This window comes from Helianthus annuus, chromosome 10, assembly GCF_002127325.2.
Source record: "Helianthus annuus cultivar XRQ/B chromosome 10, HanXRQr2.0-SUNRISE, whole genome shotgun sequence".
Taxonomy (NCBI): domain Eukaryota; kingdom Viridiplantae; phylum Streptophyta; class Magnoliopsida; order Asterales; family Asteraceae; genus Helianthus; species Helianthus annuus.
Window position 1 is genome coordinate 18,541,606 of NC_035442.2, and position 72,089 is coordinate 18,613,694.

General features: G+C 37.8%; 2 protein-coding genes and 1 long non-coding RNA gene across 3 annotated transcripts; 1 reads left to right on the forward strand and 2 right to left on the reverse strand.

Annotated features, from left to right (window-relative positions):
* Window positions 1-16,551: 16,551 nt before the first annotated feature.
* On the reverse strand, window positions 16,552-22,996 carry LOC118483021. Its single transcript, XM_035978591.1, has 2 exons — window positions 22,551-22,996; window positions 16,552-21,139 (listed from the first exon to the last, which is right to left on the reverse strand). Exon 2 carries the CDS (start codon window positions 21,005-21,007, stop codon window positions 16,577-16,579), a length of 4,431 nt encoding a protein of 1,476 aa, XP_035834484.1. The 5' UTR covers window positions 21,008-21,139; window positions 22,551-22,996; the 3' UTR covers window positions 16,552-16,576.
* A 4,878-nt stretch (window positions 22,997-27,874) lies between these two features.
* LOC110880867 lies at window positions 27,875-30,728 on the forward strand. The gene is made up of 7 exons (XR_002559480.1): window positions 27,875-28,034; window positions 28,299-28,511; window positions 28,672-28,773; window positions 28,864-28,971; window positions 29,075-29,158; window positions 29,243-29,681; window positions 29,798-30,728. It is a non-coding gene; the product is annotated as an uncharacterized LOC110880867 (long non-coding RNA).
* Window positions 30,729-43,295: 12,567 nt separating this feature from the next.
* On the reverse strand, window positions 43,296-44,294 carry LOC110880717. Its single transcript, XM_035978592.1, has 2 exons — window positions 43,995-44,294; window positions 43,296-43,694 (listed from the first exon to the last, which is right to left on the reverse strand). The coding sequence occupies exons 1-2, from the start codon at window positions 44,192-44,194 to the stop codon at window positions 43,346-43,348; spliced, it is 549 nt and encodes a 182-aa protein (XP_035834485.1). The 5' UTR covers window positions 44,195-44,294; the 3' UTR covers window positions 43,296-43,345.
* Window positions 44,295-72,089: the final 27,795 nt, after the last annotated feature.

Sequence of the window (72,089 nt, forward strand, 5' to 3'; positions counted from 1 at the left end):
CATGAGGTGTTTGAAGCAGAAGGAGTGTGGCAAGTTCGTGCTAGGTGTCAAGAGGTGGCATAGTTTGCAAGAACTTGGAGATCAAGCAAAAATATGCTACTGGGCACCCCTTACGGATCGTATGGCTTTAGGTCTTACGGTCTGTAAGGCCTTCTGATAAATAAAATTTCCATTTTTGGCAGATTTGGCCCCTTGACTTGTATTATCACATTTTTGCCATTTTTAACCCTTCTAACTTGTAGTTTAAGCTATATGAAGGGTATAAAAGCATAAGAAACTTGGATTTCATTCTGAATATGTCGTGAATACCGTTTTACTCAATCGTGCGATTACGTATTTCTTAATAAAGTATAAAATTTTATAAATTACGAAAACGATCGAAGTGTGCAACGGTTGAATTCCTGCAAATGTTATAGTCTCCCCTCCATTAGGAAATTTCGTCCCGAAATTTATTCCGTAGGAATCTGTTTGCATAAAGTTGGAATGAATCCGTAGGAGACTGTTTGTATATGTTGTGTCAAGCAATTGTCTTGCATGGAATTGCATGGAATCTAGGGTTCTATATATTTGCATAGAATGACCCAGCAAGGATTCCCATGTAAAGCATAATTTTATCATTCCCCAATGGATACTTCCTCAAATAATGTAGGAAGTGGGAATGGGTTGTTATATCTATGGTGCTCATTCCCTAGTGGATACTTCATCAAATATTGCAGGAAGTGGGAATGATGGATAGATTAGTTGGTAAACCAAATCAATCAATAGTACCACGAGTATCCTTTAAGAATCTAACTATTAAGATAGAAAGATCCTGTAAGGATTTGGCTTTTGTTTCAATGTCCTACAAAGTAGTCTTAGAAATCCAATCAAGGATTTAAAATTAGTACTTTAAGTACCCTTTAAGAATCTAACTATTAAGATAGAAAGATCCTATAAGGATTTGGCTGTGTTTCATTGTTTTATCAAAAACTCTAAACCCTAAGTGATTTGGATAACGCTGCGAAGGGTAATACAATAAGAACACTTATATATAGGAAGTACCAACGGTGTATCCAATATGTTCTTATTGCGTTACACTCATTTCGTTATCTAAATCACTGACACAACTCTGCACATAGATAAATAGATTATTTATTTCTCAGTGGATATTTCTTCAGAAGTGAAAATGAATGGATTATTCATTTTCCTCAGTGGATACTTTGTCAGAAGTGGAAATGAAGGATTGCTGAATATATTATTCATTTCCCAATGGATATTTTTTCAGAAGTGAAAATGAATTGATTATTCATTTTCCTCAGTGGATACTTCGTCAGAAGTGGAAATGAAGGATTGAGGAATAGATTATTCATTTCCCAGTGGATATTTCTTCAGAAGTGAAAATGAATGGATTATTCATTTTCCTCAGTGGATACTTCCTTGGAAGTGGAAATGAAGGATTGATGAATAGATTATTCATTTCCCAGTGGATATTTCTTCAGAAGTGAAAATGAATGGATTATTCATTTTCCTCGGTGGATACTTCGTCAGAAGTGGAAATGAATATAGATGGTTTTGGATTCTTGTCTAAGATAACACATATGGGTCTAGGATAACATAAAATCTTCAAGTGATTTGGATAACGCTACGACAGATAATACAATAAGAACACTTATATATAGGAAGTACCAGCAGCGTATCCATCATGTCCTTATTGTATCATACTCGCCTTGTTATTTAATCACTCTAGATTTTATGTCATCACACTTAACAGGACTTACTATGACTTCCATGCATCGAATTTCATAATTATGTGTGCACCCATAATTACTTAACTCGTTGCATAGTCCGCATAGCTCATCTTGCCAAGTGGGGGATTATGGACATGGTCAAAGAAGGATGCTTAAATTAAATTTGTTTCAACAATTGGAGTAATACGCGCGTCTCACGTGTTTCACACTAGCCATAAAGACTGTATGTGTTTCACGGATAGACGGGTTCATAGGTTTGGTAGAGAATGTGCGATCACAAATGAGATGAATTACGATAGTAGTTCAATTTTGTACAAAACAAGAACTTCGTATTTCGATATATAGACGCATATTACACATATATGCATAATCATATCAGTTTGTAAATGATATAGGAATATTAATTAATATCATTACAAAATAACTGAAAATTGTATATGAGTCTTGGATGCAAAAGAAAACAAAATGTAAAATTCTAGTTGGTTATAACTGCATCATTGTTGGCATGAGCCGCGTTAACTCCAGTGTTAAGAGCACGTTCATGAGCAGGGTTGTTAACAACTTGGTTTTGTGTAACCGTAGCTCGACAAACGTTAGCCGTATGACCAAAATGCCCACAATTTAAGCATTTTCGACAATAGACACTGGCATGATGGTGAAGGTTAAATTGGTTGCACGGAGGTGCGTTTCCATTATATGGTTTCCTAGCAAGGGGTTGTGCTGGTTGGTTCGGAGTAAGCTGATTGGTTTGAGCAACAACAGTGAAGTTCTTTGAAGCCTTACGCTTTCTTGAATTCTTGGAGGGTTCAGTTTCAGTTTCCTTCAGTTTCTCTTGAGCAGCCTAGACAGATTGTTTCTTGTCGCCTTTCCGAAAGAGTTTCCCTTTCTTCACTTGGGAGTCAGTTAGGATAGCGGCTAGTTCGATAGCCTCTCTAACGGTAGCTGGTTTACTACCGGTGACTATGTCTTGAACTGGATCGGGTAAACCATATATGTATTTCTCAATAGCCTAAAGGCGTGACCATGGTAGGACATAGCAGACTCAATTCCTCGTATCTATCTATGTAGGCATGATGTGTCACACCCCAACCGATGGCGGAAACATCGGGGCGTGGCACTGAGCGAAACAGATTGTCCAGAAGTTTCCATAACAACTACGATTACCAATTATTTAAAGCTCACGTTCGATACCATGACATAATAAGTAGCATAGTTATTACAGACAAAATCAAGACAAATAGTTCTGTTTCAACAACTCAGAATTTAAATAAAGTGAATTGTCTTTGTTTCTAGACTCTTTCCTAGCCTCGATTTCACAGCAAGCCAAGCATTTTAACATCTTAAGCACCTGCCACATACGTTAAAGTAAAAGTCAATACACATAGTGTAAAGGTGAGCATACAAGTTTTATAGATATAATGGAGTTCGAATTCATTTACGCATAACCAGCACGTACAACGTCTGAAATGAAGCACGTAAGTTATCGACATGATCCTATTAATACCAATGACTGCGGGTTGACTGCGCAAGGCAGTTTGTAACACATATTCATCACCGTGAATCATGTGATTAATGGTCCTTAACAACCCCTGAGTGAACAGGTGCTGAGTCCAAACTATAGTACTATCGTTGCTAAGGCAGGTAGACAACACTCTATGTGTAAACATAACAAACAAGCATTCATCGAGTCACGTATAACATGCGGTAGCGGTTAGCGTTAAAGTATTGCCTAGTGTGTTCGATGTGATTTCGAATAAGTAACGTATGTAACACCCAAAAGTGCGTAAAGCAAAAAGGGTTCGAGTATACTCACATCGATGATGGATTGAAGGGAGCGTTAGAGGGAGTTTAGCCTGATCAGAACAATAGCATGAACGTTAAGCGGCGCGTAAAACGGTGCAAGTGAAAAGTGTTGGATGGTAATCCAATCGGATGGCAATCTGATCGGATGGCCAGTCGATCGGGTGGCAATCCGTTCGGATGGTCATCTGATCGGATGGACATTCGATTGGATTGTCACCTCGTCTGGTGAGGATGTGTTTATGTATGATGGTTTGAACTTTGAAGTTTTCGTTGTAGCATTTTGAAAACAGAGAAGTATCTCTAGCTTTCAGGTCGGTCGATCGAACTGCGGCTCAATCGAACAGCGATCCGTTCGGCGGGACATTTCTCAGAGAACAAGTTCACAGCAGTATTATCACTGGATCGGATAGTCTACCGATCGGGTGGCAATCCGTTGGAACTAGTAATGCTTTCAAAATGTTAAAAATTGTTTAAGTGTTGAAGTCCAAACATCACATGGTCGGATGGTAATCCGATTGGATGGCAATCCAATCGGACGACATTCCGTTTGATGTTCAGGACCTCAAAAATTGGAATAAAAGTTAAGTGTGGGACCAAGGTGCAAGCCGATCGGGTGGATGTCCGATCGGGTGGCAATCCGATCGGACGGCAATCCGTCCCAGTCGACCAGATCGTCTTTACACTTGGTTGTTTTGAAAGTTTTGCAGTTTTCTTGAGATGGTACGATAACGTGCTAAACAACAGAAACCTCGTCCAGACTTAGTGACCCGATCGGACTGGAACCACCCTAGTCCGACCAGTTTAACTATTCGAGACGGTGTTTCATGTTTAACCCGAAATCAGTAATCTCTTGTACAGAATCCAGATCTTGGACCAACACATCACTAAGAAGGAGTAGAAGATCGGAGCAAGCTCCGATTCTATCAGTTTTGAGTGCATTGAGTGTAAAAGAGTTGAAAGAAAGTTAGAAAACCCTTTTTCAATCCTTTTCACCTTGAATATGTTCAGATCTATGCAAGATCCTTGTTTATTCATGTGGAAATCGTTCAGATCTAAGTTGTTCTTGGTGGATTGAAGCCAAAACATGAAGTTCATAAGAACTCCATGATGACATCATCCTAAAACACCTCAAATCTAGTGATTTCATGGTTAAAAGTTAAGATTCAAAAGATAGAAAGGTGTAGGAGCGCGTGTAGATCAAGAAAGTACAAGATTTAGGTTGAAAACTTACAAGAATCGCGAGAAATTGACAGAAAGAGCGGCTGGAACGAGTTGAGTCGAGTGAGAGCTGTCACATCAAGTGATGTGACATATGAAGGGTATTTATAGGGTTTCCCAAAAAGGAAAGTGCATTGGATAGGGTGGGTCACCGATCGGATGGCTGTCCGATCGGGTCGCAATCCGATCGAATGACAATCCAATCGGATGGTCAATCGATCGGGTGGCCACTCGATCCGGTGTCCGGCGTGTTGAGCTTTGTCATTTTGATACGTGCGTTGAGTTTTGCAATGCGATGGAGTTTCTCATTAATCCCAACTACTATATCTAACATACAATCATCCTAATTAACTTGCGTTTAGCGTCTGCGATTCGATTGTGATAGCGTTGCGATTGCGTTTCGATTAATCACCATAACATACACATAATTAAGCATGCACAAGTAACATATAAGTAGCACACACACGTAGAACAATATCCAGAACGCATAATTTGAGCTGCGAATGCGATTGCGATGCGATAAGCGATAAATCACATGATAAACATCGATTATAACAACTACTCCACATAATGCAACTAACGTAACAAAGTAAATAGACTATCTACAAGTCAAAGAAGTCAAAACAGCAGTTGAGCAAGGAGTGACAGATCGCAATTAGCAATCTTTTCTTCCTTTGACTACAATGTTGACTTTGACTTTGACTTTCGAAACACGGTGTGTTACATGATGCTCCCCACTATCTTGCTTAAGATCGTGGAATTCATTCTCAAGTGCCCTTTGTTCGTTATGTGGGCAGAATTCCTTCATCATAAGAGCTCTAAGCTCTTCCCACGTTTGAGCCAATGCCACGTCTGCACCTCTATGTCTTATAACTCTGTTCCACCACGTGAGTGCTCTCTTTTGGAAAACACTCGAAGAAAACTCTACTTTGCGCTCGTTAGGACACTGAACATGGCAGAAAGTGTTGACGATGCTCTCAAACCATTGTAGGAGCCTAGTAGCTCCCTCAGACCCAGTGAACTTGAGCAGTTTAGCCGAGTTGAACTGTTTAAAGTTACACGGAGTAGGTGCATTGTTGTTTTTATTGTTATTGTAGGCTTGATTCAGTTGGGTCGCAAGGTTTGGGAGCACATCAGCCATCTGCTGAGCAATCATTGCCGCCATTTCGGCGTCCTGAGTAGCGTTGCGACGAGGATGCATTCTAAAAGAGAATGATGTGTGATTTTTGCAATTAATTTTTATGACCAAGTTTTAAAAGTGGAACTCACTAACTACACACAACGGCAAGTGAACCGGACGTGAAAGTAGTATAACTAGCAAGACCGAGTATCGAACCGTGGACTCTAGACTGGCACTTATAATAATTAACCCTAATCACAATTCTAGTCCTAAATTGATTTTTAGAATTTGGTTTTTATTTTAAAATTAATTAAATAATATTTTAACTAAATTAACTAACTTAACGGAACTAACGAACACGAAGGCAACTAAGACTGTGAACTCAACCAGGAGAGATGAACAAACCACTTAGGTAGGAATCACTAATGACACGTGAAGACAATAATTTGACAAATGACTTAGGTTTCAGTTTCTAACTGATTACTCTCTTGTGAAAGAGAATAAATCCTATAGTAATTAGGTAACAAGGAAAGTGACCCACTAACTCAAGAACCTAAGAACCGACCAATAAAACAACCAAAACATGTGATGGAGTGCTATAAGGAAACAAGCCTACTTAAAGGTCCTAAATCCCACAAATATTAAATTGCAAAGGATTACCCTTAACCAACCCTCTAGATGTGAAGCAAGCTATAAGATGATACACCAAAATCCTAGGACTAACTGACACACGAATAAGCAGACGAACCCCGAGTTATCGGGTGCTCAAAACTACCAAACAATGCCCAGAATTACCTAGCAAATTCTAATTATCTTTCGAATCAAAGAAGATGGGTTCACACTAATGTCTAGCTGATTTTAAATTGATTTTATGTTATGACTTGTTACCAAGTTCAAACAATTAGATTGAGAATCGCGAATAAACAACCTAAAAGCGAGTTTTAACGCAACTAGTGGTGACTTATTCCTACCAAAAGCATTAAACTCATCAACCAAATCAATAAATTCAGCAAAACAAAAATATACACAATCAATTCTAGCAACAACTTATAACTAATTTACTCCAAAACATTGTCAAAGTCATATAGTCAAAATAAATATCAAACACGCATCAATAGATCATCCAAACCTAAGTGGCTTAAAAAGTTTTAGCCTCTAAACATAGTTTCAAATTCAAAACAAAGTCTAAAAGATGAAAACATGTTCATAATTGTCTAAAATAAATAATTAGAACAAGAAACGTTACGGGTTGCAATCTTCAATCACAAACAGCTTGTCACCTTCTTCTATGCCTCTCGTTTGCGTCTGCTGTTGCCTTGCTTCGTCCGTAGAGTTCTTCCTCCCAGAAGAAATTCTGCCGTCACGGTAGGTTGAATGATGATATCCCCCCCTCTCTCGAATAATAGCTGCCTTATATAATTTTATGTCAACCAAAATTGTTTCCGAGCTGGGCCTTGGCAGCGAATCACATAAAAAGTTGAAGTGGGCTTGCATAGACTAAAAGGTAGTCACCAAATATTATAAATGGTCAACGAATCATGGATCTGCTTCTTTTTTCTCATGAGTTGAGAATTAATTTCAACTTTAAACCACTTGACAAGATTAGTCCTCCATCTTTGGTTGGCTATTTTTAAATAGCTTATCTCTAATTGCAGTTCGGCCCTCCAAGTCTCATTATTATTCCTTTTTTTTTCTTTGTGATGGAGCAGCTCATTTATGACCCGTTTTAGCTCGCTTTTATTTCTTTATGCACCAAGACCTGTAATAAACAATCTAATAAAAAAAACTAAAAACTAATAAAAACTACTCTAAAACTATTCAAAAATATACAATTTACATAAGATAAATGTATGTGTTTTACAACACATCAAATATCCCCACACTTGAACTTTTTTCGTCCCGAAAAAAAAACTTTGCAATGGAATCATAACTAGGATAAATGGTTTCAAAAACTTTAGATTTTATAAAAGACAAAAACACGTATAACCACGATTACCGGTATTGCTATCCACTTAAACCCAACCGCCAACTCATCAAGCCCCTTTCATGCTATCATTATGTTCAAGTTAACAATTCATCTAAGGGTCTCACACTTAAGGTCCACAAATCCACCTAATCCCATATCAAGCTTATAAGGAAAAGATTAAAAATCTACCACTTTATATAAATAACCCTTATGTATTTAAAATTAAAGTTATGATGGAATGATGGATGATGATTATGAGCTTTAGCATTTTTATATATGTTCAACTCAGAGGGTATTATCACCAAGTCGCTATCCCAGTGGGAAACACCATGAGCCTCACACATTTTTTTTTGCTCAAATAGTATAGATGGATGACGGAATTTTCTTTTTTTTTTTTTTGGGCGCCACCAGAATCCGGATTTATTCTCATAAAAAGGATAAGGTGTGCCAATTTTAATTAAAAATACTTATAGGTTATTTACTTATAGTGGTTCCTTTTATACTATCAACAGTTTCGGCTTTTCTATATCTCCTAAGATGAGAACCCACAAGATTTCATGATTTAAAATTAGGTAATCTTAAGAACAATCTAGGGAACCCTCTAAGTTGGCTGGGCCTACCAGTACATCCCGGAAATACACCTTTTATCTATATTTATCTCTTATATATAATATTTTGAAAACCAAAAATCCCAATTTTTCTATCATTTTCCATTTATTTGCAAAATTTTCAGGAACATTTTCTATTTTTTTCATTTTTTTTTTGAATTTTTCAATTTTTTTTTCGACTCAAATCTACCTAAAAAGACGTAGTCTCCCATCCCCACACTTAAATCTCACATTGTCCTCAATGTGGATGGAAAACTAACTAAAAACAAATAAGAAAAAAAAAACCCAAAATAATATACACAAAAGAAACAACAAGAATTGGAAAAGACTTAGCTGGTTAGGATAAAAATCAGTGCCAGCTGTGCGTGTTTTCATTCCAACCAAACATGATCGTATAGCATTCCATTCGCGATCATCTCTGACAAACTGGTACACTTGGGTTGCCTTTACAAAAAGATTACAGCTCCAAAATTACCACCCGAATGGAGATTGAGTACGGGTGGGTCAAATAAACCTGCACATCATAGAACAAACAAACCCAGGCGTAAAACTGACTCAAAATAAAAGACTGACTCAACAAGACTAAAATGTACAAAAAATAAAAACAAAACAGCAACTAGAATGTACAAACTCTACAAACACACTCTCAACTCACTCTCAAGCACCAACTAATGGGAGGTCAAGCTCCTCCACCAATCTCTCCTCTCCTGGTCCCTCGATATAGTGCTTTAGACGATGACCATTTGTAACAACTGTCACTAAAATCCCTAATTAGGATAGTAATTAGCTATTAAGGAAACTCTAATTGAGACACCCAAGTGATTCTACACAAACCCTAAAATTTTCAGAATTTTCAGAATCAGGATCAGGGCCCCTAAAACTCAGGGGGGGATAAACCCTAGCCAACGATTATCTTCATAACTAATTGTAAAAATCGAATTTTAAGAAACTGACAACACAGCAAGCCTACACGCACGAAGGGCTACTCTATGAAAATAGGATGGTCACTCGCGTAGCGCGACGCCTAAGGGGGTACCCCCTCGCGCTACGCGACGGTGTCAAAATCTCAGTATAAATAGCAGGGGTTAGGACTTGAATTTTGGCACTTGAACGACGAAAATCGGAGTTACGTAGGTCGAGTTATAAGCAAAACAGTCCAACACACACACACAATTATCGAATCGCTGCCGCAGAACAGGGTAATTACTCGATCGCTATTACGATTCAGTTTCCGGAATCAATACATTCAAAGAATGTCTAAGTGCCGCCCACATTGGGTTATGCTTTATCGTTGTCGATAATTCGATAATGAGCCGAAGCATTGTACTTTGTCGTTGTCGATAATTCGATATACGAGTTGAAGTACTATACTTTATCATTTGTCATTTTGATAAATGAACCAAAGTATTGCACTTGGACATTCATTGTCAAAATTGATCTCGGGGAAATTATCGTAACTGCTGTATTGATCACTAATCCTGTTTTGTGTGCGTTATTGTTAAATTAGAAATAATCAAGGCTAATCAGTAGGCTTATACACTGCTCGTTAAATCTGCAATGTGAGTCATTCTTCTTTTTATCAACTGTTTTACAATACTCCAAATTATTTTCAAAGTGTTATAATTACAGGGACTAAGTCGTGGATATCTTGATTTATTGGTTAGTGGGGTATTGTGCACATTACTATTTCTCCCAGTTAGGTTCATTGACCTACTAGGGAGAAACGTCACTATTAGAGTTCATTGACCTAATAGTGGTATGACCATCGTCACCATTGTGACTTGTCACCATTGTGACAGAACACCAGATAAAAATAAGATATGAATCATTGTAATCGCTCTTATGCTGTAATTTATAACTATGAGTCATTTCCTAAAAACTGAATGAACTGACTCAGTATTTCCCCGCTGACAAAACCTTTTTCAAACATGTTTCAGGTAATCTGTTATGAGCAAAGAAAAGTGCCAGGAAGCACTACCAGCTTAGAAAAGTGGCTCAGTGTAAATAAATAAAGGAACATGTTTTAAAAATAAAGATTTCCATGGAAATCGCATTATTGTAAATTACTGGATTTTACCCTAAATTATGTAACGGGCAGTTTCAATACTAAAGATCCTGTTTTAAAAAGACTTCCGCTGTCGCCTAAATTAAATACCGCAGGATTTCTGTCCCGCGGCTCCTGAAACGGGTCAAACCGGGTCGGGGGCCGTGACAGAAATAAGGTGGTATCAGAGCCACTTCTCAAGCCACTGATTTAAGCCAATTAAGTATTTAGAAAATACTTAATTTCCATTAATTGCTATTTTGTGATTATTTGTTTATTTATCTGAATAATTCTGTACAGTATGAGCAGATCTTTATATGCTAGTCAATGTAGTAAGTAATGCAAATTCTTAAATAATTTGACTCAAGTATTAGTACCTTTATTATCTACAGTCTAGAAGTCTTATTAAGAAAATCATAAAATTTTCAAATAAAACCTCGTATGATATAAATTTCAATAGTACCCAGTAGGAACTAATATTTAAAGTTTTCTATAAAATTTTATGAATTCTGACTATGTCTATTTTTGTTAAACAGCATGAGTAACTTGTCTGAGGCCCTTCAGAATTTAAATCTCTATCCAGTAAGAGTAGAAGTTTCCAGAGATTTCAATAGGTATATACTAGATATAGAAGAACCTATAGAATTCGATGCTTTACCTCTCGAGAAACCCAAGCCCAAGGAAATAGAAATTGGAGAAAGTTCTAGGCAAATTGAAAAGTTACCATCTCAGGAAGAGTTAGATTCTATAATGGCAAGCCATAATACTATTAAGCCTGTTAATGAAAATATTTTTAATCGCTCTCTCGAAGCACAACTACCAATGAACTTAGAACCATCTATTCCAAACCCTTCAATCCACTCACAAATAAACGAATGGTTAATTAATGAAATACAGTTACAAAACCATCCCTATAAGCTTTTTCCTCAAGTTCCATCTAGAGCCTTTACCAAATCCACCAATGAGTAACAAGAATAAGGCTGAACTTCGCTTTGGTGAAGAACTAATGGATACTGGGAATAGGATCCAAGAGATTGGGGGACAGATCTCCTGGAACTACGATAAGAGGGAACACAGTTACTAGAATATCGTTGACAAAAAGGATAGGGGATTTATGAAACTGTTATTGTGTAATAATAATAGTAAAATCAGTATGTGTAAGATAAATAATAAAACGATTATATATAGAAGCATGAAATTTTGGAAAATTTACAAATTTTGTTCGTATACGTGATTATGTGCAATTAAGTGTGATATTGGATTATTTCTTGTATACTAATTATTTATCTATAACTTAGTTGTCAAATGGAAAACGTTAATAATGAACCAGTTAATGAGGTTAATGATTCTGAGCAACAACCGGGGGATCAATATATGACTAGGCAGGATATAGAAAATATCGTTGCTCAAGGGATAGCCAACACTATTCCAACAATGATAGCTCAAGGGATAGCCAACGCTATTCCAGCCATCGTTGCTGCTGTTAAAAATCCAATAGAACCACCACAACCCGTTCCTAGCAAACGTATTTCTGAAGATAACTTCAGTAATAGCGTAAACGGAGGCAATGATCATGTTAATCATGACAATGAACCACAACCAGCGCCGCTCCCTAAGAAAATGAAAGTTGCAACGCCTGGTTGCACTTACAAGGAATTTCTTGCTTGTAAACCATCTAAGTTTGCAGGCAACGAAGGAGCGACTGCGGCACTACGTTGGTTAGAGAAAACTGAGGCAGTAATTGCCATAAGTAAATGTGCTCAGGATGATCAGGTCATGTACGCGTCAAACCTTTTCAAAGAAGGAGCGCTAGAATGGTGGAATACGGTGTTACAATCAAAAGGAAGAAGGATGGCGTATGCTATGAACTGGGAAGAATTTAAGAGCTTGGTAGAAAGAAAATTCTGTCCCGAATATGAAAAAGAACAAATGACAAACAAGTTTTTAACCCACCGAATGGTTGATGTAGATTGTCGAAAGTATACTACGACATTCTTCGAATATGCTCGAGTAGTACCAACCCTGGCTTCGCCAGAGCCAGTACTTATTTCTCGATATATTTGGGGATTGATTTCTGAAATCCGTAACATCGTCAAGGCTGCGAAACCTCGCACGATTGATGATGCGGTAGATTTAGCCAATACTCTGACTGACGAACTAGTACGGACAAGAGAAGAAAATAGAAGGAAGGAAGTAGCCCAAAAGATTACCCAGGTAATCCGTTCGGATAACCATAACGATTTTAAGAAAGGAGGGAATGGGCAATCTTCTACTAGTCCATTTTGCAATTTTTGCAAAAGAAAGCATTTTGGAAGATGCAAAGGATACTGCAATTTTTGCAAAATTCCAGGGCATCAGGAAGAAGACTGCAGGAGGAAGACATTTTCAGTTTGTTACAACTGTGGAGAAACTGGACATCTTCGGCCAAATTGTCCAAAACTAAACAAACCATCTGACACTAAAGCCAAACCTGCAGAAGAAGCAAAAAGGAATGCAAGAGCCTTTCAATTGACTGCTCAGGAGACAGAGCTCATTCCAGATGTAATAGCCGGTACGTCCTAGGTTACAACGTTTACACAAAAAGTATACTCTGGTACACACCAAAGTTTTATAAATACTTCATTCTGTCAAAATCTTAACTTAGACAAATCTTTACATTCAAAACAAGCAAAAAGGAAAATATAGAACTCTCAGGTCTTATAATTCTTCGCTAACCTAATTCCGATGAAATTAGCCGAGTTTGATGTTGTATTAGAAATAGATTGGTTAGTAGCCAACCCTACTTGAATTCTTTGTGATAAGAACTTTATAAAAAATCCAGGTAACCGCCAGAGAAGTATTCATGATTATAGGAAATAAACCACGTAAGGTCACATGATAAAACATGAAGATATTCACTTAGATCCTGCTAAGATAGCAATGGAAGAGTTCGCAATCTTTAAATGGAAAGTAGAAATTTTATAAATTTAGCTGGATATTATAGGCAGTTTATTAAGGATTCTTTTAGATAGATACATCCTTAACTAAGTTAACACAATTAATTATAAATAAGAACCCGAATAAAAAGAAGCCTCTAGCTAGCCTTACCAGAAGGAACAGAAGATTTTAAAGTATACGGTAATGCTTCAAAGTTAAAAAATTTAGATGTATGGTAATGCGACACAAAAAGGTAATTATGTATGCATCAAGGCAATTGCAAAAGCACGAAGAAAGCCTTACCACTTGTAAGCCTAAAAATTAGAAACCACAAGTTATCCTTAAGATTAGGAAATATTATCTAAGCAAGCTTACTATCCATATGGGTCATAAGATTTTAAGATACATATTTGAGCAACAAGAATTAAACATGAGGAAAAAGGGAAATCCTCGATGATTACGACTATGATATTTAGTATCACGAAGGAAAGGCTGAAGACGGTTAGAAGAACTATACAAATAATAAACAAAAGCCGTCGAAGTCCGAGTTGGAGACAAAATGCTATTGAAAGTATTTCCTTGGAAAGGAATTTATAAATTCGGTAAGAGAAGAAGCTAAGTCTCTTATACGTAGAACCATTACCAGTAATCCAACACATAGGACCAGTAGCTTATCATTTACAACTACCAGAAGAATTAGCTGAAGTACATGATATGTTTCATGTATCCAATCTCAAGAAACGTCTATCAGGCGAATCCTTGGTAGTACCTCTTTAAGATATAGAGATAAATGATAGAGAAACCCCTACAAATAGAAGATCGGAAAATTAAGTTTCTCAAACACAAACGACTAGTGTTAGTGAAAGTCCAATGGGAATCCAGAAGAGAACAAGAGTATACTTGGGAACTGGAATCAGAAATGAAGTGAAAATACCCTCATCTATTTCAGTGAATCTCGAGGACGAGATTTTTCTTAAGGTGGGGAGGATGTAACAACTGTCACTAAAATCCCTAATTAGGATAGTAATTAGCTATTAAGGAAACTCTAATTGAGACACCCAAGTGATTCTACACAAACCCTAAAATTTTCAGAATTTTCAGAATCAGGATCAGGGCCCCTAAAACTCAGGGGGGGATAAACCCTAGCCAACGATTATCTTCATAACTAATTGTAAAAATCGAATTTTAAGAAACTGACAACACAGCAAGCCTACACGCACGAAGGGCTACTCTATGAAAATAGGATGGTCACTCGCGTAGCGCGACGCCTAAGGGGGTACCCCCTCGCGCTACGCGACGGTGTCAAAATCTCAGTATAAATAGCAGGGGTTGGGACTTGAATTTTGGCACTTGAACGACGAAAATCGGAGTTACGTAGGTCGAGTTATAAGCAAAACAGTCCAACACACACACACAATTATCGAATCGCTGCCGCAGAACAGGGTAATTACTCGATCGCTATTACGATTCAGTTTCCGGAATCAATACATTCAAAGAATGTCTAAGTGCCGCCCACATTGGGTTATGCTTTATCGTTGTCGATAATTCGATAATGAGCCGAAGCATTGTACTTTGTCGTTGTCGATAATTCGATATACGAGTTGAAGTACTATACTTTATCATTTGTCATTTTGATAAATGAACCAAAGTATTGCACTTGGACATTCATTGTCAAAATTGATCTCGGGGAAATTATCGTAACTGCTGTATTGATCACTAATCCTGTTTTGTGTGCGTTATTGTTAAATTAGAAATAATCAAGGCTAATCAGTAGGCTTATACACTGCTCGTTAAATCTGCAATGTGAGTCATTCTTCTTTTTATCAACTGTTTTACAATACTCCAAATTATTTTCAAAGTGTTATAATTACAGGGACTAAGTCGTGGATATCTTGATTTATTGGTTAGTGGGGTATTGTGCACATTACTATTTCTCCCAGTTAGGTTCATTGACCTACTAGGGAGAAACGTCACTATTAGAGTTCATTGACCTAATAGTGGTATGACCATCGTCACCATTGTGACTTGTCACCATTGTGACAGAACACCAGATAAAAATAAGATATGAATCATTGTAATCGCTCTTATGCTGTAATTTATAACTATGAGTCATTTCCTAAAAACTGAATGAACTCACTCAGTATTTCCCCGCTGACAAAACCTTTTTCAAACATGTTTCAGGTAATCTGTTATGAGCAAAGAAAAGTGCCAGGAAGCACTACCAGCTTAGAAAAGTGGCTCAGTGTAAATAAATAAAGGAACATGTTTTAAAAATAAAGATTTCCATGGAAATCGCATTATTGTAAATTACTGGATTTTACCCTAAATTATGTAACGGGCAGTTTCAATACTAAAGATCCTGTTTTAAAAAGACTTCCGCTGTCGCCTAAATTAAATACCGCAGGATTTCTGTCCCGCGGCTCCTGAAACGGGTCAAACCGGGTCGGGGGCCGTGACACCATTCACCTTAAACGTCTTACCATCCCCACTCTTCAACTCAACCGTACCGTATGGAAAAGCCTGAACGACTATGTACGGTCCTGACCACCTAGACCTAAGTTTACCCGGGAACAATCTTAATCTAGAATTAAAAAGAAGGACTTTGTCTCCCAGGTGAAACTCCTTATTTCCTCTCAGCTTACTATCATGTAGCCTCTTCATCTTCTCCTTATAGCCTAGTGATCTCATATACGCCTCATCTCTTAACTCCTCTAACTCATGCAACTGGAGAAACCGATGTTTACCCGCACTATCCATATCCAGATTAACTGCTTTCAACGCCCAATATGCGCGGTGTTCCAACTCCACCGGTAGATGACAAGCCTTCCCATAAACCATCCTAAAAGGTGTAGTACCTATAGGAGTCTTAAATGCAGTCCGGAAAGCCCACAATGCATCATCTAACTTATCAGACCAATCCAGTCGATTCTGTCCGACAGTTTTCTCCAAAATCCGCTTAATACCCCGATTAGTGTTCTCCACTTGCCCACTCGTCTGTGGATGATAGGCAGTTGAAAGCCGGTGAGTGACACCATAGCGTTTCAATGCCTTCTCCATCTGGGCATTACAAAAGTGGGTACCTCTATCACTGATAAGCGCCCTTGGGGTACCAAAGCGAGCAAACAATTTCTTCAAAAATCTCACTACAACCCTCGCATCATTTTTAGGCAAGGCTTAAGCCTCCACCCATTTCGACACATAATCTATAGCAACGAGGATGTATCGGTTCCCTCGAGACATCGGGAACGGACCCATGAAATCAATACCCCATATATCAAAAACCTCCACTACCTGCATCGGATTTTGGGGCATCTCATTTCGGGATGAGATATTACCTACTCTCTGACAAGCATCACAACTCCTAACCAACTCATGAGCATCTCGAAACACTGTCGGCCAATAGAATCCAGAATCCAACACCTTCCTCGCGGTGTAAGAAGCTCCATAATGTCCTCCGGTAGGCCCCTCGTGACAATGCCTGAGAACCTGCATACGCTCCTCTCCAGCAATACATCTCCTCACAACCTGATCAACTCCAACACGAAAAAGATGCGGATCATCCCAGAAGTAGTACTTCGAGTCCGCTATCAGCTTCCTCCTCTGATGGAAAGACATCTCCGGCTGTATCACCTTCTCCTTTAAATAATTCACTATATCAGCATACCAAAGCATTCCCTCATCCTCGGGTTTCACAAACATCAAAGTCTCATGAGGAAAACTATCGCCAATCTCATCCTCATCACTCTCATCACTCTCGAGATTCTCAAGTCTAGACAAATGATCTGCTGCAACGTTTTCGGCTCCCTTCTTATCCCGAATCTCAAGATCAAACTCCTGCAAGAGTAGAATCCACCGAATCAAGCGCGGTTTCGCATCTTTCTTCGCAAACAAATGCCTCAATGCCGCGTGATCGGTGTAGACGACGACTTTAGAAAGAACCAGGTAGGAACGAAATTTATCGAGAGCAAAGACAACTGCCAGGAGCTCTTTCTCCGTGGTGGTATAATGCTCCTGGGCGTCATTCAGGGTCTTGCTCGCATAGTAAATCGGATGAAATCGCTTCTCTCTACGCTGTCCTAGAATAGCTCCAACCGCGAAATCGCTCGCGTCACACATAATCTCAAAAGGAAGACTCCAATCGGGAGCAATAAGAATCGGCGCACTCACTAATTTCTCCTTAAGAAACTCAAACGCCCTCACACACTCCTCAGAAAAATCGAAGGGAACATCCTTCTCCAATAACCGGGTCATAGGCCTCGCAATCTTAGAAAAATCACGGATGAACCGACGGTAAAATCCCGCGTGGCCTAGAAAACTACGAACAGACTTCACAGAAGTTGGCGGTGGAAGTCTAGAAATCGCGTCGATTTTAGCTCTATCGACCTCAATACCCGCCCGTGAAATCTTATGACCCAAAACTATGCCCTCCTTCACCATGAAGTGGCATTTCTCCCAGTTCAACATCAAATTTGTCTCCTCACATCGAGCCAACATACGATCAAGATTTCGCAAACACTGATCAAAGGAACTCCTAAAAACAGAAAAATCATCCATAAATACCTCCATCGAGTCCTCGATCATATCATGAAATATCGCCACCATACAACGCTGAAATGTGGCTGGAGCATTACATAACCCGAAAGGCATACGGCGATAAGCAAAGGTACCGTACGGGCATGTAAAAGTGGTTTTCTCCTGATCCTCCGGTGCAATGGGGATCTGGAAATAACCTGAGAAGCCATCAAGGAAGCAGTAGAACTGCTGCCCTGATAGACGCTCCAGCATCTGATCAATGAAAGGAAGAGGAAAGTGGTCTTTCCTCGTGGCGTCATTAAGTCTACGATAGTCGATGCAGACTCTCCAGCCTGTAACAGTCCTTGTGGGAATCAACTCGTTCCTCTCATTCGGAACCACTGTCATGCCTCCTTTCTTAGGCACCACCTGAACTGGACTAACCCATGCAGAATCAGAGATTGGGTAAATCAGGCCTGCATCTAACAATTTTATCACCTCCTTCTTTACCACATCCTGCATGTTTGGGTTTAGTCGACGCTGCGGCTGAACTACGGGCTTAAACTCATCCTCCATCAGAATCTTATGTGTGCAGAACGAAGGGTTAATACCCTTTATGTCAACGAGCTTCCACGCGATCGCCTGCTTGTGTGCCTTAAGCACACCCATCAACTTCGTCTTCTCCTCCTCTGTCAACTCTGAAGAGATGATGACAGGTAACTGAGAACCGTCATCCAGAAAGGCATACTCCAGATGAGATGGCAAATCTTTCAGCTCCAGGGACGGGGGACTCTCCACAGATGGCCTCTCCTCAGGCTCCTTCCTCTCAACTACCTCAAAAACCTCAGAATGACTCTCGGACTCCCCATATGATGTAGTAGTCATCTCAACCTCCGGGATAAACGTGTCCAGAATCTGCGTGTCCGAAGCATCACGCCCACAAACCTTACTCAAGCAATGACCCACATGTGACATGATGGTGTCAACGAAGTAGAGAGTATCGTCGTGCTCTCTAGGATGAGTCATCGACCTATTGATATCAAAAGTGACCATGTCATCCTCTACGCGAAGTGTTAGCTTACCATCATAAACATCAATCAATGCTCTCGCGGTAGCTAGGAATGGTCGACCTAGAATCAATGGTACATGAGCATCCTCATCCATGTCTAAGATCACAAAGTCAACAGGGAAGACAAACTTGTCGACTTTCACTAACATGTTCTCCACAATCCCTCGCGGATATTTCACTGACCGATCCGCGAGCTGGAGACTCATACGAGTAGGAGAAGGCTCGCCTAGGTTGAGCTTAGCAAACACTGCATAGGGCATCAAATTTATGCTAGCTCCCAGGTCGGCCAAAGCATTGCTGACTGATAGATCACCAATCAAGCATGGAATAGTAAAGCTTCCCGGATCAGTCATCTTCTTGGGAAGACGATTCTGAAGAACTGCCGAGCACTCTTCACTCAAGGACACATGTGATAACTCCTCTAACTTCTTCTTATTACTAAGAATGTCCTTCAGGAATTTGGCATACTTGGGCATTTGCGCTAGAGCCTCTACGAAAGGAAGATTAATATGGAGCTGCTTAAACAAACCTAAGAATCTTGAGAACTGCTCCGCTTCCTTCTCTCTCTTAAATCTGCCCGGAAAAGGAATAGATGAATAATCACGAATGGGCTCCTTCTTCTTCTTCTGAGACTCACTGGACTGTGCGGTACTTGCTGGGGCTAGCCTGGGTTGCACTTTGCCAGTGGGAGTCTCCATCTCTATCTCCTCATCAACCGGCTCTTCATCTACCACCGGTTGATCAACTGTGGCCCCTCTGCCACTCCGAGTCATGACAGCTTTAGCATGAGCATGAGAATTAGGATTAGGAACGATGTTACCCGGTAATCCACCTTGTGGCCTCTGCTGTAACTGTCTCGCCATCTCCCCCATTTGTCTCTCCAAATTCTGCAGCGAAGCTCCCTGATTTTTAAACATACGATCGTGCTCCTCGTGTCGCTGATTATTCGAAGTCATATACTGGTTCAGCTGTTGACTTTGAGCAAGTAGAATGTCCTTCAGCTCCTTGAACTCAGTACCAGATGATGATCCACTCGAAGATTGCTGTTGGAACCCTGGCGGGTTTCCTCCCGACCTCCAGTTGGATTGATTTTTCCAACCCGAATTATAAGAATTATTAAATGAAGCATTTTGGAAATGATTATTCGGGTTGGAAATATAGTCGACCTCTTCTTGTGATCTCACGGGGCAATCAACTGTCTCATGTCCTCCACGACATATCTCACACTTCCGCTCCTTCAACTTCATCTCCCTCATCTCCCTCTTCAAAGCCTCTAACTCAGCAGCCAAACTAGTGTCAGGAGTGACCTGATACACACCTTTAGCAGAGGAGGTGGTCCTAGTAGAAGGAATGGAATTCCTCGCAGGATGGCTCTGCTGACCGGCCATAGCAAAACTCTCAAACATTTCCTCACACTCAGTTGGGTCCTTTTTGTCCATGATACAACCTCCAGCGGCAGTATTAAACATCAGTTGAGTATCAGGAGTGAGACCATTATAAAATTTCTCCACTAGAGCCCATTCAGAAAGACCATGTTGGGGGCACTTGCTAAGCAAGGTTTGGAATCGCTCCCATGCCATGTAGTAAGGCTCATCGGGATCCATACGGAACGAATGGATCTGGTCTCGAAGGCGTGCGGCCTTGGATGGAGGGTAATACTTCTTGTAGAATTTTGATTTCAGAATCTCCCAAGTAGTGATAGAATTTTGAGGCAAAGTGTCGAGCCAAGTTGCAGCCCGACCAGAAAGGGAAAAGGGAAACAAGCGCAGATAAACTGCATCAGCGGTAACACCATGAAGATTGAAGGTGCTACAAATACGCAAGAATCGGGTGATGTGGCCTGGTGCATCCTCGTCCTCCAGACCGTGGAATTGAGCACTATTAGAAATTGTGGTCATGATATGGGAAGGGATCTGCCAATTCTGGTTAGCGGGTGCTTCGGGTGTCGTGATGGAAGTTCGGCCTCCGGTGAAGCCTTCAGTGGCATGCTGGTTCACAGTGCGTCTAGCAGGATTATCACCCATAGCAACTGTAGGAAAAGGAATAGGAATGAGTACCTTTTTGTCGGTGATCCTACTAATACGCTTCTGATGCTGGCTAAGACGCTCAAACAACTCTCGTTCGGGTTCAGATGAAGCAAAAAATTCGGGTGGTCCCTGTGAACGAGTATGGGGCATAAACTGGTGGAAAAAAAAATAACTAAATAAAAATTACGACTACGCTAAAAAAAATAATAAAAAATAAATAAAAAATAAAGACGACCTAACACCTAAGGGCACAAATAGCAATTAGCAATCAAAGCAAGGGCACCTCAAGGGAAATAACTAGAAAGCAAATAAAAACACCAAAAATATGACTAAGGTCGTTCTCAAAGGTGCCTAAAAAAAAAGTCCCCGGCAACGGCGCCAAAAACTTGATGTGTGATTTTTGCAATTAATTTTTATGACCAAGTTTTAAAAGTGGAACTCACTAACTACACACAACGGCAAGTGAACCGGACGTGAAAGTAGTATAACTAGCAAGACCGAGTATCGAACCGTGGACTCTAGACTGGCACTTATAATAATTAACCCTAATCACAATTCTAGTCCTAAATTGATTTTTAGAATTTGGTTTTCATTTTAAAATTAATTAAATAATATTTTAACTAAATTAACTAACTTAACGGAACTAACGAACACGAAGGCAACTAAGACTGTGAACTCAACCAGGAGAGATGAACAAACCACTTAGGTAGGAATCACTAATGACACGTGAAGACAATAATTTGACAAATGACTTAGGTTTCAGTTTCTAACTGATTACTCTCTTGTGAAAGAGAATAAATCCTATAGTAATTAGGTAACAAGGAAAGTGACCCACTAACTCAAGAACCTAAGAACCGACCAATAAAACAACCAAAACATGTGATGGAGTGCTATAAGGAAACAAGCCTACTTAAAGGTCCTAAATCCCACAAATATTAAATTGCAAAGGATTACCCTTAACCAACCCTCTAGATGTGAAGCAAGCTATAAGATGATACACCAAAATCCTAGGACTAACTGACACACGAATAAGCAGACGAACCCCGAGTTATCGGGTGCTCAAAACTACCAAACAATGCCCAGAATTACCTAGCAAATTCTAATTATCTTTCGAATCAAAGAAGATGGGTGCACACTAATGTCTAGCTGATTTTAAATTGATTTTATGTTATGACTTGTTACCAAGTTCAAACAATTAGATTGAGAATCGCGAATAAACAACCTAAAAGCGAGTTTTAACGCAACTAGTGGTGACTTATTCCTACCAAAAGCATTAAACTCATCAACCAAATCAATAAATTCAGCAAAACAAAAATATACACAATCAATTCTAGCAACAACTTATAACTAATTTACTCCAAAACATTGTCAAAGTCATATAGTCAAAATAAATATCAAACACGCATCAATAGATCATCCAAACCTAAGTGGCTTAAAAAGTTTTAGCCTCTAAACATAGTTTCAAATTCAAAACAAAGTCTAAAAGATGAAAACATGTTCATAATTGTCTAAAATAAATAATTAGAACAAGAAACGTTACGGGTTGCAATCTTCAATCACAAACAGCTTGTCACCTTCTTCTATGCCTCTCGTTTGCGTCTGCTGTTGCCTTGCTTCGTCCGTAGAGTTCTTCCTCCCAGAAGAAATTCTGCCGTCACGGTAGGTTGAATGATGATATCCCCCCCTCTCTCGAATAATAGCTGCCTTATATAATTTTATGTCAACCAAAATTGTTTCCGAGCTGGGCCTTGGCAGCGAATCACATAAAAAGTTGAAGTGGGCTTGCATAGACTAAAAGGTAGTCACCAAATATTATAAATGGTCAACGAATCATGGATCTGCTTCTTTTTTCTCATGAGTTGAGAATTAATTTCAACTTTAAACCACTTGACAAGATTAGTCCTCCATCTTTGGTTGGCTATTTTTAAATAGCTTATCTCTAATTGCAGTTCGGCCCTCCAAGTCTCATTATTATTCCTTTTTTTTCTTTGTGATGGAGCAGCTCATTTATGACCCATTTTAGCTCGCTTTTATTTCTTTATGCACCAAGACCTGTAATAAACAATCTAATAAAAAAAACTAAAAACTAATAAAAACTACTCTAAAACTATTCAAAAATATACAATTTACATAAGATAAATGTATGTGTTTTACAACACATCAGAGAAAGAAATCATGAGGGAAGATAAGTGAGATCAACAAAGGATTTAAAAAGAATCGTTAAAATATCAACAAAGCATAACGAGTGTAATCATTTACTCATTTATCAAAAATGAATAAACAACACAGTGACTAATCAAAGTAAACGGGTCTTTATAATGTATCGCGAAGACATGCTTTAGCCTATAAGTCGACACTCACCCTAAGAATTCTCAGGTAAGAGTGACTGGTCTGATTATGCGGGTTTGTACGAACTGATGAACACTTTAGCCTTAGGCAGAAAACTCAAGGTACAGGCATCCACCCTTCCGGATTGCACGTGTTTACATTATTAAAACCCAAACTTTTGACGAGATTTTGAAAATTTACAAGGCTTAAAGGCCTAAAAATAAATCATCTAAGGATAGATGATGATCTATTGTAAAACTTGGTGATTTGACATCTATGAGTGGATTAGGACTTTAACTTGTTTGGGTAATCACCTAAGGATAGGTGATGGTTTTGTATATTTGTTGCACTAAGAATCTAGATGCAAGATAACTCGTGTTAGGGTCCTAGGAAGGTTATAGTCTAGGTTAAAAGCATTACTAATAACCTAATTCTCTATAACCATGGCTCTGATGCCAATCTGTAACACCCCGACCGCGTAATAAAACAACACGCGGCGAAATCATCGGGGAGTCACGTTACAAATTGTTCACCACACATGATACTAAAAGTTTCATTTTATTAATAACATCGTTTTACAACACAAAGAATACAAGTAAATGTTTTTTATTTAAAGAAGTCTAAGGCCCGAATGCGTTCCTATGTGTAGCATGCTTGTATGTCGAAACCTGAAACATATGTGAAAAAAAAAAAGTCAACAAATGAATGTTGGTGAGTACATAAGTTTTGTGGTCAAGTTCATGGCTTTGTGTTTGTATTGCAATACCTTGTCCGACTACGAGAGTTGATGAATAAGATCTTTGAAATCAGCTTTTAATAAATGTGTTTGGTATTGCAACATATTTTACCAACTAAGAAGGTTGGTATATTTAAAAGAAAAACTTGTAGTCATGAGACTCGACAAAATGTTTTCTTGTAAAATTATATGGTTTATATATATATATATATATATATATATATATAGGCACTTGAAAATCCATTGTCATGTTTAGTATAACACAACTGTCATGTGTAGAAATCAATTGTCATGTGTGAGTAACCAATTGTCATGTATGTGTAAACCAATCGTCATGTAGAGTAAACCAATTGTCATGTTTGCGTAAACCAATAGTCATGTATAGAAAACCAATTGTCATGTTTAGTGGTTCGGTTAAACCACCAAAGGGTTTTTCCAAAGTTTCACGGGTTCTATCATTCCCCAGTGGGTTCTTCCTGAAATAATATCTGAAGAGGGAATGGGTCGTTAAACCTATAGCGCTTATCCATCAGTGGGTTCTTCCTAGATTAGGTCGGAAGCGGGATCGGGTTGTTACACCTATAGCGCTATAATATACTATCGATCAGCTTGTCAAGGTTTAATGTATGTTCTCGTGTCATAGATAATGCATCAACAAGTATTGCACAATATAAGCATGTTGTCTCATGTATATTGTTATATATATATAAACCATATATATTAGTGTTTTGGTAACTTGGAAAAAGTGATAGTAGGCACATATGAATCACCCCAAAACATTTGAAAAAAGTAAAAGAGGGGACTATGTACTCACTTGGGATTGCATATGTGTCTTGTGTAAACGAAGCTCAAGTGTTCAAGTGGTTCCTAATGTGTCAGATAACTATGTGTTAGTGTATCAAGACTTTAAACGAGAGATCGAATAGAATGAGGTTTATAAACCAAACAAGTGAAGGACCTCGTATAATATGGTTCATAATACCTTACATTCTGATTTGGAAGAGTTTCTAAGTGCTTTGACCCATTACGACTTGTCAAAGTGGTTTACGCAACTTTAACGGGTCGTAAGCGTAACTACGGGTTTGGATGGTTAAACAAGTCATATGACGAGTCTAATATGTCAAAACAAGTTTAATTATGTTGCAACATCAGTTTAGATGTCAAAACATTGGCCTTATATGCTTAAACCATTTTATGTGCCAAAATGGCATTTTCAGAAAATTAAAAGTATATAAAATCGACTCATCATATAACTAACCAAACTATATGACCATAAGGTATAACCTCAGAGGATTATTCCCTATATTACTATGGTCATAAAAATGCGCTTGGTCGAATCCTAAGACTGACCAAACGGGTCAGATTCGAAAGTCAAAGCGGTAGTCAAACCGCTTGACTTACGACTAAATAAAAAGCACTAAATTAGAAATGATGAGTTAGACATGTTTGAACAGGTCTAAGAATGTTATAATACTGATTTGGTGTCAAAACTTTAAGTTTTAATACCCGAAAACAGTTTCGTCGTAAAATGCACCTTTGTACATTTTTTACTTCAATTTCGTAAAATTTGACTCGTCATCTCGCCTACTAAACGTGGTAATCAGAAGGTGCAATCGCAAGGGATTAATACATTCGTGATTACGATCACGTTGCAAAGTTCAATTTGAACTTTGACTTGACCAAAATGGTCTGAACCGAAAGTCAAACAGAAAGTCAAACTGTTTGACTTTTGGCAAAAAAAATAGCCAAAATAATGAAAAGAGACTAAGGAAGAACACTTACTTGTGTTCTATAGAAGCTTAGAACTCAGTAGGAGACCTCTAAAAAGAAGCAAAGCTCCAGATATGAGTGTATATACAGAAAGGGAGGAAGTGAGCAAGTTGCAACAATGAACAAAAGAGGCTATTTATACTTGAAGCATGATCACAAGATCATGCCAAGTGTTATGAGACTTCTCCAGATGTTAGCAAGTGTCCCACGAGGTGTTTGAAGCAGAAGGAGGGTGGCAAGTTTGTGCTAGGTGTCAAGAGGTGGCATAGTTTGCAAGAACTTGGAGATCAAGAAAAAATCTGCTATTGGGCACCCCTTACGGACCATATGGCTTTAGTTCTTACGGTCCGTAAGGCCTTCTGATAAATAAAATTTCCATTTTTTGGCAGATTTGGCCCCTGGACTTGTATTATCACATTTTTGCCATTTTTAACCCTTCTAACTTGTAATTTAAGCTATATGAAGGGTATAAAAGCGTATGAAACTTGGATTTCGTTCCGAATATGTCGTGAATACCGTTTTGCTCGATCATATGATTACCCATTTCATAATAAAATATAAAATTTTACAAATTACGAAAACTATCGAAAGTTTGCAACAATTGAATTCCTGTAAATGTAACAATCACCTTTCAGACTGTCATTAGCTTTAGGCACAACAATCTCACATCCATTCAAGTTAAAGACAGTAAGCTCAAAGGTGTAATCCACTACGTATCTTAAAACAAGTACAACTCCTGTAAACAGACCCATGTAGCGTACAATCTTGTCCCATCCATTAGTTATAAAGTAACAACTGCGAAGAGGATCCGGGTGAATTAGTACATTAAAAGAGTCCCACTGATTCACATAAATCTTAAATGACTTTTTAAGTTTGGCAACTCCAATATTGATTTTAACCAAGTCTTTGGGTATTAGCTGAACAAAAAGTATAAACTTTATTATGAAATCGACAAAGGTACAGAAAATTTTAAAGTATATCATTAATTAGTACTATAACATTTGAAGTATTGGATTAAAATAGGAAAACTTACCAACACGTCCTTAGAAGCATCGGGAAAACTATGGGAGAATTAATAGATACATCCAAACTTACTCTCAAATGATATTGTTGTAAACATAGAAATCATCGGGAGTTTTGTTGGATAACGATGAACTTTTTCAAAAGGTCTCAGCAGATATGTATATGGTGCAGTTTTTTTAAATACCAATAGACATCCTTCTGTTAATGAAAGGTCAGAGACAACTAAGGATCATCCTTCCTTTAGAGCAAAACTTCCATTGTGTTTTGAGAATCCGATCTCCCAACTTGTACCGTTTACACACTCTATGACGGCAGTATTACCAGCGACTTCATTGAGTAAATGTTTGTTTGCAAAGAATTGTGGTATTATCTGTGGAATTCAAGTATTTAATTATTGGCAAATGTTATATGTGAATTAATCCTTAAGAACAAAACTTCAGAAAATGTTTTTAATGTAATAATCTTACCAAGATTTTGGAATTAAGAGAGTCCAAATATTGATAAAAAGACATCTTCCAAGATATGATGTTTACCTAAAAGACCAAAGAAACAATCAAACAATATATTTTCTCAGATAAGTCATTATTTATCAAGACTGTGATAAGAATATCAATAAAAAATGCATAACATATCTATGCCATTCAAATAACACATATAATATTTATCAATTTGTTTAGAGGAAATCCTTAAACAAAGATTCCTCCAAAAACTGTAGATCCGAGTAACAAGAAAATAACATTTTTTAGAAGTCCATTAAGAAAGATTCATCAAATTATTTAATATCAAACAATAGAAACAACAAAACATAGATTATCGATTGGTTTCAAGTAACTAAATGTAGCACCATATCAAAGAAAAGTTAGAATCGCAAAAATTATAACAAATAAAAAAGTTGTAAAATGAAATTTATACGTCATCTATAAAACATGCACACATGAACAAAGAATGATAACAGTCGTTAATGATGCACATATGAAACTTGTGTGCATACAAGTTTGAATAAATATTGTTATACCTTGATCGAAGTTGTTGATGATGTGAAAAGCAAGAAGTATTCAAGTGGAATGACTGAAGATTCAAGTGTGCATCGGCAATTAAAGGTTGAAACAGTTTTAATGAGATAAGAGAAAACACTTTTAGGAAGGGATGTGAAAAGTTGTTGAAAAGGTAAAGTATGTTTTTATCTTGCTATATAAATGATCGGAGTAACAGTGCTGGATCGGATTGGTCCACACAATATTTAAACCGCCATTGGGATAAGTAAATTACATCTTACCCCCAAACACAGCTCTTATATTTTTATCCCTAATATAAAACACACCAACAATTTCAAATCTCTATTGTTGAAAATCGTTAAGCTATTCTTCTAACAATCAAGCAACTGTCATTTTCACAACAATTTCAAAGTCCTTTTTCTCGATTTGGCAACAGATCTTCTTCACTTAGGTATTTGAAATTATGGATACAAATATGAGAATTTCAAGCAAGTATGAAGTGTTCCTTCAAGGAAGTCCAACACAAAGCTCCGCTGAAGCAAGAAAAAAAAGGAAGTGTATTCTACAACAAAAGAGAAACAATGGTGGTTGTCATCCTACATCAACATCCGATTCTGTTGAGAGGACTCCATTATAAAATATTAAAATGGTATGTGTTATAGGTTTCCAAACAAAACTTAAAAGAAATATATATATATATATATATATATATATATATATATATATATATATATATATATATATATATATATATATATATATATATATCTTACCTTTTGGGAATCCTTACATATGTCTTCTTTTACAAGTTTCAACAACCAATGTTGAACGAAGGAATGTATATCACTCTCTTACTTATGCTACTCCAAATCTTAGTAATAATTTGTGTTAGTCATCTACAAAAGGAAAAGGTAAACTTACAGTACTCGAGATATTTTTTTTAAATTAAAATTATGAATTGTAGTTTTGTTCATTTATTTTATAAAGTTTTGCCTTATAAGATCCATCAAGAAAAATCTCATCAAGGAATGTACATCAAACTCCTTTGGGAAGTACTAAGCAAACATCCGATTATGTTGAGAGGACTCCATTATCAAATATTACAGATTGTATGTGTTATATGTTTCAAAACAAAATTTTCCTTTAATATATATTCATATCTTAGCTTTTATCAATTGTTACATATGTCTTATTTTACAAGTTTCAATATAGGTGACATATCTAAAATTGAACTATCAATGACTGATGAGATCTTAGCAGATTCTGTGGTTAAGAAGATTTATGGAATTTCTAAAGGTATAAGATACGAATCTAAATTCCTGTTAAGCTTTTAAGGTTTATATACCTTATAGGGACTAATAAATTTATTCAATTCTGAAGATTATATTGATCATGGAGATGCCATCTTTGTGTGCTCTAAGTCTGATGCAATATTATGGGAAGGTGAAATGCTTAGGGGAAATCAAAATCATAAGAAAACCTCATATTCTCTTTGCTATTCAAATGGAGATGTTGAGCTACCACCACCACCTCCACCTCCTCCATTACTACGTCATTTATATATAAGTTATACCTCAGAGTGTCAGAATTTCATGAATAATATTCGAGCATATAACATGATGATTTCGTTCGCATCTCTTGGTGGCAAGATTGACAAAAGTTATCAGAGAGGCAAAGGTCCTTATGAATTTAGACTACAAAGTCAGAATTATCATCGAATGGGTAGTCTACTTCCGGGCGATGGAGAAGAACCCAAATTTTCACAGCTTTACACATATGATTCATAAAACGAGGTGGTAAATCATCAAAAGGCAGTAAGGTAATTACTTTATAAAATTGTGCCATTTATGATTATATATATTGCTTCCCAATATATTCACATCCATGGTTCATTTGAAATGAATGTAAATTTTAACATTCTTATATTTCTTGCAGTTCTCAGATAGTTTCTAAAACCACAACAAACAACCAGCTAGATATTACGATCATCAAAAGTCTTAAAAATATGTTGGATTCTCGCAATTCTCTTGTCCAGTCATTCAGAATGGTAAGAGATTATTTGCAAGAAAATGAGTGGCAAGAAGTAACCCTCAAGCTTATTGGAACAAGAGATAAGGATGGAAGAATTCACAACTTGCCAATAGCATCAGAAGTTGTTGTGTTAATAATTGGTGATTTTGATGGAGCATTTGATAAATGGGACATTATTGTTCAAAGAAGTCTGGTGGTCTTCAAATAATTAGTGAACTTCATCCTTCTTACCTTGCTTTGCAATATCCACTTATTTTCCCATATGCAGAAGATGGTTATAGAGTTGGTATCAAACATAGAGGGATAGCGGTTGATAATGAGGTACTTAGAACCAACCTTACAATTAGAGAATTCTTTTGTTACAAAATACAAGATAGACACAATCAATTGTCATTGTTAGTTAATGCCAAAAAACTATTTCAACAGTTTTTGGTTGATGCATACACGATGATAGAATCTGCCAGGTTGAATTATATAAGGATACAACAACCGAAACTTTGAACCCAAAGTTTTAAGAATTTGAATGCTACTGTTGAAAGTGGAGAGAATAATGCCTCAAATTGTGGTAAACCTATATTTTTACCTTCATCATTTACTCGTGGTTCTAGATATATGATGCAAAAGTACTTGGATACTATGGCAATTTGTAAGTCTGTTGGATATCCCGATCTATTCATAACAGTGACTTGTAATCCCAATTGGCCTGAGATTTATAGGTGTTTGCATGATAAAGCTCTTAATCCTGAAGACAGGCCGGATATTATCTCTAGATTATTCAAGTGTAAATTGGATCATCTAATAAAATATTTCAAGAATCATAAATTCTTTGGTGACATATAAGTAGGTACCATTTACTAAAACTTTTTATCTTTGAACACCTAATTATATTTATCTAACAGCTCACCCTTGAAAACATTTTAGTTACGTATACAGTTGAATTTCAGAAGCGTGGACTGCCACATGCTCACATATGTTTGTTCTTGAGTGCTGAAAGCAAATTTCCAACTGCATCTGATAATGATCGTGTTACTAGTGCTGAGATACCAGATAAAGAAAGAGATCCTGAATTATATGATCTTGTCAAGCAATTTATGATTCATGGACCATGCGGTACAGACAACCCACGGTGTCCATGTATGGTTCAGCTAAAATGTTCTAAAAAGTTTCCCAAAAAATATGTATACGAGACTTGCGTTGATTCTGAAGGATATCCTGTCTACCGTCGTCGTCAAACAAGTAATACAGCAGTAAAGAATGACGTGGCACTTGATAATAGGTTTGTAGTTCCTTACAATACCCTTCTACTCAGAAAGTATCAGTGCCACATTAACGTTGAATGGTGCAACCAGTCAGGTTCTATCAAATATTTGTTTAAATAAATTAATAAAGGACCTGATAGACTCACGGCTTCTGTTTTCTAATCCAATACCACCAACAATGACACGCAACAGAATGTAGCTGTAGATGAGATAAAAGCATACCTTGATTGTAGGTAGATTTCTGCTTGTGAAGCTGCTTAGAGAATATTCATGTAGGATATACATTATAGATATCCAGCTATTGAAGTATTGCCTTTCCATTGTGAAGATGGTCAGAGTATTGTGTATAATGATCATGCTAATTTGTGTGATGTTGTTAGTGATCCAACTGTGAAAATGACAATGTTCACAGAGTGGATGAATTGTAACAAAGTTGATGAATTTGCAAGGACATTGAAGTATATAGAGTTCCTGAGACATTATGTATGGAAACCTAAAAATCGGAAATGGTGCCGAAGAAAGCATCCGTATGGATCAGTTGGGAGGATACATTATGTCCCACCATCACTTGGTGATTGTTATTACTTAAGGATTTTATTGAATCATCTTAGGGGACCAACCTATTTTGAAGATATAAAAACAGTTGATGGACAGGTTTTTGAAACATTCAAAGATGCATGTTTTGCACGAGGATTGTTAGATGATGATAAGGAATATGTTAATGCCATCAAAGAAGCTAGCACATGGTCAACCAACCACAGACTTCTTGAGGACTTTTTTTGTAATGTTGCTACTATCAAACTCCATATCTCGTCCTGGTGTTTTTTGGTCACAAACCAAGTCCCTGTTATGTGAAGACATTCTGTATCAGCAACGGAAGATAACTAGTATTGCAGGTAATGTAATTACTTTATTAAAGTTATAACCAACTACATTAATATTATGTGATAGTTCCTGAATTGTGAAAAAATTAATATTTTTTTTATTTGTTTTAGATTTGGTTCTTCAAGAAAAATAAGTTGAAAACATTTGTCTATTCGAAATTAAAAAGTTGCTACTTAGCAATGGGAGTACACTGAAAACCTTGATGACATGCCAAGTGTTTCGGACAATTATGTTTCATCGTTGAATAATTGATTTATAACGAAAGAACTATCGTATGACAGAGCAACTCTACAAAGGGAACATGCTGGTTATCTAAAGTGTTTAACTACCGAACAGGAAAGAATTTATAAAATTGTTATGAAAGCGATTGAAAAAGGTGGAACTGGGAAGATGTATCTTTGGAAGACATTCACAGCTGCATTACGATCCAAAGGTGATGATGTATTGAATGTTGCATCCAGTGGAATTGCTTCACTTTTGTTGGATGGTGGTAGAACTACTCATTCAAGGTTTGTAATTCCAATCAACATTAACGAGGATTCAATATGTTCGATAGAGCCTAATGCTGAATTAAGTGATTTAATTAAAAGAACAACTTTGATTATTTGGGATGAAGCACCTATTATTCACAAGCATTGTTTCCAGGCTCTCAATAGGACAATGAGAGACACATCATGTTCCAGTCAATTGAACATGGAAGGCACGCCTTTTGGAGGAAAGGTCGTTCTATTTGGTGGTGATTTTAGACAAATTCTTCCAGTCATCGCTAAAGATACCAGAAGCATGATAGTCAATGCTTCTTTGAATTCTTCTTATATATGGCAACATTGTCAAGTACTAAAGCTAACTGAGAATATAAGATTAAGAGTTGGATGTAAGCATAAGATTGAAAGAAATAAAGGAATTTACAGAATGGATTTTAAAACTTGGTGATAGTCTCCTTGTTGAAGAAAATGATTGGTGAGGTAGATATTGAAATTCCAGATGATTTACTTATTCATGATCAAGTCAATCCTTTTTCTTTTCTGATTTCATTTACATATCCAGATATGAATAAGTGTTTGTGGGATTTAACGTATTTCCAACAAGGAGCCATTCTTGCTCCAATAAATGAAGTAGTGGATTCAATAAATGAAGAGTTGTTAGAGAGTCTGCCTGGTGAAGAGAAGATTTATTTTAGTTCAGATAGTTTATGTTAATCTGAGGAAGAATCAGAGATTAATATGGCATTGTTTCCTCCTGATGTGATAAACAATCTTCATTTGTCTAGTTTACCTAACCATAAATTAGTATTGAAAGTTGGTGCTCCAGTAATGTTACTCAAAAACATTGATCAGGAAAATGGATTGTGCAACAACACACATTTACAAGTCATGAAACTCGGAAAAGTTGTAATTGAAGCAAAAATAATCATAGGAACTAATATAGGTCATCGTACTTTGATTTCAAGATTAAAGATGACACCTTCTGATAAAAGAATACCAGTGAAGTTTTCTCGAAGACAATTCCCACTTTCACTGTGCTTTGCTATGACAATAAATAAAAGTCAAGGACAATCATTGGAACGTGTTGGTTTATATCTTCCACGTCCAGTGTTTAGTCATGGCCAACTCTATATTGCTGTATCTAGGGTAAAAAGTAGGAATGGGTTGAAAATTTTGATTTGTGATAAAGCAAAACGAGTTTGTATAACCACTACTAATGTGGTTTACAAAGAAGTTCTACAAAACCTATGAAGATAATGCTTTATAAAACTATGATACTTATGATATTAGTATTAATGCTTTAAATTTATTATGTGTGGTGTTTTTATTAAATGTTATATTAGTGTATCATGTATATTATTGTAAAAGAGTATTTATTAGTTGGGGATAATGGATGACAATTGTTAGGAAACCTTTGTTGGAAAGCAACAGAGGTTGGGAACAGTCGATAGACAACAATGGTTAGGTTGTGTGTAATACTGGAACCCCTGTTGACTAACCCTCCTTTTTTACTTCTGTTGACTAACCCGTTCTAACCTCTGTTGATCATTAGTTCATATCAATTTTGTAACTCTGCACTAATTATTAATTTTTATTTCTTTTATAGCTAATCACTGACAAATTTTGGAAAAAAATATGTGGTAAAAATTACAAGTATGGGATAGCAACTATCTATGTTGAAGAAAGATTTTGGAATGTTACGATGAAAGGATGGACCAATGGATGTGGTTTCACAGATGGATGGTTAAAAGTGGTTGAAGAAGTTCCGATACCACTTGAATCTTGGTTGGTTTTCACCATGATTGCCTCTAAAATGTTTAAGCTTTCTGTTTTCCATCCCGAAACCGGAACTGAAATTTGTTTCAAGAAGGCTGATGTTGTTGTTTTGGATGATTCTGTTTATGGAGATGATGGGTTTGACTTATTGACTGCGGTATAAAAAATCGATGTTAATATACATTTGTTCGACAACATGACGTTGATAAGTAAGTTTTATTATATTATGCAAATAACTATTGAATGTTTTGTTGTAGTCTACATACAAAGAAGTTCTGGATTTCGGTGAAGTTGATTTAGATGATGCTGAGATTGGAGCTACGGTTGGTAATCCTATGCAACTTACGAGTTTTAAGGATATTTTTAATGTATATATACACACATAATATTTACTTATTATGATTTAAAATGCGGTTTCTTATATATGATCATTCTTATAAATATAGTCTGTTGATGATGGCCTATTCGATTCAAAGGTAGCGGCTCTCATTGATGAGTCAGATGTTAAAAGTGTTTGTAAGTTTAAATTTTCCTACTTTTGTTATCTATTGTATATAAACATATACAGATATATTTTATTACACAATAAGTATAACAAGGTTTTTTAAAATTTTTTTGTAGCCTCAAGATCATTCTATAAAAATAGCTTTTGATGTTAACAACCCTCAAGTTCAGTTCTAAAGATTTTTCTGTTCATGACACTCCTGCCTCTCCAAGTGTTGTATCTAATGTAAGTGTTTATTAGTTTGACACTTCCCATTTTATTATTGTCTTAATATGTTGATATTCTTTTGTATGATTGAGTCTTAAACTTCAAAGCTGAGTTGAGAACATAGTTTGTGTTGATAAAGAAAGTTAGAAAATTTCAACAATTCAGAGTTGTTATAGTCTAAATTAATTTACTTAGATTGAAAAGATGCGCAATCTTCGTGGCAAGACCATTGCGCAGGGTAAACAACCGGTTCATAGACCGTGTAAAGTTCAAAAGCTTGATTTAGTATCATCCACTTCAGAGCCAGTCTTACACTTCACCAAACAAGCTGAACATAGGCTTGTAAGTTTTTGCAGTCCTTACTTTGTTTCGTTATTTCAACAATTTCAGTTATATATGAATATTTTATAAAATTCATTATTCATTTTTTTGCTTTTTAGCGTCTGCCATTAGATGTATCATCTGCCTTGGATCTGCGTACTGATAATCTTAAGTGTGTCAAGATCCAAAACCTGAAAGGTGAAGTCCAGGAACTGTTGACAAGATCTGAAAAAACCAATACTGGATTCAGGTACGGAATTGTTGGATGGCCTGCTTATCTGAGATCTTGCAATATTGTTTTTGGTGATGAACTTTCGTTTGAGTTTCACAACTCTACTCAGTTGCTGAAGCTAACAAAAGTTGTGCATATTGTGACAAAGAGAAAGCCCTCTTCATGAGTGTTGCTTTGGTTGGACGTTTATAAACAATGTTTGATGTGATAGTTGTTTGTGGTTGTACATTTGGTTCCTCGGTGGTAGTAATTTAGCTTCTTAGACATGTTTTGTACGTAGTCATGTCTATAAACATGTTACATTGTGAATGGGTGAGTACTCCTTTTTTTGGATAGGACAACGGAAATAGTCCTATGTAAGTGATATAATAACTGATAATCTATGTTTATAGTTGTCTATTATCTATAATAGATAACAAGTTTTGGTACAATATCTATACACTATCTATACTTTCTGCATTTGACGTTTTGAGAAAGAAGTCATTTTTCTTGGGAGAGGATGGAAATGGAGCAAATATGAAAATGGGGAAGAAGTCATATTGTAATATATATTATACAACTTATAATTTGTATTGTTTATGAGTTTGATATGTGTAAAAGTTTATTAAACAACTTATGACTATAATAAGTACTTTTAAAGTTGTATAGTGATTCGTTGTTTAATAAAATGAGGTATGTAAAATTTCTAAAAACCACCCGTGTTTGCACACGGATTTTACTACTAGTATTAAATAATAATCAGTGTTTATTATTCTTTTTTTTTATAAATTCATAATATTTTTTCTTCTAAGTGGGGTGGTTGAAAATTTCCAAAGGGTGCTGTCGGGATTTCCGGCGAAAAATAGTATTAAAAATTATTTTTTAAGGAGTGTGCCCACTCACCCAAGGCTTGGGGTGGCTACCCCCTGGCTGCGCCCTTTCCTCGGCTCCACTCCGTGGCCTTTTATTGACACAAAATTCTTCTTTCTCGACGTCTCTAATAGGAGTATATACAAATGGGTGTGTCGGTTTGTAAAACAAAAATAAGTATGACATATCGTGATGACATGTTGACAAAACAAAAATGACTGCAGAATGTGAGAGAGTTTAAAAGCTTGTACTAAATTATTTATTTATTTAATATATATTAATTAAAAAGTGAGCTTAACAGTAATTTGATTTATATGAATATTAGCTTTATTTTTATAATAATATATAATTTTTATTTTTTTTCATATTTTAATTTTTTAACACTACAGTTATTCTATTATACACGTTATTATTTACATTTAATATCTACTTTAATTTATATTTACATATACTACAAACTAAATGGAGGAGAATAATGCTAGCTGCCTGACACTTCCCTATTAGTCTAGCGAAATTACGATTTTGCACTGTTTAATTTTACAGTTTTACTATTTGTTTTGTTTTGTTTTTTTTTGTACCAGCCAAATTACGATTTTGACCCTTAGTTAAAATTTACAGGTTTGCCATTGTTTTGTTTTTCCCCGTCAAATTACGATTTTTCCCCTAGTGTAAAATTATAGTCATGCCATTGTTTTGTTTTGAGAAAACTATGATAGTGTTTTGTTTTAACTGGTTGACTCGGTGTAATTTTTATTCGTGCTAGGCGGCTGCCTGGCATACGCTCATTTGTCCTGAAAATTTACAATTTTCTTCACAATTTAAAATTATAGTCTTTCCATTATTTTAGTTTTTTTTTAGCAAAAGTATGGTAGTCTTTTGTTTTTAATTGGTTGACTCGATGTTTTTTTAAGATCGTGTTATGAGTCGTATGTATCATACGAAAGAAAAATATTCGGCTTAGTATTCTGTAATGCTGGCAGGCAAAAACTAGTTATATATTATATATAGTTAACGAAGGACGATGAATACTAACTTTATTTTTAAAATAATTACTATTCATTAGGGTTGTGACGTGTCCCAGGTTACTATTCATAAACTTGTATTTTTAATATATAGGATAAATATATAGCTTTTTATTATTTTTTTATTTAATATATTATAATAGTTTATTATTATTTTTATTTATTATCCTTATATTAAAAAACAAACGCTTTCAACAGTAAACTTTATATTCAAACTGAAAAAATGAAAATCAAACAGTAAATATCAGGGCAATAAGGTATCAAATTTATAAAACCGGGTATATTTTCGGTACCGAATCCGTATCGACTTTTGACATTCTCGGTTTCGGTTCGGCACCGGTATTCAACGGTTTTTACCCTCAAATACCGGTACCGTACCGGTACCGACCGGCACCGAACCGTACCGTACCAAGTATATTCGGCACCGGTACCCACTTTTGGGGATTTTCGGTAACGGTATTTTCGGTACCGATTGGTACCGAGCTCATCAAATCCTGTAGCAACGCAAGCAACTGCATCAGTTTAGATTATTTGTCATACACAATCCAATGAATAGTAACATCATCAAGGGGATGAGCAAATTGTATCGGGTACCGGTACTGGTATCAAATTTACCAAATCGGGTATATTTTCGGTACTGAATCGGTATCGACTTTTGTCATTATCGGTTCGGCACCGGTATTCATCGGTTTTTACCCTCAAATACCCCGGGACCGAACCGTACCGTACCAGGTATAATCGGTACCGGTACCCACTTTTAGGGATTTTCGGTAACGGTATTTTCGGTACCGAGCTTATCAAATCCTGTAGCAACGCAAGTAATTGCATCGTATAGATTACTTTTCATACACACTATAAGTAAACTGTATTTTGTTTGATTAAGGTTTTATATACACAACAACTTATTTTGTTTTCTTTTTTGTCTTTTCCTATAATGAATGAATTGTAGTATGTAAAATTAACTTGGATATTTAGATTATTGATGAGCAAATCATATCAAATCCTGTAATCAAGCCGGTATCGTATCGGTACCAAATTTACTATATCAATCATTTTCGGTACCAATTTGGTACCCACCTTTTGGCGTTTTCAGAATCATTAATTTCAGTTCGACACCGGTCTAGCACCATACCTGTATTTACTGATTTTTAACTTCAAATACCATACCATACCATATCGTATCGTACCGAACATTTTAGGTGCAGGTACCTAATTTCGATGATTTTCCAGATCGGTACTCTCGGTGTCGTTACCGGTAACGAGCTCATCCATATTTTAACATCTTAGCACCGTAATAACTAAACTGAAAACAACTGAATTTCCAACATGTAGGACGTGTGGGGTCCTATTATTATATATTAGTTTATTTAAAATCGTTTTTTTGGGGACAGAGTGACTATCGTTACCACGTCATTGTTATTTATGTTTTGATTTTCGGTATCTGCTTGCCGTTGCCGACACACGTTTTGCAGACATTAGATCCCCGCCGCAACGTGCGGGCGGAAAATTAACTAGTTAACTTTTAATAACATAGATGATGAATAGTAACTTTATTTTTAAAAGTTAATGAATGACGATAAATAGTAACTTTATTTTCAAATAATATATAGATTTTTATTATTTTTTTATTTAATATATTATAATATTTTATTATTATATTTATTTATTTATTAATTTTAATAACATAGACGATGAATAGTAACTTTATTTTTAAAATAAAATAATATATTTTTTATTATATATATAATAATAGTTTATTATTATATTTAATTTTAATAGCATATTTTTATTATTTTCTTTTTTAAAACCATATATTTTCTTTACCATTTTTTAATAATTATTGTTTCTTTTTTAGAAAATATATTAATTTATAAAATAATTTGATACTTCTTTAATAATTTACGTTTATAGCTTTTTTTCTAAAAACTTAAGTACGTAGTTGTTCTTGATTTTTTTCTCTCGACATTCTGTTATAAGTTTTGTTAAAAACAAAGTTGTACTCAAAATAAAGTATTTATTTGGTATGATAAAACGGTACAATGATAAACTAAACCGTTCTAACGGTTTGACTTTCTAAACAATATGCTTTATTTTCAAATCACATTTGTTTTACATTATCATTTGCTCGGTTTCGCCGCAACGCGCGACGTAAAAAAAAAAAAAACTTTATACATATGAATTCTAAAAGCTCATGAACAGTGTTTACTTTTGATTTTCAATTTGTTTATTTAAGTTAATCTATTTTCATTTGTAATATTTGGTCTATTTTGATTTTAAACTAGCAATAAGACTGGCGCGCGTTGCGGCACGAGAACATCGCAAACATCGAATGGATTAGTCCAAACGTCGTGTGATGCGTTACCCGTATGAAAACGCGCATTTTGACGTATTTGATTGAGCTCGATATAACCTTTATAAGAATTGTGATTTGATCAAAACGTAAAGTAAGTTGAATTTATATGTGATCCAACTCATACATAGAAAAAAATTACAATTCGACTCCACACGGTTAGAAACAAAATTTACGAAACATACATAAAATACGCACGAATAGATATTATATTTGTCCTAGCTCATCTCCCAAATTGAAACGTAGACCAACTCAAATTTATAGTACATAAAATATACACGTAAAAAAGGTTTTTTTTTTAATGAAAACGTATTATATTTGGCCTGACTCGTTTTCCAGAAAAAAGTTTACGTCGAAACGTAGAGCAAATCATATTTATAGCGACGCGTAAATAAAAATATGCAAGTAAAAATTGTTTTTTAAGTAAAGGAAGTATATAGGGATAAACTCGAAACAAATTATTAGTAAAAAACGATTAAAAACGTTTGTAAAACTGTGCCAAGTACAACTAATGTCACAACACTGTCAGCGACCCCAACATTGAAAAGTTCATAAAAATAAAATGAATAAAGGGGAAAATAACACCGCACGAAAAACAGACGTAGAATCGTTGAACTACGCACGCCCGTTGCGGTGCGTTAACGCAAAGAGTTAGACCGAAACGCAAAACGTAGAAAATAATAACTAAGTTGAACAGTGGAAAATAAACGTTTTGCGACGAGCCTATCAAATGGGAAAAAATACCAAAAACAGTGAATCGCACAAGCACGTTGCGGCGTGCCTTGTAAAATTTAGAATGAAACGTAAGACGGATAACTTGTAAAAGATAAAAATTACGAGGGGCCAAAAATGAAAATAAAAAAGTGTTATGATTAATTGCCAAATATGAAAAGCATGGGGTTAGAAATGAAAAATTAATTTTGTTTTTTGAAAAACTCCCCATACATGGGGTACAACTCATAAAGCAACATTTTGTTGCTAATTTATAGTTTATAATTATAATATTTGATCTATTTTGGGTTATTAAAAATGTATGATAACATTTATTTTTAAGTTTTTTACAATACTTTATCCTTTAGTTTGCGTTTTTTCTTTTCGAATAATTTGTACGTTAATTTTAGAAAATCTAACTCCGTAACTATGTTTTTTAAACATTACAACATTACATATGAATACCATGTCGTTATCGTACTAAATCAAACCGGAACCGATGAATTGTAATTTATTATTTTTAAGTATTTATTTACTTTTTAGTAATATTTATTCTTTCATTTAATTTAGTTTCTTGCATTTTGTTTTTTTTTGTTTTTGTTTGTTTTTTTTTTTTTTTTTTGCAACATTGTGATGTAAATTTTATTGAAAACATATTGTGCTTCTATCGTACCAAACCGAACTAAGATGTCAATTTTATTGATAACGTATATTGAGTTTGTATTGTACCAAACCGAACTAAAAACGGCCGAACAACATTTGTAATGGTGCCAATATTTATTTTTATTGTCTTGGCTTTCGATAAACTAACACAAGATCGCTACCATACCATACCGAACAACATCAGTACATGTACCTATATTCATTTTTATGGTTTTCTGTTTGATAACAGATAACATGCCGCTATCATAGTGAACCGACCCGGAACTGACCGAACAACATTGAAATCGGCACCAATATTTATTTGTTTATATTTTCGGATAAACTTACACCATATCGCTATCATGCCGTACTGAACAACATTAGTATTGGTACCTATATATTCATTTTTATGATTTATAGTTTCGATGAATTTTCATTTATACAACTCTGTTTGCAAGGATATTAGAATATTAGTACCAGTATCGTGATGTGATAATCAGAACCGTTTGGACAACATCGGTTTACCAGTGTTGGTTTTTATTGTTTTCCGATCGATGTTAAACGCATGTTGATTTCTATGCCGAGTGCATGTATCAGACTCGTACCTTAACAAACCAAACCAATACCGATTGAATGCTCGCGGTAACGTATCGCCGCAACGCGCGGGGAAACAACCTAGTTACATATGAATCAAGAGTCTTCATGAATAGTGATTAAATACTTTTAAGGGATTTTTTAATTCTATTTTCAACATTTATTTTTTATAAAATATTTTATTCATTGTTGAATTTGTTTTTTTTTTTTTCTAACGAACTGCGACTTTCTAAAATTTATAAATCTGCATCTATGTTATTTTTCACTAGTATTACGATACAACTTTTTTTTTAAAAGGATATCGTGTCGTTGTTATACCGAACTGAAACCGAAACCAATGTTGAATGGTAATTTATTATTTTGAAGTATTTATTTTACATTTATACAACTTCAAACTAATATTTATTTTTGTTTTTATATTTTGCTTTCGTTAAGCTGTCACTGTATCGCTACCTTATCCCCTCAACAAATGCTAGATATGCCCCTGTGGTATCGTACCGAACAACATCAGTACCGGTTTTGGTTTTCATTGTGATGGTTTCGAGTTTAGATAATTTTTCATATATTTGTAACAAACCGAACCGATAGCAATTCAATGCTCGCGATAATGTACCGCTGCATTATGCAGTCAAATAATCTAGTTGAATAGTAAAACAAACTCGAAGAGAATCTTGATATTTAATATATAGTAAACTACATGGAACATTAAGTAAAAAAATACAAAATTGTAATTAGAATTAACACTTATAAATATAAAAAAGTAAGAGTAAGTCATAAATATTTAATTATTTTTTATACTTATTTGTCATGCTATCATCTCTATCTAATATAAGTAGTATAACTTCGTCTCTGCTTTTAACTTTTGACAACGCCATATACAATTGTCCATGTATGAGAACTGAAATATGATTGTTGCTGTCATTTATTAATAGTCATCGCAAAATATACTCATAATGGAAATTGTCTTTTCTAAAATTTAAAATGAATCCCTTTATCTGAAGATATCAAATTAGTTATTGGTATGAAAGTCCGAGCTTCAATATTACCTTGAAATATGATTTAACTTCTATAGCCATTCTTGCTGTGTGTTAGTATTTGTAGGTTGGTCCCAATACATAAACCTTTTCTTTGGTCAATATTTCTTCATAACATAATTGGAACACCAAATGACCTTCGTATTAATCTATAATTTGGCAATCCATATATTTCTTATGCTTTTGCAAATAGATAGGTTGAATAAAAAATGATAAAATTAGAAAATTGTAACAATGTCTATTGATTAAATTTATATATTCTTAAACACAATGAAAAGTTATAAGGGTATAAGAAGTGGTTAAACACTTTAAAGTGGCAAAACAAAAAACCGACCAATCAGAGCGCGCCATGTCAATTAGGCAAAAGTGTTTAAACTTTGCTGAAAAGTGTTGGCAATGGTTTAAACACTTGCTGAAGTGGTAAACTTTTATTATTATTATTATTATTTTTGCAATAATTTATTTAATATAAATAAATGTAGAAATAAAAAACAATAAAGTTTCATAAATTAAATTAAAAACATCAAAGTTACACTAAATTAAAAAACAATAAAATTACATTAGCATGAAACAATTTAAACTAGTCTTCGTCGGAATCGGCCAAAAGATGGGGTAAATCTTGACTTGCGAGATGATCTATGAGATCGTGTTTGAGTCTCCAATGGGTGTCTTCATTCAACAACTCGCCCAGCACCGTATCGTCTAGAGCCGGCTCGACCGGAGGATCCCGAATGTGCACCGGTGCTATCGCCTTTCCATCGTCTTTCAAAATCATGTTGTGTAAAATAATACACGTGTACACGACATTCCTAATTTTTTTAACCGATCTTGCTCGCATCGGTCGACTCAATACACCCCATTTCCCCTTCAAAACACCAAAAGCCCGTTCGACGTCTTTTCTTGCCGCCTCATGTTGCCTCTTGAATTTCTTTTCGTTTACTTCGTGAGGGTAAGGGATCGACTTCACAAACACGGACCAAGAAGGGTAGATTCCATCCACGAGCAAATAACCACGTTTGTATAAATGGTTGTTAACGTAAAATGGACATTTTGGCGCGGTTCCATTTCGTTCCGTTAAAAATAACGGAGATTGTTGTAGAACATTGATATCGTTTTGAGAACCCGGTGGACCGGCAAAAGCATGCCAAAACCATAAGTCTTGAGAAGCAACCGCTTGGAGCATAATAGTCGGGTATCTATGATCTCCTCGCATGTATTGGCCTCGATACTCTGTCGGACAAAAACGCCAAACGAAATGGGTGCAATCAAGGCTACCGAACATACCTGGAAGGTGATGTTTTTCCTCATGAGCTTGGTATAAAAGTGCCATGTCGTGGCTTGTCGGTCTACGTAAGAACTCTGGACCATATATTTTGCAAACCGTGTCACAAAAATATTCTAGGCACTCGCGGGAAGTTCTTTCGGCCATATGCAAGTACTCGTCGTTCTCGTCTGGAGTGTTTCCAGTTGCGAGCTGTTTAATAGCCGATGTCACCTTTTGCAAGGGCGTAAAGCCCTTCCTACCTCGCGCATCGACCACGGGTCGTTCTCTTCCACATCGGACACAATTTTTAGAAACAAACGTTTCGACATACGGAACCTATGCCGAAAGATATCTTCGTTGTACTTCGGGTCTTCGACAAAATAATCCGCCATGAGTGTCTCATGCCCCTCCTCACGTTGACGTTCAATATATCTCCTTCGGTTAGATGTGCCGGTGTCTTGAAGTTCGGCTTCTTCGATGAGATTTTGAAAAAAAAGAATGCTACTATCGGATGAATCGTCGCTACTCATGGGTGGGAACCATAACGGGAGTTCATCCGCCATTTTGTATGATAAACTTTTAGAAGGAATTGGTGGTATTTTTTGGTTTGTATGAGTATAAACTAGAAAGTATATGGTTAAATGGTTTGTGATATATATATAGTTTAATTTTTAAAAATTTTTTATTTTTTAAACGGTAATATGACCGTTGGAAGGTGGCCCCCCCTTTTCCATTTTGTTTGCCCGAGTCGGCAAAGGGTTACCGTTCTTAAAGTTTTGCCGCGACCAAACTTTGTCGGCGGCGGTGTTTGCCGCGCGGCAAACTCGATTGCCGCCCCTTTGCCGCACCCACTCCGTATGCCCTAACAAATTTTCATTATTTTTCAAACACTTCTTCATGTACAATATTTGTTTTATTTGTAATGTTATCTTTATTAATAACTAATATTTTTAAACCGTCTACAAAATTGGTGAAAGAAACACGTTAACACACTAATAAATCAAAATATAAATGCTTTTTTTAGCATATAAAGTAACCTATCAAATTAACATCTGTTAAACATCCAAGAATGAGAGACTTGTACACAATTAAACATAGATGATGTGTGACGTTGTGGGTATAAATGTTAGATATATTTTAAATACTTTTTACTCGTGAATCAAGCTTTAAATTTATAAAACACGATACAATACTATCACTCTACACACATTATGGCAAGTGCACCCATCGTGGACGTAGTATAGTGATGGCAAGATGCCGAGGTCGTCCAAGGACACAAGAGCTTTTTATACCGGCTTATCGCTAACGTCTAATCTAACCAAATTTTGATAAAAGTTTTAAAAGTTTAAAAGAAAAACTAGAAAAATTAAAATATAAATATAGGGAAACAAATAGACAAAAAGGAATCACTTGGTTCCAACTCCTCTTTTATGTATCCTTTGATGATTTTCGCACTTTAGGATTTTTAGGAGATTATCTTAGTTATAGTAGTAGGCCCCCTTCCAGGCAACGTTACCCTCAACCTATTGGTCTGAGTCAGCAGGGATACAGTCCCACAAGGTCGGATTATTGAAAGACAATTAAGTAAGTTACTAATACGAAAAGTGGTAGGCCCCCTTCCAGGCAGCGTTACCCTCAACCTATTGGTCTGAGTCAGCAAGGATACAGTCCAGCATGGTTGGTTTAATGTTTTAATAGTAGTTTATAGATACGGCATTACAAGCGGTTCTTACTTCCCCCCGATTTGATGCTATCTGCCTCAAGGGAAGTCCTACTAAGCTTGAATCAGGTCCTCGCAGGATCTATACACAGAACGAGGCAAGAACTTTACCCAAACACCCTTCTAACCCCCTTCCAGTAGTTAACGCGCTTTACATAGACCGTAAAGACACGAATGAGTGAATCAACAAAACATGAAGAAATGATTAAGTAAAGTTCACCTTCAATATAAAAAACTAGTTACTAAAGTCATTAATATATACCCAAATAAAAAGTAGCCAAAGATTGGAAATCAAAAGTAATACATAAAAGATTTGTCTTCACCAAGTAATGTAAGAGATTTAGCCAAGCATGGCCTTTGTTTGACAAGAACTCTTACGATCGATCTTAGATCCCGAGACTACTACACACTCTAAAAGATAAAAGATGGATGATGGTGGTGGGTGTTGGTGTTATAGTGGTGGTGGACTGATGGCAAGTGTGAGAGAAGTGGTTCGCCAAGGGATGAGTTGGAATGAAACCAAGCACCCCTATTTATAGCTGGAAACAGATCATTCACACAGCCCCGTGCCCACCTGGCATGGCCCTGTGGTCTTCACTTTCTCTCCCTTCATTAACTGCAGATGTCAGGTCTTTGTACTAACACGCACCGTGCTGGTAGAGCACGACCACGTGGTAATTGTACTTGTTGTACTATCTCAGATTCTGTGAATCTTAGAGTTTACCACGGCCCATGTTGAGTTGGCACGGCCCCGTGTTGGTTTGTCTTTTGTTGTTGTCTTTTTCTGCAGGGAATCTTGACTGGGCACGACCCTATGCCTGGTGGGCACGGCCCCGTGCCTAAGCTTTTGTTTTTGTTATTTTTGTTGGTTTGGATGTGGATGGGGGTTCAGTGAGTCGTGTCAGTCCTTCTTTGTATTTATGTTGTTTCTACTGTTAATTTGTTCCTTTTGTGTGTTTAAGCTCTTTGGAACCCGAAAATTAAAAGTAAACAAAGAAACGTGCTTTTTCCAACATTAGTACCGAAAAAGGGTTGATTTTACGCCTTGTTTAATGTAATTTATATGTTGCATTTTATGCACCTCAATAGACCTAAGTGTCTAAAGAGTTTAGGACACATGTAGGTTGCGATACAAAACAAAGAACCGCACGTGATTTCAAGTTCGCACATTTGGAACGCAAGCTGTGAGTTCATGTCCCTTCTTTTAAACGCTTTTCAGTTTTTAACCTTTCTGGGGAGATACATGTACAAATGGTATGATAAGCTAGGGAATGAAACAACATATATCATGTGCGAATAGGGTAGACACATAAGTAGCCATTAATCACACATACATACCGAGGAACGAAATGGGTAGATCTATTGGGTTTTAACGAGCCCTACTCTTGGTCCATGAGACCGTTGGAGTGCTTTTGTGACCCAGTCGAGGGTAATCGACACAAAAATCGTCAAGGTTTAGTTACTTCCTATGTCGGCACACATATTAATGTCCTTGCAAAACATTAATGATCAATGATTTCATAGACGCTTTACATACTGGTTTTCAATACAAGTTTTTCAAATGTTTTAAAGATTCATTTGATACTAAATAAAACACATGAATTCAACAACTTTAAGTTGACTTTTCAACTTCCATGTATTCTAGGAAATTAGTGGACTACGCGTGGAAACAAGTCAAGATAACAAGAGTCGGAAACTCGATGCCATCTTTTAAAGGATTTGTCTATTATATACCGCCTCCTTGCGGTGATATAGTGGCCAAACCTTAATCCTTGAAACTACAGTTTGATGAAACTTATATTCATTTGAAAAAGTTGTAAACAATATATTTCACTTTGTGTTGCGATTTGAAACTATCTATGGCAACGTCATCATGAGTTATTTTTATCATATAGTTTGTTTACCTTATCGTACGCAATGAGAACTGATCACGATCACACCTCACGCTTTCGCCTACGAGCGGGTGTGACTGACATATCCTTCGTTGCCAGATTTTGATTTCATGGTGAAAGATCATCGGAGGCTTGTTTACCGATCCTATAGGATCATGAGTGATTGACATCTTCCCTGAATTCTATTGAGTTTTTCTCAGAAAATAGAATGTGGGAACAAACTTGTTGTTCTAACCGTCTAACTCTTCTCGCGATCAGATCACTTCAATTAGTTATCAACTTGAGCTCTGGTTTGTCTTCTAAATCAACGACGAAGTCAATTCAGTGTAACCTTACTCTGATACCAATTGTTGAATCTAAATGTGTGTTTGTGTGTGTGTTTTTTTTATAAAAACAATTTAATATTTCAAAGATTATCACTACTAGTAATTAATAAACACATCATTCAAACATAAATTGGATCTGGGAAATGATTGTCAAATGATTTCTATTCACAGATTTTAGTAATATCAAAGTAGAAATTTTCACTTCCCCTCACCAGGTGCACACTCTCTCTTACTACTTATGTTTTTCTCTCTCAAGATTCTTTGATCAGAGAATATTCAGTTGTAAGAGTTAACTATTACATCATGTGTACTATTCTATATATAGTAGAGGAGAGAAGTGTTGGCGGTGTCACCATGAAAGCAACCCAAAACAACCTGATAAAGGTGTAACTTCCAGCAATTTGCAAAGATGCTTGACATATATTTACAAACAAGTGAAATGATAAAACTATTGAAAAAACAAGTAACAGCTAGGAAACTAAGACTACTAGAAGAGTCTAGCATTTTGGTTCCCAGCACTTGTCTTTAGCTTCGACTTGTTGACCCAACACTTTGTCTTCAGTTGTTGACTTGTTGACTAGTACTTTCACAATGCAACACTTTAACTTGGTTTCCAACTCTTTGATCCCAGTAGTTCTTTCCCAACTGTTTTGGGTGGTTGTTTGTGAAGCCTTCAAGGGAGGGAACTTCTGGTACTTTGATCCTTGCTTGAATCTCATTTCTTAGGTAAGGAAGATGGATCCTTTTTTACTGGCTTTCATTATCACAGATCTTACATAACCCGACATTTTCACATTAACACGTCGCAACATTAGTGTTGGTGGTGGCAGGCGGTGGTGTGACACTAGCGACTATTTGGTACCGTTTTATGCCCCCACCATAACATATGATGCTTCATACTAGTTAACGATAAAGATTTTGTAGATCTTATTAAAATTATATATTATAATATATATTAAATTATTTTGTGCCCACATGTAAAAGTTTTTTTTTTTTTTTATAACATTCGTTACGTTTGTTAACTTTTCTATAATAGTAATTATGTTTATACAATTATATATGATATAATTTATATATATATATATATATATATAGGGGACCGCTAAAATGAAAACCACCTCCAGTTGTAAGAACCATGAGAACTTTTTGATCCGGGGCGAGTTGGAACATAGATGCGTGTATTATAAACACATTTGTAAAAAAAATTCATAAAAAAAAATGTCGGGTGTATAGTTTTGAGCACTACAAGTTTGTGTTTACGGGTACCGTAAATTTTAAATCCCGTAAACACAAACTTGTGGTGCTCAAAACTACATACACAACATTTTTTTTTGAATTCTTTTTGCAAATGTGTTTATAATACACACATCTACGTTTATGAAAAATTTTTGGTCCAACTCGCCCCGTACGATGTAGTTCTCATGGTTCTTACAACTGGAAGTGGTTTTCATTTTAGCGGTCCCATATATATATATATATATATATATATATATATATATATATATTAATTAGCAACAGTTGTAATTCATGCTTTGTTTGTTGTACCCTTTTGTGGTTAAAATGTTTTATTTTTATTTTAGCCCCTTAACTTTTTATCTTTTCAAATTTGTCTTAAAACATTTTTCATTTTTAACCTCAACACTTTTTCACTTTCAATTTTGGTACCATATGTTTTTTATTTTTTACAAACTTTTCATTTTATGTTTCGGTATAAATTTTGTGAGTTAACACCGTAATCTGTGTGTATGTGGTTCAACATTTATATATATATATATATTTATTCCATTAAAGGCTCAATTGTAACGTGTAAGTCCTAGATGGACTTAGTTATTGTTTTCTATATTTTATGTTTTATTCTAACTTTTGTGCATTAACACGCTGCTACGACCGTGCATGGTTCAACGTTTTTACACTCACGGTAGTATCACATTTATAACAACCCTCATAGGACACCCTAGACGCCCTAATATATACCCGTATACGAGAAACGGCCCTAAAATACATTTGTATTTATAAAAAACAAATAAAACAAATAATTATGGTGTCTTGCAGCCCGCGACGGGAGAGACCTAGGCGTCTCGCGGAGCGCGACGGCCCCTTACTTGCCGGACACTGCATTGCGCCACGTATCACCACGTGTCAAAGCTATACTAGATGACTTGCCAACCCTAGACCTAGCTACGAATGGCTGGCGGCCCGCGACAGGCTTAGCCTGGGGTGTCGCGGGGCACGACCGACTTCGAAAACACGTATAAATAGGGCATGGGTGGCACAGTTTACCTCTGCTCAAATCTCTTTCTCTCTCAACACATATAGCTCGAAAATTTTGGGTATAATACCCTCTAAAAAGCAAAGCTCTGCCTCGTTGTAAGTATTATAACCCCCGATCACGTATTTGTTAACCTACCCGATTGATCTAGGGCTCCGTAACGCATGTCCAGGCTCTGCCTGACTCAGTCGTTGGAGTTATGTCTCGTGTTGTACGGCTAATGTGATTTGGGTTATCTTACTAACACTTGTGCATTGTTTAATTTTAATAGATAATAACCAGGAGAACCCTCAAGAAGCTATATTATTATCTAAGTTAGCAATGTGAGTACATCTTGCTTTTTGTCACCTTTTTGTAAACCACTTTTGTGAGTCAAAATGTTTTACTAAAACCTCAAATGTTTTAAATTATACTTAACAGTGATTGAGTCTATGTATTCTACAATTACTACCGCTATGTTGGGGTTTTGTACACATTATTTGAAATCCGTTACTATTGGACAAAAAGTTAGCAAATGAGTAACATGACCCACAAGTCAGGACTGACAGTACTGAATGAGTAACTATGTAGATATAAACATTGTAATCACTCTCAATACTTTAAAATTATAAAACTGTTTTGATTAAACTGGAATGCACTCGCCAGTATTTCTTGCTGATAAAACCTTTTTAAAACGCGTTTCAGGTAACTTAATGTGAAACTAATAGAAGCCAGCTGGAGAGCACTGAAGGCTTAGAAAAGTGGCTATAAAAGTTACCTAAATAAAAAGAAGATTTATGTTTTCAATAATTAGGGTTTTATCCATACAAATGTAATGTAATGAAAACTTGGGTTTTATCCCATTATTTATTATAAAAAGTTTGGTGTTATAACTCTGATAAATATTTCCTAACTACGGTCCTGATGTCTCATTTCCGCTGCCAAATTAATAAACACCGATACCACCCGCTCTGTGTTGGCTCTCGCGGCCGCCCGCTCCCGGGGCAGGGGTCGGGGGCTGCGACAGAAGGTGGTATCAGAGCTACAACCACTGGTTTAAGCCAATGAGGTGTTCTGCTAATACCTAAATATTAAACAAGTTGTGTTAGGAAATAATTTATGTAATTCTGTGTAAATACGTGTATTATTATTTTGTGTTATTTGACAATTTGTTAGTTTACATTATGAGTGAGCAAGGTACATCCGACGCTTATCGTCAATTAGCTAGTTCCCCAAAAGAAGAAGAACCATCTCATATGGTTTTCTTATAAAGAATTCTTGGCCTGCAAACCAATAGAGTTCTCAGGCAATGAAGGAGCCATTGCAGCCTTACGTTGGATAGAAAAGACAGAAGCAGTCAAAAAATAAGTAAATGCGTAGATGAAGATAAGATTATGTCACAACCCCCGACCCCTACCCCGGGAGCGGGCGGCCACGAGATCCAGATTAGTGGTATCGGTGTTTATTAATTTGGCAGCGAAAATTTACATCAGGACCATAGTAAGGAAATAGTTTATCAGAGTTAAAACACCACACTTTCATAAATAATAAATACGTGGGAAAAACTCAAGTTTTCATTACAATCTGTTGATACGGACACACCCTAGTTTATTGAAATAAAACTTCTTTCTTATTTATGTGACTTTTATAGCCACTTTTCCAAGCCTTTAGTGCTCTCCAGCTGGCATCTATTTGGCTTTCACATTTTGTTACCTGAAACGTGTTTTAAAAAGTTTTATCAACAAGAAATACTGGCGAGTGCATCCCAGTTTAATCAAAACATGCTTTTATATTTTTACAGTATTGAGAGCGATTACAATGTTTTTATCTACCCAATTACCACCCACAGTACTGTCAATCCTGACTTGTGGTCATGCTACTACTCACAGTGTAGTAACAAGTAATGTATACAAAACCCCAAGATACCAACAGTAATTGTAGAATACATAGACTTAATCACTATTAATTATACTTTAAAATAATTGAGGTTTTGTAAAAACAGTTTACGAAAAGCAGATGTACTCACTTTGCTATTTTAGGTAATACTACTGCTTTCTGGTGACTTCCTGGTTATAATCTATTAAAATAAACAATGCACACGTGTTAGTACGATAACCCAATTTACATTAGCTATACCTCCGAGACAGAATTCCAACAATTGAGTTGGGCAGAGCCTTGACATGCGTTGCTGAGCTCTAGATCAATCGGGCAGAGTAACTAATACGTAACCGGGGGGATATAATACTTACAACGAGGCATAGCTTCGCTTTTTAGGGGTATAATACCCGAGCAACATTACACTATATGTGTCGAGAGAGAAAAGAAATTGAGCGAATGTGAACTGTGCCACTGCTGCTCAATTTGTAGCTGATTTCGAAGTTCGTCGCGCCCCGCGACGCCCTTGGGCTTAGTCCTTTGCGGGCCGCGAGGACCCTAGGCTAGGGCCTAGGTTTGGTGACTCACCAGGTAGACTCGCCACGGAAGGGGGACACGTGGTAGACCAAGATGTCACCTGGTGTCACTCCGTTGTGCCCCGCGACAGACCCAGAGAAGTCTGTCGCGCCCCGCGACAGACCTAGAGAAGTCTGTCGCGCCCCGCGAGCGACCTATAATTTTGTTTTTAATTGATTTTTATTAATATAAAGGTATATTGGGTCCGTTTTTCGTATACAGGGTGTATTTTAGGACGTATAGGAGTATTTTAATGGTTATGGGAGAGTTGTTATATCCTCCCCACCTTTTTTAGATCTCGTCCTCGAGGTCTACTGGAACATGTGTGGATATTTCCTTTGCATCTCTGACTCAAGCTCCCAAGGGTATTCTGGTCCTCTCTTGGAATCCTATTTCACTTTGACTAGAACTAATCTCTTGTGTTTGAGATTCTTGATTTTTCTATCTTCAATCTGTAGGGGTTTTTCCACAAACTTAAGCTTCTCATTTACCTCTATGTCCTTAAGAGGTACCACTAAGGATTCATCTGCTAAGCACTTCTTGAGATTACATACATGAAATACATCATGTATTCCTGCCATTTCCTCTGGCAGTTGTAGCTGGTAAGCTACTGGTCCTATTCTTCTAATAATCTCAAAAGGTCCAATATATACCTGGGGCTTAGCTTTCCCCTCTTTATGAATCTGACCACTCCTTTCCATGGAGAAACTTTTAATAATACCTTATCTCCCACTTGAAATTTCAACGGTTTTCGCCTGTTATCAGCATAACTCTTTTGATGATCTCGTGCTGCTTTTAGTCTTTACTAGCATAATAAATTGGGTGAAAATGCCACGTTAAGTGTTTTACTAGGATAATAAATTGGGTGAAAATGCTTATCGTTTTCTGTTGTTGTGTAATTTTCTTGTGCATCGTTAAGTGTTTTACTAGCATAATAAATTGGGTGAAAATGCTTATCTTTTCTTTGTCCCAAGACGGCTCCAATTGCAAAGTCACTTGCGTCACACATGATTTCGAAAGGTAATTTCCAATCAGGCGCTATCATGATAGGTGCATTGACTAGCATTTCTTTTAGTGTTAGAAATGCCTGATTGCAATCCTTGTCAAAGATGAAAGGGGCATCTTTTTCAAGTAATTTTGTTAGAGGCCTTGAGATTTTAGAAAAGTCCTTGATAAATCGTCTATAAAATCCGGCATGCCCCAGGAAACTTCTGATAGCTCTAACGGAGGATTGGGGTGGTAATCGAGAAATAGTGTCTATTTGTGCTCGATCAACCTCCATTCTCTCGCTTGAGATTTTGTGGCCAAGTACTATTCCTTCCGTTACCATGAAATGGCATTTTTCCCAGTTAAGGGCGAGGTTAGTTTCCTCACATCGGGATAGCATTCGTTGAAGGTTAACGAGGCATTGGTCGTATGAATCCCCAAAGATAGAAAAGTCGTCCATGAAGACTTCCATTGTCTTTTCTATCATATCATGGAAGATGGCCACCATGCAACGTTGAAAGGTTGCGGGGGCATTACATAGACCAAAAGGCATGCGTCGATAAGAAAAAGTTCCATAGTGACATGTAAATGTTGTCTTTTCTTGGTCTTCAGGTGCTATCGGGATTTGGAAGTAACCTGAAAAACCATCTAAGAAACAACAAAATTTGTGACCGGATAATCTTTCTAATATTTGATCAATAAAAGGTAAAGGAAAGTGATATTTCCTTGTTGCTTCATTCAATCGACGATAATCTATACATACCCTCCATCCTGTGACGATTCTCGTTGGTATTAATTCATTTTTTCCATTAGTTATTACCGTCATACCTCCTTTTCTTGGAACTACTTGGACGGGACTTACCCAAGGACTATCGGAAATTGGGTAAATAAGTCTGGCGTCAAGTAATTTGATGACTTCGTTTTTAACCACTTCTTGGACATTTGGATTTACCCTATGTTGTGGTTGTATTACCAATTTATAGTCATCATTCATTAAAATTTTGTGCGTGCACATGGAAGGACTTATTCCTTTGATATCTACAAGCTTCCAAGCGATCGCATTTTTGTGTTTTTTCAAAAGCGTAATTAATTTTTCTTTTTCTAAACTAGTTAAATTTGACGAAATAATTACAGGTGATTTACCATCTTTGTCTAGAAAAGCATATTCCAAAACCTTTTGGGAGTTCTTTGAGCTCAAGAGGTGGGTCTTCAGGAAACTCCTTATTTGGTTGCTCATTTTTGTCAAGAATTACAAAGGTTTGTTCTATGGCGACCCCTTCTTCAACAAAGTGGTCAATTTCTTCTCTTGTATCGGGTGGTTCATCTTCATCTTCAATTAGGGGGTCATTATTGCCGAATGGATATTTCATTGAACGCTCAAGATCGACACTCTTTTTAAATGCCCCTAATTGAATAGATAGATTGTTGTACTTCCGTTTTTTCAAAGCTTCTTGGGTTTTTACAAAAGGTCATCCCAACACTAGAGGAGCATCATCAAGGATGACAAAGTCGGTTGGGATTACCATTTGGGTGGTTTGGACCAAGACATCCTCAACTACCCCTATTGATTTTATAACTTTCCGATTAGATAGAAAAATGGGTAGTTTGGCATTATATTAACACCAAGATCTTTATCAATTGTGATATTACTAATAAAGGAGTTTTGAAAAATAAATGGAACCGGTGTAATGTTAATTTCAAATGGGTCTTCTTTTATTAGCGAAGTTTGATCAATTGTTAACTTAATGCTTACCGTTTCATCAATTTTAGTGTTAGTGTTTAACTCTCTTAAAAACTTAGCATGAGTGGATGCAAAACAATGATGTTTGAAAGAAGGTGACAAGAGATTAATTTTTTTCAAAATTAGACTCTTCTTGAATTTTAACGTATTTCGGACTCACCTTTTTTGTTGTTTAACTCATGTGTCAGTTTTTCACTTACTTGTTCTTCCATTTTTTCATTTTCAACTATCTCTTCTTTATTACGAGTTAATTCTTCCCTTGCGCGGGACTCCTCTTCCCTTGCGCGGGATTCTTTTATGCAACGTTCGATAGTTTTAATGTGTTCTATTATCTTATCGGCTATGTGGGTGATAGAGTAAGGATCAGGATCCTCAAAGCTTGAATCCGGATGTTCGATCCTTTGTTCCTCATAATACTCATATGAAGTAGATGGTTCACACCATTGTTCTTCATTGTAAGTATATGATGGATAAGGGTTGTAATTTTGTTCTTCATAATATTCATATGAGGTGGGTTGTTCACGCCATGGTTCCTCATAATAAGTATATGAAGGTGGAGCCTCATATCTTGATTCCTCAAAGTATGAGTATGAAGGCTCATATCTTGGTTCATCAAAATATGAGTATGAGGGCGAAGGTTCATACCTTGGGTCTTTATAGGATGTGTATAAAGTTGATGGCTCGTACCTGGGCTCCTCATAGTAGGTGAATGAAGTGGATGGTTGAAATAAGTCACAATATTATACCGAGTGAGGGTTACCACAAATGGTGCATTAGTCTTCCCTACAATCATCCTCTTCATAGGTATAGTTGTAGCCTCCTAAGTATTGATCCATAAAAATCACTCAGCAGACCACAACAGAGTCTAGAGATCAGAAAACAAAAATAAAAACGGAAACGGAAGCTGGACACGGCCCGTGTTCAGGTTCTTTATCTGGGCGTTTTAATAAAAGTAACTGGTTTTGTGCAGCACGGGGGCGTGTTCAGTGAGCACGACCCCGTGTTTAGACTCTGTATCTGGGTGTTTTTAAAAAAATAATGCAACACGGCCCCGTGTTCAGTGAACACGGCCCCGTGTTCAGTGAACACGACCCCGTGTTCAGTGAAAACGACTCCGTGTTCAGGCAACTGTAAATGCAAAAACTAACTCAAATGCAGAAAATGTGCGCGCGTTTTAAAAAGGTTTTGAAAAACTGATTAGGCCGTCGATTTTAAGCTTTCTTAAAATCCTTGTGTCCCCGGCAGCGGCGCCAAAAACTTGATGCGTGTCGAGTGTGATAGGTTTTTATGTATATTTTTAGCCCATTTTACACTTTAGTCAAGTTTTAAATTTATAAAACACAATATTTTACTAACACTAAACACACCTGTAACACCCCGTGTTACCAAATGTCAAAGTCAAAGTCAAGATTGACTTCTTTGACTATAGTTAGTCTATTCTATGTTGGTGTCTTTGTTAGTTGTATTATGTGGAGTAAGTGTTATTTATCAAAGTAATCGAATGTTTATCGACGTGAAACAATTTGCGACTGTGAATAATAGGAAGTAACAATGCGATAAAGTCAATCAATCAATAATCAAGCTAATCGAATCATCATCGAACTCGAAACTCGAATTACGCGAATTCTGGTGTTAGTATACGTCTGTGTGTGCCTTATGTGTTACTTATGCATGTTTACTTTATGTTATGTATGGTAATCAATCGAAACTCGAATCGAAACTCGAAAACTCAATCGAACTCAATCGAAATCGAATAATGATAAATGGTGGCGAAAAGATAGTGTGTAATATAGATGCGTGTATGTAGATATAGTGGTTGGGATTAAAAGTAATTTGAATAGGAAACTCTATCGTGTTCACATCATCTCCAATGGAAATCGAAACATCAGAAATCGTCGCACCAAACGCTCGAAACAGGCTGTTGATCGATCAGGCTCCTAGCCGATCGAACAGCCCAGCCGATCGGACGGACTGTCCGATCGAGCAGGCTGTCCGATCGGGATGCCTGGCCGATCGACCAGCCCTTTCCTCTTTGGGAAGCCTATAAATAGCCCTGTCATTGTCATTCGTTCCACTTTTGGAAACTCTCTGACCGACCAGCTCGTGTTCTTCACTATTTCTCAGATTTCTCTCAATCCCGGTAATATTTCATCCTAAATCTTGTACTTTCTTGATCAATGCACGCTCCTACACCTTTCTATCTTTCAAATCTTGATTTTTAACCGTGAAATCATCAAGATCTAAGTGTTCTACGATGATGTCATCATGGTGTTCTTGAAGAACTTCATGTTTTGGCCTCAATCCACCAAGAATCACTTGGATCTATCCGATTTCCACATAAACAAACAAAGATCTATCCTAGATCTAAACGTTTACACGGTGGAAAAGATTGAAAGATGGATTTTCCCACTTTCTTTCAACTCTCTTACACTCAATGCCTTCAAACCGGTAGAAACGGAGCTTGAACCCACTCACTAATCACTCTAGTAGTTGTGCGGTTCGAGATTTGGGATTCTATCTACAAGGTTCACCGATTTCGGGTTAAACTTTAAACTCCGTTCCGAACTGTTCACCGGCCGGACTTGGGTGATTCCTGTCTGAGCAGGGAAACAACTAAGAACGAAGGTTCCATGGTTCAGCTCATTGTCAAAATACCTCGATATAACGTCAAGCAATCAGAACAGCCAAGTGTTAGACGAACAGGCCGACCAGGTCAGGATGCTGACCGATCGGACAGGCTGTTCGAACGAACAGCCCCACCGATCGGACATGTCAGCCGATCGACCAGGCCAGTCGATCGGCTAGCACATGGTCCCACACTTTAACAATTTCATGAAGTCTAGTATTGAACGAAGTGCTATTCGATCGAACTACGGTTTGATTTGAATTACTCTTCGGATCATGAGATACTATGCTTCAACACTTAATCGATTTTCAACTCGTTCGACGTATTGGAGTGCCACCCGATCGAACATGCCGTCCGATCAGGTGACATCCTGCTGAGGACTTATTACTGAAGTACCTAACCGATCGGTTAAGCCGGCCGATCGAACAGCCCGTTCGATCGATCGACCTGAAAGGTAAGGACACTTCAATGTTCTCAAATACTACAACGAAAACTTCAAAAGGACAAGCCATCATACAAAAACACATTCTACACAAAGAAATGAAGAAACAATCCACTCGAACAGCCCAACCGATCGAGCCACCGGCCGACCGAACAGGCTGTCCGAACGGACTGTCAAACCGAACGAACAACCCGTCCGATCGAACCTACCATCCGATCGACCAGGCTGTTCGACCCAACAACACTTGTATTCGTTTTACGAGTTACTCATCGTTACACTATCGAACTATTCAGGCTAACCCTACTCTCAAGCGCTCCCTTCAATCCATCCATCGCTGTGAGTATACTCGATCCCTTTTTGCTTTTAGCACTTTTGGGTGTTACATACGTTACTTATACGAAATCACATCAAACACACTACTCAATCATTTCAAACACTAACCGTTACCGCATGTATTACGTGACTAAATGAATGCTTGTTATTATGTTTACACGTGGAATGCTGTCTACCTGCCTTAACGACGATAGTACTATAGTTTGGACTCAGCACCCGTTCACATGGGGGTTGTTAAGGACTATTACTTGCATAGATTACGGTGGTAATCATGTATTGCGAACTGCCTCGGGCAGTCAACCCGTAGTCATTGGTATCGATAGATCCATGTCGATAATTAACATGCTTCGTTTTTCTCTGTGTACGTGATGGTTATGCGTAAACTATTTCAAACTCTATTATGCTATTATCAAATTTGTATGCTCACCTTTACATTTCATGTATTGACTTTATTTTAACGTATGTGATAGGCAATTAGGATGCTTATCTGCTAGGAAGGCGAGCTTAGAATAAGCGTCTAGAACATAGTTGTCTGTAGATCTTGCAGATCGAGTCTCTAGAGGCATTTGAACAATTTTTATATTTAAAATCTGAGTTGTCGGAACAGAATATTTGACTTGATGTTATCTGTAATAATTTGTTTGCTATTTGAGGTACGGTATGGGACGTATTATATAAATTGAATAGTGATAATAATTGTTATGGAAACTTCTGGACAGTCTGTTTCGCTCAGTGCCATGCCCCGATGATTCCGCCATCGGTTGGGGTGTGATAGATTGGTATCAGAGCCATAACTATAGGGAATTAGGCTAGACACGACCTAGTCCGGGTCGCTGTCTTAGAGACCTAGACTATAGTTAGGAGCCAACAGACCAAACTTATGTGATATACCCAGCTATTTCTCGCTATCACTGCACTCGAATTTTTAAATAGAGTCAAGCGATCTAGTCGGGATTAGGTGTGAAAACCGCAAACTCTCGACTAAATTGCTTGGTCAATGCCGATTTTATCAATTTATCAATGATTCCCTCATTATTTCCAATAACGAACGAGGAGAATTATACCAAATCAGGAGTGAAATCCATATTTTGATGAATAATCTCCTCAATTTTGCTAAAGCAAGGAAGAAGTTGCAAAGCTAGGGGTGAAACCCTAACCTTGACATCTTGCTCCGAATTTTTATTTTATCTCACCAAAGCCTCGACGGACTCCAACGTCCTGAACTCACGAGTATGACCTAGGGAATGCGTGCTGAATGCCCAAGAAACGAGGCAGAGACACGATCCCAAAAGTCGAAATGTGACGACAAGTCTATTGCGAATCGTCGAATCGCTTTGGGTAGTCAACGTCTAATAGCCGCAGACAATCTATTTCTCGATTTTATGTGTTTCGATTCTGGGCCCGCAATTGCTTACTCTGATTATTCGTCGATTTTATATGTTTTATGTGTATATATCTGTTTATATGTTTAAATTTTTGGAGAATTATTCGATTTTTGCTATCACTTCGATCGACACGCACGACTCGCATTGCTCTTCTATCTCAATACGCTAACAAGTTGCTGCGATCTGGACAACATTATGCTATACGCTTATACTATACTATACTACTCGATGTATTATACGCGATCGCTATATTCGAATACTCGCAAACTTTGAGGCGGTCAGGATATTGTATGTGCTTCTGTGTGTTAATAGGAGGATTACGTGATAGTATCTGCCTCTTTGATCAAATAGGAATGTGCTTCTATGTTTATGTGTCTCTGTGCTCTACGTGCTTATGTGCTTCTGTGACTACGTGAATCTGTGACTATGTGCTTATGTATTTATGTGATACGTGTTTCGACGTGTTCCTGAGCTTTAGTAAGTAGTAGACGTGTGAGGTGAGATTCGATTTTGATGTGTCTGAGACCTACGACGATGTCTGTTGCAGACCATGTCGTCATCCGGACACCGAACACCGCTTACCCGACAAGAAAAGAGAGACAGACGTCTTGCTGCTATCATCGCCAAGCAAGTGGCAAAAGCTGTGAGCGATGTCTATGAAAATGTCAGCAAATCTTCTGAGGAGTCGAGAACCGAAGCTCCTAAAGATACTAACAAGACTGTTTTCAGCTTCAAACAGTTCAAGGCATGCGGACCAAAAGAATTCACCGGAGAAGATGGCCCAACGGCTATGTTTCAATGGTTCGATTCTATCGAAGTCACTCTGCGCCAAAGCGGTTGTCCTGCAAATCTCCGTACCCTAAATGCGACCGGCGTTTTCCATTCCCGAGCTCTAGACTGGTGGACGGCCGAACGAAACAAACGCGGGAATGATGCAGCTTATGAGCTGACTTGGGAAGAGCTGAAAGCCATCTTGATGGACGAATTCTGCCCTCCCCATGAACGCCAAAAGCTGGAGGACGAGTTTTGGAACATCAAGCAGAAGGACGGAGACAACGCTGCCTTGACCGCTCATTTCAAGCAGCTTAGCATAATCTGTCCCGATCAAGTCAAGACGTCAGACATGGCCATCAACAAGTACATTCGAGCTCTACCCGATTGCGTTGCCGATTTTGTTCACGCCACGAAAACCTCATCGATCGAGGAAACTTACTTGCTTGCTGCCGAGATCAATGACAAGCGAGTGAAAGCTGGTTTCTGGGATAAGCCCTCCAAGTCTCTGCATCAAGCTACTACTGCACCAACGGCCGACACCACCTCTGCTCAACCATCCAAGTCATCACGTCGAAGAAAGAAGCACAACAACAACAACAGCTCCAGCAACAAGAACTGTGTTGTCACTACCACTGCTGCTCCTCTGCAAGCCGTACCGGCTCAGCAGCAGTCTCATACTCGACCAACACCAGTTACAAAAGCGCCGCCCGCAAAGCGTGCTTACACAGGTCCCCACCCGCTCTGCCCGACATGCTCATATCATCATCCGGTGGGACTTGCCTGTCGTTTCTGTGCTCATTGCAACCTCTACGGTCATTTCACTGCCAATTGTCGCTATGGTCCTCGTCAACCCCAGTTCAAGCCACTGCTCATCAAGCTCTACTCCCAGCCCTTCAAGGCCAACACACAGCTCAAGCGCCCGCGGTCAATGCTCGAGTCTGCTTTGCATGTGGTGACCCTAACCACTTTGCAAACATGTGCCCAAATAGGGTTGTGAAACAAGAGCCCAGCAGCAGCAGCAGCAACAAGCAGCACGCGCCAGAACCTTCAACATCAATGCTCGTCAAGCCCAGGCTGACAACAACGTGGTTAATGGTCCATTCCTTGTGAATGGTATATATGCATCATGTTTGTTTAATACTGGAGCCGATAACAGCTTTGTGTCATTTGAATTCGAGAAGCTCCTTAGTCGTAAGCGTTCTTATCTCCCCTCGTCACTCGAAGTTGAAGTTGCTACTGGAAGAACTGTCGCCGTTAATTCTGTTCTTCGTGATTGTACTCTCGAGCTCAACAATCACGTCTTCCCAATCGACCTTATTCCGATGCAGCTCGGAAGTTTTAACCTCATGGTAGGCATGGACTTTCTACGCGAAAACCATGCTGAAGTCGTGTGCTTCGACAAGATGATTCGATTCTCGCTCGCAAATGGTGATTTATTATGTGTGTACGGTGAAACTGCTTCGAAAGGTCTCAACCTCATGTCGTGTGTCCAAGCTAGCAAGTATCTCCGCAAGGAATACAGAGCTTTCTTGGCTAACATCGTAGTAGCGGAGAAGGAAAAGAAAAGGAAGACAGAAATCAGAGATGTTCCAGTGGTCCGTGAATTTCCTTAGGTGTTCCCTGATGATCTTCCTGGATTACCGCCCAGTCGTGATATCGACTTCCGCATCGACTTCATTCTTGGAGCTAACCCCGTAGCTAAAGCTCCTTATCGACTCGCTCCATCCGAAATGCGGGAACTCTCGAACCAACTCCAGGAATTACTTGAAAAAGGCGTTATTCGCCCGAGCACCTCTCTTTAGGGCGCACCAGTCCTTTTCGTCAAAAAGAAGGATGAGTCGTTCAGGATGTGTATCGACTACCGGGAATTGAATAGGCTGACCATCAAGAACCGATACCCTCTACCTCGCATCGACGATTTGTTTGATCAGCTACAAGGTGCTACGTGTTTCTCAAAGATCGATCTACGCTCAGGTTATCATCAATTGTGCATTCAAGAAGAAGATATACCCAAAACCGCTTTTCGCACTCGTTACGGCCACTATGAGTTCGTTGTTATGCCTTTTGGTTTAACCAACGTACCCGCGGTTTTCATGGATCTGATGAATCGCGTGTGTAAGCCTTATCTTGACCGTTTCGTCATCGTGTTCATCGATGATGTGTTGATTTATTCCAAATCGAAAGCCGAACAGCCACATCTACGTTTGGTTCTCGAGCTACTCCAGGGGAATCAACTCTATGCCAAGTTCTCCAAGTGCGAATTCTTGTTAGAAGAGGTTCAGTTTCTGGGTCACATCGTTAATAGTCAAGGTATTCATGTCGATCCCGCGAAGATTGAAGCAGTTAAGAGCTGGATTACGCCTAAGAACCCATCTGAAGTCCGTTCTTTTCTCAGACTAGCGGGCTATTATCGACGACTTATCGAAGGATTCTCTAAGATCGCTGTGCCACTTACCGTTCTTACGCATAAAGACAGGTCTTTTGTTTGGGGAACCGAACAAGAGTCTGCTTTCCAAACCCTCAAGCATAAGCTTTGCAATGCTCCTATTCTCTCATTGCCCGATGGGAACGACGATTTCATTGTCTACTGTGATGCTTCCAACCTTGGTCTTGGTTGTGTCCTCATGCAACGAGACAAGGTTATAGCTTACGCTTCTCGACAGCTCAAAATCCACGAGAAGAACTATAAAACCCATGATCTCGAGCTAGGCGCGGTTGTCTTTGCATTAAAAACATGGCGACACTACCTGTATGGTACCAAGTGTACGATCTTCACCGATCACAGGAGTTTACAACACATCTTTAATCAGAGGGAACTTAATATGCGTCAACGCCGATGGGTAGAACTCCTCAACGATTACGACTGCGAGATTCGTTATCACCCAGGCAAGGCAAATGTCATTGCCGACGCGCTCAGAAGACGGAGTTATTTGCTCTGTATTTGTAATACCGAAGCCCAACACGATCTCGAAACCCTCATCCGCGAAGCCCAACATGCTTGCTTTAATGAACGCACCTTGAAGAAGGAGAGAATCTATCATGATGGAGTTCAACTTGTAAGCAAATCGAATGGGATCTTCTATTTTCTGGACCGAATTTGGATCCCTAAGTGGACCGAATTACAAAAGATTTTAATGGATGAAGCCCACAAATCTCGGTATTCTATTCATCCCGGTGCCGACAAAATGTACCAGGACCTTCGTTACAAGTACTGGTGGCCGGGAATGAAAAGAGATATCGCCCTCTATGTCGGAAGATGCCTGACTTGTGCTAGGGTCAAGGCTGAACATCAACGACCTTCTGGCTTACTCGAACAACCGCCAATCCGTTATGGAAGTGGGAGAGTATAGTTATGGATTTCATAACCAAACTTCCGCCCACGCCATCAGGTCACGACAGCATTTGGGTTATAGTTGATCGTTTGACCAAATCAGCCCACTTTTTTCCAATACGGGAAGACTACAAGGTAGAACGACTAGCCCGAATCTACACCGACGAGATCATTTATAATCATGGTACACCTCGTGACATCATCTCTGACCGTGATGCTCGGTTTACCTCGCGATTGTGGGAAACGTTTCAAGCAGCGCTCGGTACGTCGCTTAACCTAAGTACCGCATTCCATCCCCAAACCGACGGACAGACTGAAAGAACGATCCGTACTCTTGAAGACATGCTCCGTGCATGTGTCATAGACTTCGGTGGTAGTTGGAACAAATACCTGCCGCTAGTCGAATTCTCGTACAACAACAGCTATCATGCCAGCATACAAATGGCACCGTTTGAGGCCCTATATGGAAGAAGATGTCGATCGCCTATTGTATGGCACGAGATCGGTCACTCACAATTAACCGGTCCTGAGCTTTTACAAGAAACGACTGACAAAATCCTTCAGATTCGAGACAACTTGGTGAAAGCTCGAGATAGACAGAAAAGTTACGCCGATAGAAAACACAAGCCCCTTGAATTTGACGTTGGCGACTACGTACTCCTAACGGTATCACCTTGGAAGGGTGTAGTCAGATTCGGCAAGAAAGGGAAACTAGCGCCTCGATATGTTGAACCTTTTAAGATTCTGGAAAGGATCGGAAAAGTCGCCTACAGACTCGAACTACTGGAGGAACTTAGTAATGTCCACCCGACTTTCCATGTGTCGAAGCTCCGAAAGTGTCTAGCTGACCGTGATCTGATTCTACCTCTCGATAACCTTCAAGTCAATGAAACGCTACACTTCGTGGAGAAGCCTGTCGAAATCATGGACCGCCAAACCAAGCAACTCAGGCGCTCGCGCATACCTATCGTGAAAGTCCGATGGGAAGGCAAACGAGGCGCAGAGTTCACTTGGGAACTCGAAAGCGACATGAAGGCAAAGTATCCATAGTTGTTCAGGGGAGAGCCTAGAGAGAGAAAATAGCAAAAGGTGATCCATGGTGCTGTGCAGCTTTCAGCCTAATTTCGGGACAAAATTCCCTAAACAAGGGGAGGCTGTAACACCCCGTGTTACCAAATGTCAAAGTCAAAGTCAAAGTCAAGATTGACTTCTTTGACTATAGTTAGTCTATTCTATGTTGGTGTCTTTGTTAGTTGTATGATGTGGAGTAAGTGTTATTTATCAAAGTAATCGAATGTTTATCGACGCGAAACGATTTGTGAACGTGAATAATAGAAATTAACAATGCGATAAAGTCAATCAATCAATAATCAAGCTAATCGAATCATCATCGAACTCGAAACTCAAATTACGTGAATTCTGGTGTTAGTATACGTGTGTGTGCCTTATGTGTTACTTTATGTTATGTATGGTAATCAATCGAAACTCGAAAACTCAATCAAACTCAATTGAAATCGAATTATGATAAATGGTGGCGAAAAGATAGTGTGTAATATAGATGCTTGTATGTAGATATAGTGGTTGGGATTAAAAGTAATTTGAATAGGAAACTCTATCGTGTTCATATCATCTCCAATCGAAATCGAAACATCAGAAATCGTTGCACCAAACGCTGGAAACAGGCTGTTGATCGATCAGGCTCCTAGCCGATCGAACAGCCCAGCCGATCGGACGGACTGTCCGATCGAGCTGGCTGACCGATCGGGATGCCTGGCCGATTGGCCAGCCCTTTCCTCTTTGGGAAGCCTATAAATAGCCCTGTCATTGTCATTCTTTCCACTTTTGGAAACTCTCTGACCGACCAGCTCATGTTCTTCACTATTTCTCAGATTTCTCTCAATCCCGGTAAGATTTCATCCTAAATCTTGTACTATCTTGATCAATGCACGCTCCTACACCTTTCTATCTTTCAAATCTTGATTTCTAACCGTGAAATCATCAATATCTTAGTGTTCTAGGATGATGTCATCATAGTGTTCTTGAAGAACTTCATGTTTTGGCCTCAATCCACCAAGAAACACGTGGATCTATCCGATTTCCACATAAACAAACAAAGATCTATCCTAGACCTAAACATTTACATGGTGGAAAAGATTGAAAGATGGATTTTCCAACTTTCTTTCAACTCTTTTACACTCAATTCCTTCAAACCGGTAGAAACGGAGCTTGAACCCACTCAATTCCTTCAAACCGATAGAAACAGGATTCTATCTACAAGGTTCACCGATTTCGGGTTAATCTTTAAACTCCGTTCCGAACCGTTCACCGGCCGGACTTGGGTGATTCCTATCCGAGCAGGGGAAACAAGTAAGAACGAAGGTTCCATGGTTCAGCTCATTGTCAAAATACCTCGATATAACGTCAAGCAATCAGAACAGCCAAGTGTTAGACGAACAGGCCGACCAGGTCAGGATGCTGACCGATCGGACAGGCTGTTCGAACGAACAGCCCAACCGATCGGACATGTCAGCCAATCGACCAGGCCAGCCGATCGGCTAGCACATGGTCCCACACTTTAACAATTTCATGAAGTCTAGTATTGAACGAAGTGTTGTTCGATCGAACTACGGTTTGATTTGAATTACTCTTCGGATCATGAGATAGTATGCTTCAACACTTAATCGATTTTCAACTCGTTCGACGTATTGGAGTGCCACCCGATCGAACATGTCGTCCGATCAGGTGACATCCTGCTGAGGACTTATTACTGAAGTACCTAACCGATCGGTTAAGCCGGCCGATCGAACGACCCGTTCGATCGATCGACCTGAAAGGTAAGAACACTTCAATGTTCTCAAATACTACAACGAAAACTTCAAAAGGACAAGCCATCATACACAAACACATTCTACACAAAGGAAGAAACAATTCACTTGAACAGCCCAACCGATCGAGCCACCGGCCGACCGAACAGGCTGTCCGAACGGACTGTCAAACCGAACGAACAACCCATCCGATCGAACCTACTGTCCGATCGACCAGGCTGTTCGACCCAACAACACTTGTATTCGTTTTACGCATTACTCATCGTTACACTATCGAACTATTCAGGCTAACCCTACTCTCAAGCGCTCCCTTCAATCCGTCCATCGCTGTGAGTATACTCGATCCCTTTTTGCTTTTAGCACTTTTGGGTGTTACATACGTTACTTATATGAAATCACATCAAACACACTACTCAATCATTTCAAACGCTAACCGTTACCGCATGTATTACGTGACTAAATGAATGCTTGTTGTTATGTTTACACGTGGAATGTTGTCTACCTGCCTTAACGACGATAGTACTATAGTTTGGACTCAGCACCCGTTCACACGGGGGTTGTTAATGACCATTACTTGCATGGATTACGGTGGTAATCATGTATTGTGAACTGCCTCGGGCAGTCAAGCCGCAATCATTGGTATCAATAGATCCACGTCGATAATTAACATGCTCCGTTTTCCTCTGTGTACGTGCTGGTTATGCGTAAACTATTTCGAACTCTATATGCTATTATCAAACTTGTATGCTCACCTTTACATTTCATGTATTGACTTTATTTTAACGTATGTGACAGGCAATTAGGATGCTTATCTGATAGGAAGGCAAGCTTAGAATAAGCGTCTAGAGCATAGTTGTCTGTAGATCTTGCAGATCGAGTCTCTAGAGGCATTTGAACAATTTTTATATTTAAAATCTGAGTTGTCGGAACAGAATATTTGACTTGATGTTATCTGTAATAATTTGTTTGCTATTTGAGGTACGGTATGGGACGTATTATATAAATTGAATAGTGATAATAATTGTTATGGAAACTTCTGGACAGTCTGTTTCGCTCAGTGCCATGCCCCGATGATTCCGCCATCGGCTGGGGTGTGACAACACATATGGGCAAGTGTACCCATCGTGAGCGTAGTATAGCGTTGGTAAGATACCGAGGTCGTCCAAGGACACAAGAGCTTTTAGTACCGGTTTATCCTCAACGTCTAATCAAATCAAAATTTTAGAAAAAGGTTTAAACATGAAAATAAAAACTGAAAATGCTGAAAATAAAAATAAAAAATAAAAAAAATAGATAGACAAGATGAATCACTTGGATCCGACTCGCTTTTAGTGTAACCTTTGATTATTTCCGCACTTTTGCACTTTATAAGAGATTATCTTAGTTATAGTAGTTGGCCCCTCTTTTGAAGGTGACGTTACCCTCAACCCAGTAGTTTGAGTCAGCAAGGATACAATCCTAAAGGGTTGGATTATTGAAAGATAATTAATTAAGATATTAATGCGTAATGTGGTAGGGCCCTCGTTTGAAGGTAGCGTTACCCTCGGCTAAGTAGTTTGAGTCAGCAGTGATAAAATCCTAAGTAGCCGGGTTAATGTTTTAATAGTAGTTTACATATGAGGGGATCAAGAAATTCGAACCCCCGCAATCCAATACCAATGGGTATTGAAGGAGGTCCTACTAAGCTTGACCCAGGTCCTTGCAGGATGTATACACTGAACAAGGCAAGACGCTTACCAAACCATTCCCTTAACCCCCGACCAGGTAGCCAACATATCTCCATATAGACCATGGAGATATGAATGGTGTAAATCTTTTATTTTATATAGACAGTAAAATAACGCCAAGACACCACGGACAAATGATAAGGAAGTTTCACCTTCAACATAAGAAACTTGTTATTAATGTCATTAATATATAACCAAATAAAAAGTGCGAAAAGATTAAAAATAAAAAGTATTACACTAAATGCTTGTCTTCACCAAGTGATGTAAGAGACTTAGGCAAACATGGCCTTTGATTGTCAAGAACTCTTACTATCAATCTTGGATTCCGAGACTACTACACACACTCTATGATGGATGATGGATGATGGTGGTGGATGTGGGTGTTGTGATGGTGGTGGAGTGTGGGTGAAGTGGGGAGAGAGGTGGTTTGCCAAGGGATGCCTTTGAAGTGAACCAAGCACCCCTATTTATAGCCTGCACAGAAGCCCGGACACGGCCCCGTGTCCATTGGGCACGGCCCCGTGTCCATCCATCTTCTCTTTCTTCATTAAATGCAGTTTGTCTGCATTAGTTGACCACGCCCCTGTGTCTGCTGGGCATGGCCCCGTGTGCAGAAGCGTATCTGTACTATCAAGATTTGCTTGGATTCTGCGAATCTTAGCGTTAACCACGGCCCCATGTCCGCTGGGCACACCCCCGTGTTGGGAAATAGAAGCTTCTACAACTTTGTCTTTTCTGCAGACACTTGGGCATGCCCCCGTGTTCAATGAGCACAGGGCGTGTTCAGCCTTCTGATCTCTTGTTTTTGCTTGGGAAGATGCTGTCGAGGGGTCAGGCATGCCACGTTTATTCCTTTTCTTGTATTATTGTTAGATTTGGCTGCATTTTTGCTTCTTTTGTTCATTTAAGCTCTTTTAACCCTGAAAATACAAAAGGAAGACAAAAGCACACTTTTTCCAACATTAGTACTAAAAAGGGTTAGTTTTATGCCACAATTGATGTAATTTATATGTTGCATTTTTCACACATCAACCAGAGTCAAATAATACTTTAGCAAAAATATCATTAACTAAAAACGTACCAGTAATCACATCCGGACTCATCTTGGCTTCTTCGGCAGTCAGAATAAATGCTCTGGCGTTCTTGGTAGTTTTGTTATTCGTGGCTGGAGCTAGTTTCGGACAGTTCGGTTTGATATGCCCCGTCTCTCCACAGTTGAAGCATAGCTTATTGCTGGGTTTCTTCCTGCAGTCTTCTTCCTTGTGTCTAGATATTTTGCAGAAGTTGTAGTATATGGAACATCTCCCCGAATGCTTCTTTTTGCAGTATTAAAGTAAGGTGCAGAAGTAGAACCTGTAACTTTCCCATGGTTAGAATTACCGTAGCGAAATTCCCGGGTAAGTTTTTGGGCTAGGTTCTTTCTCTGGTTCTCTTCTTGCATACGTACCAATTCATCAGTCAAGGTATTGGCTAGTTCTACGGCTTCTTCTACGGTTTGTGGTCTAGCTGCCTTGACTACTTGTCTGATTTCACTGATTAATCCCCAGATGTAACGGGAGATTAAAACTGGTTCTAGTGAAGCTAGGGTTGGCACTATTCTAGCATATTCGAAGAATATGGTAGTGTAACCTTTGCAGTCTATTCCAGTCATCCTAAGGTTTAGGAATTTATTAGCAATTTGTTCTTTTTCATGAGGAGGACAAAATTTCCTTTCAACTATGTTCTTATAATCAGTCCATTCCATATTATAAACTTTGTCACTTCCTCTAGACTGGAGAATAGTATTCCACCATTCTAAGGTTACATTTTTAAAAAGATTAGAAGCAAACAAAATCTTATCTTCCTCTGCACATTTGCTTATTTTTAAGACTGCCTCTGTCTTTTCTATCCAACGTAGAGCTGCAATGGTTCCTTCATTGCCAGAGAATTCTATTGGTTTGCAAGACCAGAATTCTTTATGAGAATAACCGTATGACATGGTTCCTCTTCTTTTTGGAATAAGTAATTGAAGTAGCGGTCCATTATTCACGCTGTGACTGGGTTCAGTAGGTGGTCATTTACTTCCACTGTTAGTTTTATTATTTTCTGCTTCTTTAACAGTCTTGATAATATATGGCATAGAGTCTATGATTCCTTGTGCTACTATATGTTGGATGGCACTGTTATCTATTTGGTTCCCATGATTATCATTATTCTGGTTTTCCTGATTTACTTCGTTGTCCATCTGGATTATAAATATTTATCAGGTATTAATATCACAGAATAAGATTTCATGCAAACAATTTGATCAAAATCATCGAGCATTGCGACTTTTACTCTTTTTCATATATATATATATATATATATGTCTATTACAATCTACAACGGGAATTTAAACACACTACTAGTTATGCATCGATAGATATTAGGTTATCTATTTTAGTTGATTTTATTTTTTTACTACACACATTTATATATATAAATCTATATTATTATTATTATGGGTTATTCATCCAAAACTGCATTTCTCGCTTGTCGTATTTCCACACGAGCTTTTCTCATATCTGTTTTATCCTCTCTCCTTCTTCCACTAATTTCTCACCAAATGCGCGGAGTTCCTGCACATTCTCTTCACTCATAGATGGAAGTGGTGCAGGTACTGGGTCAGGTTACTAAGGTATAGGTTCTCCATATGGGTACGGGTTGTCTAACATATTCTGAATATATTGGTCGGCATTCCAATACGGGTCTAAAGGATTAAGGTTGGTATACTATGCTATGGGGTTTGGTATTGGTTCTCCCTGTGGATATAGTTCTTGATACCTATGGTCATCTTCCCATGGGTCATATGTTAGAGGATTCGGTGTTGGGATTCTAGGTATCTCGTTAGGGTCAACTACTGGTATGGGAATTTGGTTTCCCTGGTTAAGTTCTATCTCCATTGGTTGGGATGGAAATAGTGGCAATGGTTGTGGTGCAATTATTTGGTCTAGGTTTGGATCTGCTGCAGTGGTGGCTAGTATATGGAAGTTTGACAACCGCCTATTAACTGCTTCTTGTGTTTGGGCATTTACTTCCCTATTGGCTGCTGCTAACGCTCTTTGTTGTTGTAACTTTCTCATCTATTTTCTCCTCTCATATGCACCCTGACTAAACCATCTTCTCTTTTTCGAAGGGAATGGTTCCTCGGATTGCGCCTTAAAGATGAAGATTCCTTCTTCCGTATCAGCAGAATAACACGAAGGAGTAGGCTGTGATGAAGTTCCTTCACTT

Bases quoted from the DNA above. Each gene is read 5' to 3' on its own strand.
- LOC118483021 (XM_035978591.1), bottom strand. From the start codon at position 21,007: ATGGGTGATAATCCTGCTAGACGCACTGTGAACCAGCATGCCACTGAA.
- LOC110880717 (XM_035978592.1), bottom strand. From the start codon at position 44,194: ATGGCCGAAAGAACTTCCCGCGAGTGCCTAGAATATTTTTGTGACACG. The intron at 43,695-43,994 runs GTATCGAGGCCA...AGTAAACGAAAA, and splicing joins TGGCGTTTTTGTCCGACAGA to GAAATTCAAGAGGCAACATG.